The sequence below is a fragment of the Tinamus guttatus genome, unplaced genomic scaffold, assembly GCF_059628265.1.
Source record: "Tinamus guttatus ecotype Peru unplaced genomic scaffold, ASM5962826v1 Tinamus_guttatus_pri_ptg000210l, whole genome shotgun sequence".
Lineage (NCBI taxonomy): Eukaryota > Metazoa > Chordata > Aves > Tinamiformes > Tinamidae > Tinamus > Tinamus guttatus.
In genome coordinates, this window is record NW_028288744.1 from 1167362 (window position 1) to 1239450 (window position 72089).

Below are 72089 nucleotides of genomic sequence, written 5' to 3' on the forward strand. Positions count from 1 at the left end.
TCACAGGTAAAAAGGACTTTTAGGCATTGAAATCTATTGCCAAGGACTTGCAATTTTGGTATATCAATTTAGTGGATAATATTTTGGATGAGACTAAACTCCATAAAAGCAAGTTTCTGAACTGTAAATTCTATCTACTTTAAACAATTTGGCAATTGACCAAAAGGCTGCATGTTCTATTTTGTTCCCCGTCTTAGAACATTAGGAAAATTTCCATTTGGAAAATATGAAAAATATTTAGAAGATATTAAAATACTTGAACCTGGTGGAATACATTTCAGGTTCCTCCATTTCACTGGTAAGTTGTCTTTGAAATATTTCAAATTGTGCTGTTTACTTGTCTATCTATCCAACCAATATCCACTCTGTATCCTATTATTACTCTATGTTTTATTTACCCTTGCAGTAATTGGAAATTCTGTTGAAATGCTTGTGATATATATGCAGTGTTTGCATGCATAATTTCCCTTGTTTCATTAATGTGTTTGTCACTACACTGATTGCATAAACAAACAAAAAATCCTCACTATTTTATCATCAGAGTTTGTGGATACTTATCTTTTGGGTTTAGATCCCTTAATCCCTTGATCCCCTAGGTTCAGTTATTCACTGTAAACTGAAAGCTAAGTTATTCCTACTCTACGTTCTCTGTCAATGGAATTTTAATGATCAGAATGTTCCAGCCAGAATGAGTATAATAACTGCATATAGAAATAGAATAGTAAAAACAAAGTGTGGAAAAGTTTTGGAATATTCAGACTTGAAAAAGATATAGATACATCTTTCATTATTATTTTAAAAATAAATTAGAAGTATCATTCAATTAGGCAATGGAAAAAGTGCTGATAGTATTGGAGATTTTGAATTATTTAGTGCTACTGAGATATCTTAACAGGAAAGTTTCCTTTCAGCTATAATTTCAAGGCGAACAGGGAAGACAGCACAACATTCCTAATTAATTTGCCATTATTAGCCCAACACCCATGAATCTGACCAGAAAGATTACAAGAATCTAACGTGTGTACCAGTAGGAGTGATTCTGTTGATAAACAGTGAGCTAACTTTTTTTTTTCTCTCTCTCACATCTTTTATGCTCCAAAGTTTTAAAATGTGTGACTGGGTCTTCCCATTTCCTCTGTGCTATTCCACTGGGAGAGATTTTGAGATGTTTCAGATTGCAGTGTAATCACTCTACAAAAGACTTAGTTCTATTTCTTTATCCTCAACTTTGGATGGTGATGTGTGGTCTCTTCTTTTTCAGCTCCTAAGGCCTTTATTCATGGACAGTATATATTGAAATATAAAAAATCTTATATAAAAATATAATATTGAAATCATGCAGAAAGGAACTGCGCAGTCGGGCAATGTACATAACAAATCAGAGATAGGTTATTCACTGTATACACTGGTGTCATCATGTATACACAGTGGTCATCCGTATAGGGTCTCTCTGATATCACAGACAACCATAGCTTATGGTACATTTTTATGTCTAGAGCAGCAGTTAATTTGTAGCTGAAGCATGGATCTCATAGCCCCCTTGAAAGAACCTTTCAGAAGTAAACTGTATGAACTGCAAACTGCTGCTGTTGGCAGGAATAGCTGGAATTTTTATAGCAGTCACTTATTCATCATAAGAGCTAGATTTGTAAACAAACAAAAATCTGCAGTGCCTATTTGTATATGACATGCCACGTCAGCTTTTTGAAGTAATTTAAATGCTACCTTTTTGAGGTGGCATGCTATTCAGAATCATGTATCAGGACAAGAAACCTATAACACCCAAGCTTTCAGTGTATCTTGTAGTAAATATCATGCTTTTCAGAAGATCTTAAAATATTTGATGAGCATCAAATGATATACAAATTATTAGCCAAATTTATATATAACCCTACTGTGGCTTTGTTAGCATTGAAATGAAAATAAACTCATGACCAAAGTGAACATTTGGTCTTGAACAGGGAGATCAGCTCCCAATAATCTCTTTGCAACAACCATAAAAGCAGTTCATAGTAATCTTGGCCGAAATATAAAATCAAATCTATGAGTAAAGAGCAGTTCATTCAAATAATATTGGTATTCACAAGCTTTTCATATGAAGAAGCTTATAATTAGTATGTAATTCAGCCTGCGTATCACTAAAACTTGTCAAGACACAGGTGAGTTCAGACGTGACTTGTTGCAAGAAGAACAGCTATGTTTTTTTTAATCAAATGGATTTTTTCTGTGGTCTGACTGGCTGATTTAGTTCCATATAGAATGATTTAAATCAGCTCTGGAGAATATTTTTACATGTCTAATAAATAAGTTGATGAACTGTAAGAAATTAAATTTTATTTCCTGCAGTAAAACCTGAGTTTATTTTTATCCTAATCTTTGCCTAATAATTTGTTTGACAGCTATAATCTAGTATGTTATTTCTACCTTTCTAGATAATCAGGTCTTATTTTATATTTTAGCTCTAGAATAATAGTATTTTGAATTTAGCGGACATGTTAAATCACTAGATTAAAATCAATGAGACCTTGTTCCCCTTTTGACTTTGTCAAACCAATGAGCTTTAAATCTGTATGTGAGCCCTTCAAACTGGAATCTTCCATATCTGCAAAGAAATTCAACTTTGTGAAAAACAGAATTGCTTCATTGCAAACTCCTTGAACTTAGCTGTTATCACACACATTTCAAAATGAATTTGGAAGGATTCTGAGGAAATCGAATCAATTTACCTTTACTGAAATGCAACAGTTGTTCAACAATTCCAATCCGTCCTGCCTTAGGTCAGTAAATAAACGCCATCTTCAACTGAAACTGCAAGAGGGATTTAAGGGGTCAAAAGGTAACTCTCCCAATAGGAATTTGGCCAGGAGGTTGGACTTAATAATCCATTTCTTAGAAAAGTATTTTAAATGGGGTTTTATTTTACATCTAAAAAAATATCACCGCTAGCAAGAATACCTCATGATATCAAAAATATCTGTAGAAAAATTGAAGAAAATTGCCTGACTAATGAAACAGAAGAAAAATAAAGACAGAACTCTGAAAATATGAAAGGCAACTAGAGATGATTACATAGCACTTCACTCTCCATTTGCAAGCGTCAGAAAAAAGGAATTGCAAGGTAACAGTATTTCTGATATAGCAGCTTCTAACACATTCTTTAACAGTTTTTAAGCTAATGCAGGAAAAGAAACTAACTGAAAATTTAACACACAATCTACCATCCTGTCTTTTTCCACAGGATGGCAAATTGACTGCTTTTTCACTTTTGCACAGATGACATTGTATCTTTCTGCCTATACTTAAAGATCATTTATTTCAGATGGTTTAGTTGATTAACAAAATCTGTATAAACCCACAAAGATAATTCCCAGTTTGTATTGGATTTTGAAGATTGCTGTTTCTATTTCAGTCGTGAATAAGAACTTATGAGCCTGAAGTCTTGTCTTTCTTTCCCCCATTGCATCAGTTATTTTAATAAGGACATTACTTTTCCCAATTTGCTATGCATATAAGACAAACATCTTGACCTGAACATAGAAAGAAATAAAATAAGGTGGAATAACAAATCCACTAAAAACCTCTTTTAAGTGAAAACAAAGCAAAAACAACAACAACAACAACAACAAAAAAAAAACAGCTGTTCAGTATTTAGAGATGGAGGTAATTGAGGTAAACACTAAAAAAAAAAAAAAAAAAAAAAAAAACCAAAGCAAAAAAAGTGAAAGTGACTCAGTGACATGTTTTGGAGTGTTAAAATGACTCAGAGATAATCTTTGATAACACATTTTTTTAATTTACCAAATTAAAAAAAATAGAAAAAAAACCCACAGATGAAACAGATGGTGTTCTGATACCTTAGCAGTGTTTTAAAAGACAGGAGAAGAACTCAGAGGTTTTATAGAACTATGCCAAAGAAAAGAGAGACCAGCATTCAGGTTTGGGATGAAATATAAGAAATGGATGAATTACCTACTGTATGATAGTCAGCCACATTCTTAAATTTTTCAGTGGAATAAATAATCAAGGTCACTGCAAAAGTCCTAAATGTAGTGGAACATACTATGAAAATAGATATTTTACATAAACCTAAACATTGCTAGAAACAAAGCTGTAGCTGCTAACAAAAGAAAAAAAATCAGTGAAGAAGACTAATCAGATAACCCTTCTATAGTTTATTCTATTATAGTTTATACTAAATCTCTTATCTGGATAAATAAAACTTATTTTAAAGTGGCATTCAGATAATAAAGAGGTGGAATTTTACATTTCTAAGGTGCCCCCCCCCCAAAAAAAAAAAAAAAAAAAAAAAGGGGCAGGAAAAGCTGAAAAAAGAAACAAAAAACTTACTAATTTGGGTTGTAGGAGCTGCCATAAGACCCAGTACTTAGATGGGATAGAAATTAACTCAGTCATGATCATAGAATCATAGAAACATTACATTATGGTTGGAAAAGACCTTCAAGATCATCAATCCAACTGTAAACCCATCACCACCATGTCCTTAAGTGCCTCTTCTACATGTTTCTTGAACACTTCCAGGGATGGTGACTCTTACCACTTCCCAGGACAGCCTGTTCCAATGCTTGACTACTCCTTCTGTGTAGAATTTTTTCCAGCAAATTAAGGCTAATAAAAATACCTGGCAATACACAGCCAAGGCAATTTTATAATAAAACCATTAAAATAGGATTATATCGTAATGAAACTAAATAGGGAACTAAGAGATGGTGCTGCAACTGGGTATGTCTGTTGTAGAGCTTCACCTTCCTATTCCTGAGATGCATCATACTTCATTCCCCATGCTTTGTTAAGGGCAAAAAAAAAAAAAAAAAAAAAAAAATCCTAGGTATTAGAATACTTGAATATTGGAAACTAGTACTAGTACTGGTATTAGAAATAGTTCCTCAAAATATAACTCTTCTTGCTAATAACCAGAGGTTATGGACTGCAGAAATTCAGAACTGTTGATGATTGTAACAAATAGATGTTTAATATTTTTAACTTGTTTAATATTTTAACTATATAAACACTCTAAAAATTTAAGATAATTTCTTTGTGTTTGCACTGTGATTTAAAAAATGGCATCTGCATTGTCATCATCATGTTCAAACAAGATATTAAAGACATTTCTCATTTTAAGTCTCCAAAATTATATTTGAGCGCTTCCTTAGGGGGACTGGAGAAAATAAGGAGTGAAGAGGAAAACCTTTCTCTCTGGCATGTCTATGCACTACATACCCTAAATAACCATTTTCTACTGTGTTATCCACTAAGTCTGAAGTAAAAGCTATGCGGGTGTAGTATGGTGTTTTTGACCAAATGCTACAAGGCAAGGGTGAGGGAATGAAGGAAGAAAAGGGTGTTTTAAACATTAATGGCCATCACTTTCCACAAGAAGCCAAAAGTAACAGACCTAGCAATCATTCAGAGTCTGTCAGCACAAGGTCAGGAGAACAGGAGCACTCGGGATACCTGGTAAAGGCACGGCTGCGGCAGCATCAGGATGTCGAGGTGAAAGGTTGAAGGCTACAAGTGAACAGCAGGCTACACAATTGGAAAAGAAAAGCCCTCTGTATTACAAAGGTTAAAGGATCTGAAAAACCATGCAACATGGTAGAAATTTTGTCTGGGCAGAAAATTCTTTAAGTTCGAGAATATTGCTCGTGCTTTCAATTCTGTAGATGCCTCACTGGATCACTTGCTCCAATTATCAGTAAACCCTGGGAAATTATAGGCTCACAGCAGCTTTTTCAGACTCCAACATAGGCATAACATGCTTTAATGCATCTGTGAAATACTGGACCAATTGTACATTAATGCTGTTAGCCTATTCTGCACGCACAGCACTTTTATTGCATGAGCAGTAAGTGGATTTATTCTGAGCATGTTAGAATTGCTGGGCATGTGACAGAAGAAAATGTGGACAGAAATACGGTATTCAGAGCTTTTATTAAAATGTATACTTTAATAATAGTTTTTTTTAAAAAAGTTCCTTAGATACTAAAAAGTTAATTGTGATTGTTTTCCTATTAAAATCAAGCATATTTGTAGAATCTAAAGGCATAGGAGATAAATATTTCCTGGTAAACTGTTTAGTGTCTAAATACAAGTTAAATGTGAATGTAACAGTAAGTGTAATGACTGCAGTTGAGAAACTGTCTTAGCTGTGGTATCTTCAGGGTAATAGAAACTGATTTCCCAGATTTATATACGATTTTATTGTCATTGCAACATACAACAGTATTGTATGCAACATACATGCAGTTTATTGCAACTGTTTATTGTATGCAACATACATTGTATGTATGTTTGCAAGTGGTTGTGTCACATAAGATAGTATAAGGCATATTATAGAACTATAGAATTACTTGAAAAATAATTGAAATAACTGTGCCTACACAAACGAACACAGAATTTAGTTTATGGTAGTGGTTTGGAAGGTTTTAGAAATATTTTTCTTTAACTATTGTGTGAGTGTTTTTAAGGGTTTCTCTGAATTCTTTCTCCAAATTGATCCTTATTTTTTGAAAATAATACTTAGCATTGCTGCTTTTTAAGATAATGAAGCAAAGTAGCCCTTTAGTATATGTTAAAAGGTACATCAGAAAAACTTGCATGTTACTTACTAATTTTTACAATTCTTTCTCCACCCCACCCTCCAAAAATCCCAAATTATATGTCTTTTCACATTTATTAATCTTTTTTGGTTTTCTCTTGTGTACCAGTTACTTTCAATACACACAAGTATCCAGGAATCCAGTGATTTCTTTCCCTTTCAGTGCAGATGCATTTTTCCTGTCTTTTCATATAAGCTTTGTTCTTACTGCTATCACAGCTCATTTCTGTGTAGAGTAGACAATATAGAGTTGTTGACTTCCTTGAATGGAGAATTGCTCCTCTTTTTTATCATAAAATGCGTCTAATCAAAACAATCAAGAATGAACAGATGATAAACAGAAACTAGAAGCTAGTGAAATAAATATCATTATGGCATTTTCAGAAAAATCTCATTCCCATGGCTGATTTCTAATGAAACCAAGTAAACACAGGGTAAACAAACTTACTGTCACTTACAGTCAGTCACTGTCTCATCCCGCAATGGCTCAATAATGGACATGCAGCACATGCTGAAAGTGATAATTTGGCAAAAATGAACTGCTAATTTAAAACAACTGCACTTTTCAGAGCAGGGAAATTAGTAAAAAAGTCAAGAATACAAGATGCTACTATCTTGCATAGTAATAAATTCATAATGGGTCAATAGTCATTTTCCCTTAACAAATAATTAATTTATTTTCATTTGGTTTGAAACCCTTACTGCACATGAGATTTGGACTGAAGACTTATTCTCTCAGCTGTCTAACATATCTGATGGGCTTCTGCTGACCTGGGACTCCCAGAGATATCAGGCTGGCAGATCCTAGCGTCTCTTGCTTCCCGCTCTGAGTGCGCCAAGATATTCCTAGGCGTGCAGAATGGACTATTCATGAAGTAAAGTAGAAAACAGTTCTCTTCAGATGATTTCTGCACAGTCCTTTTCTACGTCCTTCATCTCCATACATTAAATAAATAAATAAATAAATAAAATGAAAAGATTATTTCTTCCTCTTGCTTCTAACTTCACCATCTTTACGGTGTCTCTCAAAATTTTTTTTTTATGGGAGACAAAGCTTATTTTCCACCAGGTCTAAAATAAATGCACTGTTTACTTTTTTTCCAGGCACAAAACATTGATCTCTGCTGTTCGCTTTTCCTCTTGTGTTGCTAAAAGTCTAAGAAAATCCCTCCTTTTTATTGTCTAGAATTTGTTAGCTATATCGTTTGTGTTCAATTCATACCCCACATAATAAATCTGAAACTTTGATACAGTCTCACTAGTTAAAAGACAGAAAAGCATTTTCCTAGTCCAAGGCATTCCAGGGTTTGATATAAGTAGACATTCCTTTTCCTCCTCTTCTTCACCACTATTGATCTCAAAATCTTGTTGTTAGTAGTCGAAATTTCATATTTGCTGATGCAGGCCTTACTGCTCAGGAACACTAGCTTGAAAATATTTAACCTTTCTGAGCAGGTTCAGTATGTGCGATATAGTGCAATTTATATTTACTAGACATTTTAAAATGAGATCATTTCATATGCTCAAACCCAGTTTGAGTTGTTTTGATTACCCGATTACTATTTGCTGTTCAGGAGTGAAAGAGAACATGACACAAACAGATAAAAATAAAAAAGAACATCATATTCTTATAGTATAAAAATAATAGAAAATCAATAGTAATTTATAAGTGATGTTGTATTAATGATATGATACGATATTCATAAAACATTTTCAAGTTCTGTGGAATTCCAGACACAAAAACCTGATGATTCATTATGGATTGTTTGAAATATATTTCTGTGGTGATATCATTAATTTAACATGTTTATTCTTTCATGAATTATGAAGCTTGATGGATGTTTTAAGAGTGACATAGTTTGCTTAATAATTTTCATCATTAGTCATTTTTTATTAAGAACCATAGAATGATTATTACTTAAGTACCATGGATAATCTGGTCTATGGAATAGAAGTACTGTGGATACTCTGGTCTATAGTTCTATAGAAGAACTATAGAATGATTATTACTTAAGTACCGTGGATACTCTGGTCTAATTAACAATGCTAAAAAGGAGAAGTTACTATAACTTATATTTATTTCCATAAAAAAACATTTTTCACCAGAAGAGCCACTTTTGCCAAGGCTATGTTTCTATGAAACTTCCTGTATTTCAGGATCATATAATAGTGATAAAGAATACCATTTGGATTTTGAGATAGAACTGTAGTCCAACTTATTTAATAGTCAATTCTTGTTAGAGATCCCATTTGCTCTCATTTTATGATAAGTCTATGAAGTTAGATACCTCCATCGAAGAATGTAGATTTTATTCTTTGACCGTAAGTCATTAACATTGCCGGACTTGCAAAATGGGATCTACATTCCTTCATTAAGTTATGTAAAGGGAGAGTGTTATGGCTTTTAAAGGGAACAATTTTAACAACTTATGCGCTGAGTTACTTGAGCTAAACACCAGCATCCCTTAAAATATAATAGTATCCTGACAGTTTACCGGACTTCAGTGTGTCTGTACATGATTGATGCCTCCTGTCTTTCCCTCTTGACCAGTAGATCTATCTCTGCTTCAATTGTGGTGCCTGGGTCTATGTTCACTGTAGAGTCTTGGCACCTTTTTGACTTTTCTCTGAATCGTCAGCTATGATTTTTGTCTTATCTTTTTCTTTGCTACCTATCCAATATCTGAACACCTTCTCAGTTCAGAGTCTCTTGACTATGCTTCTCAACATGTTTTTCTTCCTTACTTAGCTATAATTTGCCATTGCAACTTTGTGTTGCAAAATGATACTCATTTTCTGCTCTGTGTCTCCCTGTCATATACGCTATAACTGTTATTCATTCTTTAGCTCACACAGCAGTTTTGGTGATCCTAAAGGTTCTACTCATTCTTTTAACAGATGTGACTTTATCCATTCAATGCAAAATTATGATTTTTTTTCTGTGATCTTCAAATTAATTTCCTTTTTAAATATTGGAAAGCTTGCCAAAACCTCTAATAAGTCAAACAAACAAACAAAAACTAACAAACCAACAAAAACTAACAACATTGCATAGTCTTAGCAAAAGGATATTCACAGGTTACAAAATCAAAATTTAAGAAATACTATGGTTAATATCATCCAGGCACATTATTACGACCCTTTTGTGGGCACATGTTCTGTTTGTGGCCGCATGTTCTGTTGCAGGTTTTAACTGCATTTAACACACTATCGATACCACAGTTTCCCTATCTATTCAGCTTACCTAGTGTACCTCTCTGGAAATAAATCATGGAGATTGCTATCTGCAGTACTCCTGCTTCATTTGTTACAAAGGTGGAAGGCATTAGGTAAAAAACTTCTGCAAGAAGGAAAAGGATGGAGTGAGTCATGGAGAAGGCAAGTGAGTAATATCTGGGGAAATGATGTGGATCTAGGTCTCTTCTTCACTGTTGCTGTGCAATGCTGGGTAAGTCACTTAAGCTACATCTTCAGTGGTGGTCAGTGATTGTGTATTCCTCATTTTCTGGGTGACTGATTTTATTCCCTATGGTCTGATTTGCAGAACAACTGAGCACTCCTAACCATGCCATAAGCTAGTTAAGAGTTGTGCTTTGAATATATAAAGTATAGTATATTATATTCTTCAAAAATCAGGTCCAGGTTATGTGAAACAGCACACAACATTAGTGGCTCCTTTTCAATGTATTATCTTTGCGTCTTGGTTCTTAACCTGTGATTTAGTAATAATATTAAGACATAGCTAGTAATGATACCCTTTGTTATATCATGGTGCTACAGGAATCAGTCCATGTTTGGGAAACTTCCTGTTCTATTACTATTGATAGTACCATTTTAGGACTTCTTTGTCACTGATATCAAAACCAAAATATATTATCATACAAAGAAATATTAATAGGAGTATGCTAAGAGCAGTCTTCTCATTATCTCTATTACCCTTCATTTGCTAATCCAAATAACTTATCCTACCTTGCATTAGAGGCACTTCAGAAGCTCCCAGGAAACTGGATTCCTTCCTCTGTGTTTCTCCCAGTTGTGTGGCTATGTGGCCTTTCACAAATGTCTCAGTACTCCTAAACTAAGGCACTTTGCTGAGTGGAGACACATGATTTTCTTTTAACTGCACTTATAACCCACTGACAGAGATGAATGGCTATGAGTAGTGGCAAGAAAGCAAGAGGAAAATGGGAAGTTATGAAGAAAGCACAGGAAAAAAAATACCAATGGACTGATGGTTTATACACTGTAAGAAAGAGCATTAGACTAGCAATAGTGCCTAATCAGTATATTACAATTTGATTTCATTACATCATCCTGTTGGCACCTCATGCATTTCTATCGTGTCAGAAAAGGTGACAACAATAACTAGAATATAATGAAGAAACACATTGATAGAGGAAACAAAATATAGACTAGGCTGCTTGGGTAATCACCATTTATTCCACACTCTAGAAGAATATTTAATTTTAATGTAAGAAAGCTATGTTGTAGTGCATGTGCATAACACAACAAGTCTAGTCCTGATAGATTCTTTCTTTAGTTTTCTTTTGCTTTACAAACTTAACAGCAACCTTCAGTAAAAGTTTTTTCTGTGTTTAATAAATAAAGGTGTGCAAGATTCTCATTAGGATTTCTGATTGAATACAGTTTAATCTGCTGTTGAAAGGATGCCAACTTTTAGTAAGAGAGACAAATGCTAAGAAAATTGTCTCTGCTGGGTTAACACTGACTTAATTGTGGGAATAAAGTGAATGAATATGCATCTGAATTTTATGTGTTTGAAACATGGTAACAATGAAAACTAATGAGTCATATGCAATAACAGGAAAAAAAAGGATACAAGGAAATATGCTAAGTTTGAAATTGAAATTGTGCCATTGTAGCCATTTTATTTAAGTAGATACTCTTTTGTATACTTTCAGTGTAGAAAATGATTTTATTTCTTTCTTGGAGCTATTTTACTAAGTAGCGTAGTTGAGATTAAAATCACAGTGATAACTGTATAGAAAGCTGGAAGCAATCTGCCAAATTTTAAACTTAAATAAATCCTTACTCTGCCTTCTCACACCTAAACAAGAGTATTTACATTTTCTTTCATCCATATCTTGTTTCTCAGGAACTAAAAAATCTCTTTAAAACATAAACTCAGCTATGATCCATAAGGAATACCAGCAAGATTATTTGTCTATGTAAAAGGGAAAAAAATATATCAAAATAAATGAAACAGACATATAACATACAGTTAATGTCAGTTTAAAGGTTTATTGTTGTGGTATTGTTGCCATAAAATGTACTACAATACTGAATGATCCTTTAATATTGTGGGAACAAGTGAGAAGATCCAAAGGGTTATCTCTTGGTATAGTATCTGAACAAAAGATGCTTTTACATAATGGCTTATATAAGGCTTTAGAATTCTTACTCTATTTGATTGCAGAGATGAGATAAAAAAGCATAGAGATGAGTCTATAGAAGTACTGCAGTGGCAAAAGAAAAGGATGTGCGTTTCCCCCACATGTCTGTCTTACTGTCTGTTTTTCATGGTGTAGGGCAAGATCCAAGGAGTACTTACGACGATTTTAATTTAATTTTGCTATCCATTTGTATGTACTTAGGAGATACCTTTGAGACACTTACATCAACTAACATTTGCTAGCCAGTAAATACTGAAGCCTTCTTAGAAAACTGCTTTTCTTGAACTTAGTGCATTGGGATGAATTCACAAACAATGTTTCCTTAAGCAGGCCAGCATCCTATTCTTTTCAATTTTATTCCATGCAAGTGAGTCTTTCATAACAAAGCCCCATGTTCAATTTGCCAATGCATCACTATTTTCTCCCTCAATTTTCACTCTATCCCTTCCAGCTATATTAGCCCTATCCCAGTTTTATTTTGGAAATTACTTGCCCATTTTATCCTTTATTTATGTAAACTGCTTGTGTAAGTCCTACATATTTCAGCAAACCTTTGTTCCACTATTCACTTAAATTGTGAAGATTTGGCATTTTTATTTTTTTCTAGTTTACAAAGTTGTTGTATTCCTTAAAGCATATCTTTGGAGAGGTCTTTAACATTCCCTGCATCTTGGGAGCCATCTGCGGAGCCAGGGAACTGGAAGCCTTGATTGAAGAGTACTTACTATCTCAAAAGGGAGATAGAAAGATTATGGAGCACACAAAGTTTGTGTTTCATTCACAAAGCTCTAAGTAAATACATAATTTGTTACTACTAAAGTTCCCATGAAAGAACAGACATTGTTCCCCAAATCTTTCCCCTTTGGCTGACTAAAAAATGGAGATGGTGCAAATAAAAGGTCCCACAATCAAGACAACAATCATCTGCCAGGTGGACACTACTGTTTAATGTTCTGTTAACCTTCCCTCCTTTGGTCTAAATCCATCTTGCGTTAATGAATATTTTGATGCTAATTTGAATCATGTTATAGTACTTGCCTTGCTCTGAATTCAGTCCTTTATGTGTGCTGCAATAAAACTTGCACCATCAAAAATCGATAGAAAAGCTACTTAATCTCTCAAAGAAGTCTTTAGTCTAAGTATACTAACTGTAGTGAAGCAGTGGAATGGCCAAGTGAAGTGCCTCACTAACACTCAGCCTCAAGGAACATAGTTAATTACCAGCTTTTTTTTTTTTTTTTCTTCTCTTTTTTTTTTTCCTGACCCACTCTGTGTGTCAACTCAACTTTAACTTAAAGTATCAGACTGTGCTTATGCAGAGAAAAGCATAGAACGATCAACAGGAATCGTATCAGTAAAATGACAAATCTAACACCTTTGTCCTAATACATTTCTCTAGGAAGTCATCACATTAAAAGAGAGCTTTGGTTGCCATGTTGTTAGCATTATCTGCCGAAGTGGAAAAAAAAGGGGGACAAAAGTGCCAAATGATAAACAGTGGCAAAGAAAGTAGTCCTGGATGCACATTTAGAATAATCTACGAACATTTAGGAGGATGAAATTTCAGAATATTTTCCTTCTGTCCTAAACAAATACTTAAATATATAACATTCGAAATTTCATTTTTTTTTAATTAAAGGTTAATGCAAATGAGAAAAATGGCACCATTTCCTGTAGCCATAGTTCTATGAATTTAAATGAATCATTACTGCAAGTAATTCGTGTTTAAATCGATGAACTACAGTGAGATGTATAGGAATGTAGAGATGGTATTTGAGTTGGATCCCAAATATGCAAGACTCTTCACATTTCTATCCTTCTCTTTGTGCGCATATGACTCTGATGTACAACAGCTGTAGTTTAATTGGTGTAGTTACATTCTCTGAAAATTAACTTGTTGCCCGTATCCCAATGTATGCTTCATTTCTGTGTCATAATGACATTCTCTGAGTACAGTTAAGTATGTAATATCTCATTTCCTGTTTTTCATTTCCTTTTGAAAAACAAGCATACAATTTTCTCTGCCTGAAATGGAAAAAGTGGGAATGGAGTAACTGGAAGAATGCAAAATGGGCTTACCAGCACTTCCCTTCTTCCCAATCTGGACATGGTCCTGGGAAACTTTCTCTAGATCATAGAATCATAGAATCCTTGAGGTTGGAAGGAACCTGTAGAGATCATCTAGTCCAAACCCCCTGCACACGCAGGGTCACCTAGAGCACGTGGCACAGGACTGCATACAAGCGGGTTTGAAGATTTGAAGGCGACTCCACAACCTCCCATGGAAACCTGTTCCAGTGCTCTGTCACCCTCACTGTTAAGAAATTTTTCCTTAAGTTCGTGTGGAACTTTTGGTGCTTCAGTTTCTGGCCATTTCCTCTAGTTCTATCAGTGCCAACCAATGAAAAGAGGCCTCACTCCATCCCTTGGGGTATTTGTATACACTGATTAGATCCCCTCTCAGCCTTCTCTTCTCCAGGTTGAACAGGCCCAACTCCCTCAGCCTCTCCTCATAGGGCAGATGTTCCAGGCCCCTGATCATCCTTGTAGCCCTGCGCTGGACTCTCTCCAGCAACTTCACATCCCTCATACTGTGGAGCCCAGAACTGGACACAGTACTCCAGATGCGGCCTCACCATGGCTGAGTAGAGGGGCAGGATCCCCTCCCTCGACCTGCTGGAGACGCTCTTCTTAACGCACCCCAAGATCCCATTGGCCACACTGCTGCCTCATGGTCAACCAGTCGTCCACCATGACACCCAAGTCCTTCTCTGACCTCCAGAAGGTCAGTCCCCAGCCTGTACGGGTGTCTGTGGTTATTTCTCCCCAGGTGCAGGACCTTGCACTTGCCTTTGCTGAATTTCATAAGGTTTTTCACTGCCCAGTTGTCCAGTCTGTCCAGATCCCTCTGGATGGCAGCGCAGCCCTCTGGGGTATCAGCTACTCCTTCCAGTTTCGTATCATCAGCAAACTTGCTGAGGGAGCACTCTGTGCCTTCATCCAGGTCATTGATGAATAAATTGAACAGGACTGGGCCAAGGACTGACCCCTGGGGGACACCACTAGGTACAAGCCTCCAACTAGACTCTGCACTGCTGACCACCATCCTCTGGGCTCTGTCATCCAGCCAGTTCTTATGTCATACAAATAACATATGATAAGATTTATTTCAGTTAACATTTATTAAGATTTATTTCAGCTAAAACTTAACAACAAGCATATTTTGAACCTTTAGTCAAGTATTTCAAATTGATTGCTGTTGGTTATATAATCAAAAGTTCCACAGGAAATTCCTGTGTAACTTAAGGAAAAATTTCTTAACAGTGAGGGTGACAGAGCACTGGAACAGGCTGCCCAGAGAGGTTGTGGAGTCTCCTTCTCAGGAGATCTTCCAAACCCGCTTGGACGCAGTCCTGTGCCACATGCTCTAGGTGACCTAGAGCATGTCTAGGCAGGGGCATGTGCAGGGGGGTTGGACTAGATGATCTCTACAGGTCCCTTCCAACCTTAAGCATTCTATGATTCTATGATTCTATGATTGCTGTTAAAGAAAAAGAAAATATATATACTAATGATTCACAGAATCATCGTTTCATAGATTTATAGAATCAATTCATAGTTTTAATGTGTTGGATTGAAAATGATTTTTTAGGGTGACCTCTGATTTTTCACACACAATTAGCCAGAAAACATAAAAATATAATGAAAAAGCTTTAAGAAATTCTAATTTGCAAGCCCATTATTTTTCTTTCTTCAATCACAAGCTTTGAAAAACAATGGTTATCAGAAAACAGGTTGCTACTTCTTGATCCTAAACATTATTAAATGCATTATTTGCTTTATTTCTCTCTTCAGCTTCTTTAGTCCAAAACAGTTATTTGTATCGCTCCAAGATAAAGGAATATTTTTTCCTTAGCAAATCTCTAACTAATAAGCAGAGAAGCCCAGATGTAACTAAGTAATTATACTGAATAATGCAAGGAAATTTTATTCTAATGGTAACTCATTTGTAAGGAAGGCTCACCTCAGGCAATTATACACTTCAGAATAATAGAAAGAAGTTTTCGTCAGATACTTGCTTATATGTTTAAACATCATCTTTTTGTCTTAAACTTCTTCCTTAATTGTGTAGCCATTCTGGAATCTAAGAAATATAGCTTTAACTTATTAGTCCATTAACTTTTATAGAGCTATAGACATTAACATGGAGAATTTTCTCCTATATGCTTCTATCTCACAAAGTGCACTTAAAGCTACAATAAACAGGCAACTGAGATACGTGCCATCTTGGGAGCATTAGTGATTACCAGTGCAAACATATCAACAAGATGCAGTGTTCTATGCTATTTTTAGATCTGCTTACCTTGGTTTTCTATTAAATGGACCCACAACAGAAGCTCAGAGGAAAGTTTCATTCTATACATGTGTATCATCTGGAGTCACTAACTTTAAATCTCTTAATTTGTACGAGTGCATAATCCTGTTGCATTAACACTGCAGAAGTGTTTTTGTCTGAAAGAGCATTTTCTTTTCATGTCAATGTGCTGTCTGTTACTTAATAAATGAAAAGACAGTGAGTATCCAATGGTTCTGACTGATGGCTGCATGGAAGCCTGAAAGGTTATGCCTTTGTTTCGTACAGGATATATTTCAACTTAACATCAGTCTAACAGTGTGTGGGAAGCAAACACATTTAGCTTTTTTGCCATATTTAATTTGACTTAGAAGTTATATGCAAAACCATAATAAGACAGGAAGATCAAAAGGTCCTGAGGAACAACTAGTTAAAGCTATAAACACGAGTTATACAATAATAAATAACAATAAATAATAGGAAGAATTTTAAAAATATCATGAAAGGAGTACCTGGAGATGGAGAGAAAGATAATTGCAGGTTAGTTTCATGTCAAAGGAGTACTCAGAGAAGACAAGATGATAGCAGAGAATTTAATTTATTTTTTTGCGCTGACATTGTGAAAGATCTTAGGAAGATTCCCATATCACAACCTTTATAGGAAGTAAGTCTGAAGAACTTATAGGAGAAAGGCTTTGAAAGAGCTTGATATAATACATAATAATTATCTTCTAGGATTCAGATATGAAACTTCTAAACTAGTTGTTGCGTGTAACTGGTTGTCTGAATCAGCCTTAGTACCAGAAATGAGAAAACTGGCAAACATGATAAGAAAAGAAAAAGAAGAATATACCTAAGGAAATCACCAATCAGTATGTTGTGCCTCACAGATCTCTTAGCATTCTTCGGAGGAGTCAATGAGCCAGTGATCCAGATGATACAGATAGCCATAAAGTGAAATTCTTCTTTGAAGAATTTCAGTTAATTTCTTTAAAAAGCTAAGAGAAAAGAGAGAAAAGAAAGATACCCTTACAGACTGGCAACTTAATGGAGTATAGTAAGTGAAGGGTAGCAAAAAGAATTGGTTTTCAAAAGGGTTGATGGTCAGCAGCAGTACCTCTCTAAGCCCCTGTCATTGAATTGGTGTTGCCCTAGATATTCAGAAGCTGTCTATAATAAGTGTGGATAGTGAACTTTGATAACAGTATAAAGTACTTGGGACTATACAAAGGCAAAACAAGCAGAAAAGACTTACATTAAGTTCTCACATCTGAGCAATATCTTAGTTAAAAAGTAGATAAAAATTCAATATTGTAAGTAAACAGTAAAGCTAAAAAAAAAAATCCTACAAACAAAAAACTTGCTATATATACAGGAGCTAGCCTGGAATTAGATATTTCCTCTCAGGAAAAAAGATCATGAAATCATTGCAGATCATTGAAAACATTACCTCAATGTCCAGGTGCAATGAAAGTTAAAAAGAGTGTATAAGGAGAAATTATTAGGGAAGTAGTAGTGAAGGAATCAGAACACATTATATGAATCCAGGATGAACTCTAGAAATGGATTAGAGCATATCCTGCTGGGTTTGGAGTGCTCATATTTTGTATGAAACAAAAATATAAGGACTGTTAAGACTCTTCAGGTCATAAAGGCAGAAATATAGAAGGATGTGACAAAGGCTTTGTCAATTCATGAATGACAGAATAAATTATGTTATTTTATAACATAAAAAGAGGATTCAGTGACTCAAAATGAAGAGCAGAAGATTAAAAACATAACAAAGCTTCTTTTAATGTTGTTTGCTCACTTTTTAATTACTTTGTTTACTTTGTGCTAATTCACTACTAAGATTTCAGGAAAATACCCTACAGAATAGGGTTTCCAGTACCTTGAAGAATTTTTATTATTATTTATTTATTTTTAAGAAGTGCCTAACCTACATCAGAAAGCAAAAGTCTGCTTTAGTTTATTCCTATTTATTTGTTATTTCAGGAAGAAGAACTCTTCTATTTTAGATACCCAAAGCTCATCAATCAAGTCAATAACAAATCATAGAAACTAAAGTCGGAAGAGTCTTGTCTATGATTCATGAACAATTGTACTCAATCTGTTTTCATATTCATCTGCTTTCCTAATTTCAACATAAAACACCCTTATGCATTGTTAAGGTTCACACTAAGATCGTTCTTTAACTTTTAATATAAAAAGTCCTATTAAGTTAATAAGAACACACATTTTTCCTTCATTCTCCTCCAGTTTATCTGTTTTCAGTGCTATCATGCTATCTTTTTACGGTCTATTTATTTTCCTGGATCATTTGTTGTTGTTATTGTTTTGGTGGGGTTGGACAAAGGGCAGAGAAAGAAGAGAATTCTTTCACTGTATTATTTTAAATCTTTTCATAGATAGGAAATCTCGCATATAACATTTTAAAAAAATTCTTGCAGGGAATTAAGGAGAGATAGTAAGTTCCCAAGTGCTCTCAACTTAAGTCATGCTGTTTTGATGTGTTACCTAAGGCAAAAAAGTGCATTTTGGGTTTTTTTACAAGTCATCGGTATTTTCATATATGTAATGGAATTGTATCACTTATAGTAGATAACAGTTGACAGCTGTAGTTCTTGTGCTGTCTTGTACCACATAGTACATATGCTGCAGGATATTGCTGTAACAAGCATCTCTTCAGTTGTGCACTCAGTTTTGAGATTTAACATAAAGGATCTTGTATATTTGTTTCCTTTTGAGAAGAGACAAAGAGAAAGAACATGCAAGACCTAAATATATTTTGTTTTCAGTAAGTTCTTACCATATGCACTATCCTTAGTCTTTTCCAGGATTGGAGTACATCATCAGTAGTCCAGTTATTGTCTGGCTTATAAATCCTCAACTATGCATGAAATATCATACTGTATTCCATGTCCAATCTGAAAGGCAGTTTTCAAAACTGCAAAACAGAATTTGTTTCATTTCTAAATTACTAAAAAGAATTCCCCAAATGTGTGAATCCATCCAATTTACATTGATATATTTTTACCTTCTTTGAGAATGGTAAACAATTTCTGCAGCTGACAATCTACATGCAGTAGTCTTAGCTACTGTCTTGGTTTATGGATGTTTTAAAAGAAAGCATTGTCTTAGGGATCTGTCCTAAATCACATCAGTCCTGAGATTCTATCATAGAGTTGGTCACACTACTTCACTGTTATTACATCTGAAGTACATGCAAAGCTCACGGATTAGCTAAGAGGGGAAGGGTGGGTTTTAGATAAACAGCTAAATAGGCCAACTGTATATAATGGGATATCTGTTATCTCCCTAAGAAGTCTAAAGAATCTAAGAATCTACCAAAGACAGAAACGCAGTGTTGAAACACTGTTTCATCTACCGTGCAAAATCTAAAGAAACAACTCAAAAACTTCAGTATGGGATATTTATAACATTAGATTAATTATAGCATGCATTGTTTCCTTCCTTTTTATATTTAAGGGAGAAATTGTTGAATTTTTTCTAGAAAAGTTGATACAAGAATAACTGGTAAGGAAATTAAAATTATGATTAATCTCGTATACAACCTAATCTTAAAAAAAATAGATTATTTTGGAGCACAATTCAGAGGAAACTATGATAACCATAAATGTTTGGATTTCCATCCAGACTGTTCACTTTACAGTGTCTTTCAATGATAGTCTGAAAAAGCCTATTGAATCACTGAAGCAGGAGACATATATCTCCTTCCTGTCTATAAATCAAAGACCGATCTTTACTGAATATCAAAATGAGCTGTGAGTGTATCAAATGGTTCTTCTAGTCACCTTTTGAAGGTAATGAGGTCCTTAAATTAGTTCTGAAGCCTGCATGGAGCTGGGATTATATATATACGGATTCCAAAGTGATTGCAAGAATGTACTGTTTTGGTCAGAAAACGTGGTTTAGTGTATTAGTGCCTCCAAGCCAAGTGTTCATGCTGTCAGCAAGAAACACACCATATGCGATATTCAATTGCTCAAGCTATTATCTCATTGAGCCTAAATGGTTATTGAAGTATGTAGCAAGAAAATACCCTGAATCAGCTAAAAAGAAACATCCTAAAGAACTAAAAAATGTAAAGAATACCATAAAACTTTTCTACTTATCAGCTATTTTAAATCTAGTCTCTTCATTCTTCAGATAATGAACTTCTCTACAGCTTAATTTTATCAAAAGAGAAGATTGTTAAAAGATTGCTCATCTGTGACCCCACAGCTTTGACTATATATGATACATATCAATGTGACCATCTCCTGAGCCATAAAGTCAGCAGCAATAGTGTCCTATCTACCATTGTCACAGAATAAAAAATCTCATGGTCATATGAAGAATCATACACTTGCAATTTTGTTTCTTGGCTTAGTGTCCTTGAAATCATTTTAAAGCAAACAGAAAAGATACAATCATTTTATCACAAGAAAGAGATGAAATGGTTAATGTTTAATTATTTTCATAGCTCAAGAAAGAAAATTTATTTAGGTTTACTTGCCCCAAAAAGCTGTGAGTTATTTGTTTTCTATTCCCATAATTTTTGTGTGACTGGAAAGTTAGAGAAGAAGGGAGGAAATGATATCTTCTCAGGTTTTAATGTTAGGTGAAGATTAAAGAACAGCAGATTTGTTGTTAACTGGATATAAGTTAAGCAGTTAGCTCTCAGGTGTGTGTTGTTGAAAATGTTGTTTTCTACCCTTTAGTTGGCCTTAATGTCATTAAGCTGAGAATTCATTTGCTCTGGCATATTCTGATGGGGTAGCGGAGGAGAATTGCAAATAAACCAGCCTTTTAAAAAAGATACTTTTGATATATTTTTACAGACAAATTAAAGCAATTTTGGAGACGTGTTCCCAAAGCTTCCAAGTGGAGGGTAAACCCTCCATGAAAGTCATGGGAAATCTTCCCATACCCTTGTTTTGACACTCCTTACCAAGGATGTTTCTAAATGTCATCAAGCAAGAAATTCTTCAGATGAAAAAAGGACAAAGGACAAAAAAGGACACGTTTGCCATTGTAACAGAGAAAACAGCACTGAAGTATGGAAAGGAGATAACCAAAGCCAGGAACTGCAGTCTGATCTGCAGCCTGTCAGTAGGTTAATAAAATTACTTAATTTCTTAATAAAAGTCTCAAGCATGGGAAAAGACTGTGTGAGCTGATAATACATTAGGAAACAGTGGGTAGCAGAATAAGATGCTTCATTTCCATTTTAATTGTTTTAATCTTTTCATGCATCCTCATATAAAAACTGCTAACTGAGCTGGGATTTCTGGAATTTAAACCATACATATTTTTTATCAAGCTTTTTAACAGCTTATGTGTTCCATGAGCTTGGTAAAAACTAGGCAACCCCAGCAAACTTTCTTGTCATATCGTCAAGCCTGAGGCAATCACATACAACCACCTTAAAAAAAGCAAACAAGCAAGCAAGCAAACAAATAAATAAATAAATAACAGAAATACTTTGAAACCTATTCCATTTTCTTCCACATTCATTTTTGACCTAATACAGTTCAGAAGAAAATGTCTTTCTGGAGGGCATATAGCAAAGTACTTTGGCAATGAAAAAGACCTCTCATGCTCCTTTACTTTTACTTTCCCTTACTGGCTCATAGTTAATATATTGTTTTGCTAGTTTTCTGTTTATTTCTTGTCTCTAAGGTAACATACTGAGTATGCATTCCCTTTATTCTGCTTTCCTGCTTTTTTTTTTTCCTCTGTTTGTAAAATACCAAATATTGTAAGTAGCTATTACAGATGTTACTCAATTTGTATTTAACATTGAAAATGAATGAAAAGCTGTTGAGTGACACCGTTTTTGGCATTTATGGTAGACCACACAGAACAGAAGGTGTTTCTAATCAACTGATCTAAGTATCTATATTTATAGAATGATTTTCCTCTAGTCATTTGTTTTATTTTCATTATGTGACAAAAAATTATGATTTTACTCAGGTTTATTCTACACTGTAATTCTTGAACTTTGTTTAACTCCCACCCTGATCTAGAAAACATTCTTTTTTGGTAGTTTTCATATGCCATTTCTCTGTGATATTTTAAATCAGTGTGCTGGACATAAATGTGCTCCTGAGAAGTTTATTAAGTTGGGGATAGTGGACCGAATGCTACAGATTATCTGTTTTATAGATATACTTTTAATTTGCTTAACATTATTCAAAAAGTTCTCGAGTTTTAATGTATTCCTAAATCCCTTAAGACCTCCCAGTATATTAATAATCAGATGAAATTGTCCACTAACTGGTGCTGTATTCAAAACTGTCAAGAATGCAGCTGTCTTATGAAGTCATATCTGCAGAAAGATTTTTTAGAAATATTTCTCATCTTTTCAGTTCCTCAAAAGTTAAGAATGGGGCTGACAGTTTTCTTTGAAAACTGTTATGGATTTTATTTTATCTTTTTTTGTCTGGATAATATCTTTTATTTGAGACAGTTTTTCAAAATTTGACAATTGGAATATGAATTTCTAATTTCTAGTGATGATTTCTAATATGAATTTCTAATTCATATTCAAATTGTCTAGCTTCTATTCTGAAGATCTTCTCTTTTACAACTGTTAAGACTAAAATTTCATAATCCTAAAAAAAAGGCAAGTATGAAATAGGCCTAAATTAATAGAGGACTTACTGTGCAAAAAGTTTACTATTAAAAAGTGAATTTCTTAGACATGCTTAGCTGAATGAAAGGGACAAGCCTTTAATCCACTGTGTCCAAGGAAGAGGAAGATGTTACCACTTTCCAGATGTTAACATAGTTAGTCACACATCTATATTCATGTCCAGAAACCCAGCAAAGTTTTCATTCAGTATAATCCTTTTCAGAGTTTAGAGTAGTAGAATCTTTTTAATGCTGTCTAAACTAATTCCTCTGACTCAGCAAGAATCTCTTTCATTGCTTAAGATCAATAGAGGTTTTCTCTCCACCTGTATGCTCATACATTCAATGCTGCATTAGCAATATTCTACTTCTCTGAATCAACCTTATTTAACAACAATTTATATCTTCTAGTCTCAATTCCTAATTCCATATTTCAGCTACTCAATATTAAGCAATACTCTAGCAAAATGCAGAATTCATATTTTTGAAGGAAGTCTAATAGGAAATATAATTTTTTATTGTTAGCATCTCACAGATACAGGAAGGCAACTCTGAGTTGAGCTGTGCATTGCTTACAGGCTGTTGTGAGGTCTTACATTTTGGCTAACATCATGGCATAAACAGCAACAACAAAAAAGCATTGCTTAAAGCTGTGTTCTCTCTAGCAGGGTCATTCCCACTAAAAAAAAACAAACCAACAAACTGTCTGTTTGTAAACACTGCAGCATTCTGTCTCTTGCTGTCTAAAGTCTTTGTCAGCTCACTTGTTGTATTTTCAGGCTCCGTACCTACATTTCATTCTTTCATGTTTGCCTAGCAGGCATATGCCCATACCCCCGCCTTTCTCCCAAGGAGCTAGCTTGTGGCTGCTGTGGTGAGCAGTTGTGGTGAGCTTTGGGGATAACTGCTGGAAATAGCTGTGAAAACGTGACTTCTTGTGGATTTTATGCGGTATTATATATCCCATGTATTATCATCTCTGTTCGCAATAAGGCTTTAACCCTTTACATTTTATTAAATGTCCTCTTGATTTTTCAGTATTTGTGGGATCTGATAAATCACCGATGATATATACAAAGTATTCTCATTTTAATTGGGAGGTGGACTACAATTGTTTTTATTATTTCTTAACTGAAAAAATATGTACAGTAATACAGGAATTTCAGAAGTATTTTTCTATATAGAAAATGAAAAAAATGCATATTTCTACATACCTGGAGATCCATATAAGTGCCCTGTGAAAATCAGTTTAGTAAAGTCAGCAATTACATCATTATATGACATATTATGTTAGATTTGCTCATCTCTTATTATATTCTCAGTGTTTCTTAGCCACATTTTGGCCATTTAGTAATATTGTGGTTTATTTAAATAACTTTGCCATATTAACAAAAATGATATCTGAAGCTAATGGTGAATCAGAAAAAAACAAAAACAAAAACAAAAACTCATAATAATTTACTTTTGTGTTTAATATCCTCTAAAAATGTAATGATCTTATTTACTTATATTTTACTTTGTTTTCCTGCTTATCTCATAACCAGTACCATTCTATGAATCTGATGCTTGTGAGTCTTCCTACTGTTTGCAAAAAAACTCGAAAACTACAGTAGATAGTTTTTCTTATCAAATTGTCCATCTGTCCATTGTCCATCTTTAGCAGTTCCAGGCCCTGCTAAATACTAGAGCCAGAAGTATCAGGATTAGTATAAACAGTGCATCAGAACTGTAGAAATGGTGAAAAATAAAACAAGGTATGTCATTCTAATTCAATTCCCACTAATAACTTACATACAGGTGTTTACATCAATTGCTATTTTATCAGGAAAATAAAGATTGGTCTGGAATGGATTTATGGTTATTTAGACAGTGTTTTCCATGGTATAGGGAATTTCATACAGGCATTTCAAAACAAGCTCCTTGGTAAATAAATAACAGTGAGAACCAAGGACTGGAGGAAAATAGTGGTCTGGATAGGCACAGACTTTAGAGCTTCTTACAAGATGTACTTTTTTACAGAAATATATAGAGAATGTTTGATGAGAATGGACTGAATATACTAACTGAAATCATGTTTATTTCTTTGGGGGAGTTTTGTGCTCAATAAAAGAAAAATAAAAAGATTAAACAAAAGTTTTCATTCATTTTACTGTTAATACTAGGAAATATGTTACAGACTTGGTAGAGGGGTTATTGTTTTTTCTTCTTTCGTCTTGATTTTATGCACTTCTGCTTTTCGGATTTCAGAAAGGATCTGCCCTCTGGGGTAGCTGTAGTTTTTGTCTTAGTAGAGAACCCTGTTCAAATCTTCCTCCTCCCGTTTATTTTTTTGTTCTAAGAAAACACTTCAAAGTATGGCAGGGAACTAGATTTTGTCCTCCGGTCAGATGGTATCTTCATAATTTCTTCAACGCAGATTTCCTATGCTTGGGAACTCTTTGTTCCTAGTTTCCTGTTTAATAGAAGTTCCCCATCCAAACAAGTTTCCTGTGAATGTCAAAAGAGTTTTTGCACAGAAAAAGAATTACAAATGCATATTATTAGTGGAAATAAATTTCTAATGTTTCTACTTTTCGTTTTTTGGGGAACATTAAGGGTGCTCAATCAATGATCATTAAAACACATGACTGGAAAGAAATCACCTGATTTTACTTAAATTTACAGCAAACCAGCAAATGTGAATATAACCATTGGCCTGCTAGCCTGCCCGAATTCACTCTTTTGTGCTAACTTGAAATGGGAATGACAGTTGAAAATTATAAGGAAAAGGCAAAATAAAACACAGTGTAAAATGCTAGGTATTAGTTCTCTGCAGATTTTCAGAATCAAAAAAAATCAGAAAAGCTAATTTCAGAAAGGAAAAAGGATTTTAATTCTGATTACTTTTGTATTTTATTTAAACATAACATTTAAGAGTGTTTCTATAAAAACGTTTGTGACTATATGTTTACAGTGTGCACTGACACTAATCCTGACAAGAATCAAGAAAAAAAAAAAAAAAAAAAAAAAAGAGAGAGAGAGAGTGGGAAAAAGATATTTTGCAAGCAGAAAGTGAATAATTAATCTCGATTATGTTCTTGCTCCTTAGGGTGTAATTTCGATGCAGTTTACTTGATTCAAAATGTTCAAAAGTTCTGGATTGTTATAGTAAAAAAAGATTTTGGATCACAAGATAGAGGATATAAGACTCCAATTAAAATTGGAGTGGATTTTCAGAAAACTCGGGCATTCAAAGGCAGTAGTGAATGGATATTGACAGGAGAAGATATCGGTGATGCTAAAATTCACAGGAAAAAGCAGTTTGCAATGTTACAGTAAAGTTTCATAAATTCATAAACTTTTAAGGATTTTTTTTAATATGCTCAAGAAATTATGTTTTTCCCAGTTGTTTTTCAATTACATCTGATTTGCTACAACACCATAAACAAATAAATGAATAAATAAATAAATTTGAATATTTGAATATCCCCATGTAGTTTTGCACAGTGATTTACAGACATTCACAACATGTGTCCACAATACTGCTCTCCAAAGAGAAATCTGAAAATTGTTGTAGTAATGATGTGTTTGGTCATTCCAGGTAAATATTGCCTCTGAGAGAACAGTGTCTTCCTCTTATTTTAAAAGAACACCTGATAGTAAGTTCTATGAAATGACGTATTCTTCTCACAGCACTGGAAAATCTTGACTTAGGTGAATATAATTCATAGTTAAATGAAGATGACTAAAGCAACCGATTTCTTGTGACATCTTACTGAATATTTATGGAATAACTTAAAAGAAACATGTATTAGTTTGTAGAAGTTTACATACCTGAAATTACTACTAAGCTTTCTAAGGCTGTCTATAACAGCCAGATTTGTATCTTTATTGCATAACAACTAAATACGAATACTACAATGTTATGCACTTTATTAATTTAATTGAGGCTTAAATTGATACCTCATGAATCTTTGTAGCATATAGATGCTAGCATCTATATTTCTGAATTTGATGGCATCAAAAATGAGTAAAACCATTTAATGCTATATAGTCATCCTACTCCAAAACAAAAAGTGCTTTTTAGTGACTTCACAGTCATCTAAGAGAGAAGCACATGACTGAGTTAATCTGGTACCTGGTCACATTTTGACTCATTCAGTCATTGTCTACTTGGGAAACAATGTCTTTTTGTTGAGAATACCTCTTTAAAATGATCTTTTAAATAATAATAATAAGTCTACAGATCCTTTTCTCAGTTGCAGCTGAGTGAACTGAGGTTGCATATAGGGAACTGAAGGAGGAATTTGATCCTTCAGCTTAATTTTCCCAAGTCAGCAGCTTCAGTTTATCTATATTTTTATAACTGAAAAGACAAATAAAGTTAACACTAACTCACTTCTTTGCCAGTCTTCCCATCTTGTTCATCACTTGTGAACAATCCATTCATTTATGGTTAGCAAATATGCTGACTGTCAGTGTTCACTGCTGCTATGTGGTATCTGTTAAAGATGCTGAACTCCTGCTGAGTGGATGCAATGTGCGACCCAATTTTAACACTCATTAGCACATAATTACTATGCAGAACTCTTGCTCTATCATGATATATTTGCTAGATGCCTGATTTGAAAATAAAAATCATTAAAGTTTGAATATACATATTGTTTACTTGCAAATAAAATGGACTTTTTTCTTTTGTTCTAATAACATCAGACACACATTGATAAAAGAAAAAGAGGCAACCTAGTGAGTTCAAACAAGGACTCTTCTCACACTCAAACTTATAGGAAGCGTTTTGTTAAAATTATACAGAAAACTTTGTATCTCTAATTCCTAGATATGAACACTTAATACAGTAATGGTACGACCGTAGAAGCGGTATCATTATGCAAAATATTTCAGGTTGAATTTATCTGAAACTTTTTTAAGAACAAGAGTTATTGACCTGATTCTCTAATACTCCACAGACTCTTTCCTAAAGCTTAGTTCCTATTTTACCTTTTGAAGATGCTATAGTGTAGGTGAGCAGTTCTAACTATGAAGAGCCTAATTAGGAAGAATAAAGTATCTGGGGACAACAAAACCATCTTCATACTCAGTCATCCCATCCGAATATGTACAAGGTGGAGTGATGAATCTTAAAAATGCCAATTTAGTGAATCTCTAATCAGAGATACTTCATCAGATGACAAAAGAAAAACCTCAGTAGGTGTAGCACTTCAAAATCTGGGACAATTTACATGTAATTTCAGGAATCAGCAGGGATACACAGCTGGATAAAAATAAAAAGCTTTCTGTAATTGAAAATTGCCTTGCAGCTTGTTTGTGACTAAAACGAAGTTCAGTTTCTTGAAATCTTGTTTAGCAATTAAATCTGTTTTACTTAGGCAATGAAATATTGTGTATTGTCCTTGAATGATAAAACCGGTACAGGCATGCTCTAGCATTTCATGCTAATTGAACATGTGCACACACTAAAATATGGCAAAATTCACATTGAGACACTAGAAAGTTTTCATTCTTGTTTAGTGAGGAAATGTTCTCACTTGCTAGAAGAGGTGGTGGTCATTTTCCTGGCTTGTAAAGAAGCCTGGGGAGAGCCTGATGTGTTTTGCACAGGGAAATGTTTGCTCCTCTTTGCTTCTAAAGAAAAGCCAAAGCCAATGTGATAACGTTATAGAAAAACTGATAGAATATAAAGCTAGACCGAAATTTATAATTAACCTGTAATAGAGTTTCCCGTTTGGTTTTTAACTTTTGTAACTCTTTGTTTCATGTGTAGAATAGATTAAGAAGTGTGAGAGCTGAATTTTGTACAGCAGAACAATCATTAGATACTTTAAGTATTGATTGAACGGACCCAGAGATTTTAGTATTGTGTTTAACGAAAGAACTTTTCTTGAAATAGTTTGTTAGTATTTGAATGAGAAGTAATACCAAGGAACATTTGCAAATAAAGACTGAAACTTAAAATTCTTAAAGCTTTTTCATCGTAATGTTTCTTTTTTTTTTTTTTTTTCTGATGTTCAAATGTTTTAAGTTTTCAGTCCTCATTAGGTTTACCCAGGAGAGACAAAACTAACGAAGTAGGAATAAAGTAAAAAAATAAAGCAAAAAAAATCCTGAGTATGGAAGGCAAGTTTTTGTTGCATTAAAAAGAAAAAATTTACATAACTTTTACTCCTCAGCAGGATTAAAATCACATTTTCTAGGCATACTGTATTATCAGACATACACATATTCATATTCATACCCATTTGAGTCTTTCCCTCCTCTGCATTTCTTCAGTAGCTGCTTCAATAATTATGACTTACAGAATAATTGTGTATTCTCAATAAAATGTCTACTCAGAAGACAGAAATAAGATGGAAACAAGTTAAAATGATTTTTTTTGATTTGTAACTGAATTAGCAACTATAGAGATTTCCTTATAAATCTTTTGTCTGACTGTGTTTCTCAAATATATTCATCCTGCAATCCCATGTAATTAATAATGCTATTCTATTAATTCCAGACAGCTGGTGAATCAAGAAACCAGGCCGTAGAGTACAGTTCATTGGCAAAGAGTTGGTAACTTGCAATACTAAGGCTGATGTTGCTGTACCAACTGACCTAGTGAAAATGTCCTGATATAAGACAGCAGAGAGTTTGTAGCTTAAAAACAGCTTATTTTAAATCCAAAAGCCCCTGAAATTAGAAAAAGGTAATATCAAATTCTGTGTGGAAGACATATTCAAAGCAGCATGATTGTAATTTAATCCAAAAGGCAATGAAAGGCACAGGTCTCAAGAGAAAAACAAGGAAGAAAGACTAAATGAGAAAATAGAAAAATACTGAGCCCAGAAAAAAAAAAAAAAAAAAAAAAAACAGACAAAAAGGAGAGGAGTGGATTTAGAAAATAATGGACGGAAAATGAAGATAGGAAAAAGATGAATAGCTAATAGACAGAATCATGATCTCCAAATTCAGAACGTGATTGTCTTCTCAACTTTAAATTACTATTTTGTTTAGTTCTTTGCTGGAAAAATATTTGCTGAAACGTTCATTAATATACCAGCGTGTTAATTGTACATTTCTCTGAGTATGCTAAGTTCCAAGGTGCCCTATAGTATGATTAAGTATTGTACTTTGTCACAAACAATTGCCACAATATATTTCTAGATAGATTTTTGAGTACAAGCAAACAAACAATGGGAGAGAACAGGGTTATGATAATAATTATGCAAGTTAATTAATTACTGTAAGGAATTAATGAACCTGCCAATGAGTCTCATATTGATAGTCTCGTATTTGATAGTTAGCAAAACTAATCTTAATGATAAATGATCCTAGGAAATGCATTCTCAGTTGTTTTCAGTAGGTACTGAGCAAAGATGAGAATGGCGACTGTTGTATTCAAATGATTGCTTTGGCCTCATTAAAGACATTAGGAGTTTTATTTCCATTTCCGGTGAGTTTTAGGGCTTTCTCAGACATTCAGGGCTGGTTTTGAGCTAAACATAATGCTATGGGCCATTGAAAAGCTGTCTGAAACTAGAAAAGCTAGTTGAAAAAGTGTAAGTTTTTGATTTTAAATCTTAGTTCAGTTTTCAGTTCTTTGCAAATGAAATAAATGTTTCTGTTTAAAATTTAGAAACGTTTGATGTTTATTTCTCCTTCAGTTCCTGATTCTTAAAGAATTTTTAAAGAATTCTTAAAGATATATTGAGGTCCAATAGGGCTTTTGTGACTCCGCTAACCTCAGTAGATTTTTGTGAAGTTAATATTTTCAGAGTAGCTTATGTTAATTTTTCCCAGTTGAAAATTAAAGGTTCCAGCACAGTGAGATTATCCACAGGGCATTGACATCAGTGTGTAGACACTTTAAAAATATTATGGATCATGTTAGGCCAGATTCTTTTAAAAGTTTTCTGGGAAATAGCCACTATCCAGATAGTAAAAAAGAGATAAACATATGTCCCTTTGCAACAGCATCACAGCCCATATGACAAGTGAAGCCATGTCATCTGTCTTAATGCCTCAGGCTTCATGTGCATGCACCTATTGAATTTCCCCAAGAGGGCAAGAGGGCATGTTTAGCGCTCACTCAGCTCTAGGGAACTTGGTGACAAAAAAAAAAAATTCACCGTCACCTCCCTTCATCTTGTAAATACATCTTGTAAGTACTTTCTTTTTATTTTGTTGGTAAATCATGGAACCAACTCCATATTAACTTTCTGTTAAGAATGTTTTCAGTGATACTGCATTACCAACACACAAAGAATTATTTGGGCAACTGAAAAATTTGCCAACAGGTGTTATGATCCTTGAAAAGTTATGATTTTGGCTCTTCTACTCAAAGAGATTTACTGGAAAGGGACGATAAAGAAGCAGCTGCGAAGATAAGAGAACTTGACTGAGGCAGAATCCTATTCCACTTAGTGTAAAGTACAGACCAATTTGGATCAAATAACTCATTATGCAGACAGACTGAGATGAGCATTACTGGTACTCCATGATCCAGTGCATGAAGAGCATGATGTTTTAAGAGGCTGTTGTCTTTGAAATCTTCCTGCTGAAACAAGAATCAGAAATGAGGATGGGCATTTATTCTTAAGTTAAAATATTGATGCTAAGATAATCAAGAGAGATCCTTTTTTTTTTTTTTTTTTATGTAGGTATTTTGAATATCAATGTATAAATACTGAAAGCAGCAGATGACTTAGTATGAATTCCTTTTCTGTGGAATGTTATTCCAAAACAAATTTAGTAGCTATAGTAATATTGACTGAGAATGAAAAAGAGGGAGAGGCAGAATAAAAAAGCTTTAACTATAATTCTTAAAACTAGTATTCAAAATATATTAATCTTCTGAAATTCCCTTACAAAAGAGAAGTGGTTTTGCTGTGAAAAATTAAGATTTATGAAAACAGAAGTCTTTTTAAAATGATGCAGGTGCAAAATGCATTTCCTGATACAGCATGCTTTACTCTAGAGAGGGCTGATTTGATGTTCTAGTATGTAAGTTTGGTGAACTATTGAGCTTTTCAGAAGAAATACTTCCAATTATGTCTCACAGCATGAAATTTCTAAGGAACTTCTGAAAAAAAAAAGGCAATTCTCTGAAAAGAACATAGTAAACAACCTTTTTTTTCTTTTTGGTGAAAAGCTATGTGTATACCACTAGCAGAATTTAAATTAGATGCTTGAGCCTACCCAAAATTGTATCCTAAGCTTGCAAATGTAACAAAAAAAGTAGTAGAAAATCATTGAAAACTTCAGTTTCTATACATAAGCATCTTCACAAGCATTTTATTTTCCAGTAAACCTTGGCTTCTCCATGAAATCTGTAAGAAGTAAAACCTTGGCTAGCATAATTTTTTTTTTCTGTTAAGCTTATGGATAATACTGTTCTCTACTTTATTCTAACTGTAATTTACATAAGCAACAGTATAGCTCTGCCTTATACGTTAAAACCTATTCTTTTTTTAATGCACTTTATTAGGGAAAAGATATACTGATGTTATCCAGATGTAACTAAAGTCAGTTAACATTTTCTAAACTTTGATCTCTCAACATCATTTTTAATCCTCAAGGAACATTTTTTTTTTTATCAATTCTAGCAATGTGTGTTCTAGAAGTGTGTAATTTTTAGAGAAAATAGGCTGCAGGATCTCTTTTGAGATACTTCATGGGCCTGAGCCTGAAGTCAGTCCATAGTAGTAGTGGTCTGTTGTAGTAGTTCCAGTGTATGGAAGTAAGGAGAGTGTAGAAAATAGTAGCACATTATGTCTCTCTTACACTTTTGATATTCATTAGGTAGATATATTTTCAGCTCAGCAATATACTGTTTTTGTAACTTTTGACTATAATACAAAGATTTACTCTGTGATTAGAACACTACATGGGAATGAACAGAGTTAGAGTTCCCTGAAAACCTTAGCAATAGTTCAATCAACTGTAAATTATCCTATTAAACCTTGAATTTCTTTAATATCAATAACATCGAAGTGTCAAAGATATACAGCAAGGCTGAATGATAATTTGCATTAGTTACAAATTTGATATACTTACAATCATATAATTATAAGTATCTTGCTGGGATCTTCCTTTGCTATGAATAGTATCTCAAACTGACACTTCAGAAAAAACAGAGACTCAGACAATTATCAAAATTAAAGGAAATTACTAGTGGATGGTTCATGTACTGCAAGGAATCAGTGAGTGAAAAGGTATAACTGCTTGTCACATCTATGCTGATTTCAATTGTTGAACTGAAATTATCAAAAGCAAAGGTAATTACTTAACACATTTATAAATACTGGTGGAGCTTTCAAATTAATGTATGATTTTACAAGGAATTCAGCTATATTTTTTGCACCCATACAGTATAACTACATATATTTTGCAGCTTTGTATAGTCATTTATCAACATATTGAACAAAAATTCCAAAAGATTCTTATAATTTACTGCTAAGTTATGTGTTGTATGACATCTTAACTACCCTTTAGTTTTCTCTCACTTACTTGACATTCACAAAGAAAATACTATTTCTATCTCATTATCTTTGAGAGACGAACAGTCTGTTATCATGAGTTTTAAATAAAGTTTGGATAGAGGTGAATTGGTGGATATTTATAACACTTCAGGTGAAGTATACTCAAAAATATTTAATTACCAAATAAAACAGATATTGTTATTCAGTTGTAACGACTACCAGTAAATGCATTACAAAATATAGTGTTATATAATTAATTGAAATAGTGTTGTCCTTAAAAAAATAAACTACATGTTTCTGCTAAGCTTTAGTCTCGGTGCAAAAGTGATAGATTTTTGTCAAAACAGATGCTAATACGTTTAGCTATCAGCTCTTCTGTAAGATCTATACAGTTCATTCAAACTGATAAACCATGTAAATGATTACACTGATGAATGGAGACTAATGAAGACTAATCCTATTAGAAGTTTATCAAATATTCATAATTTTCCTTAATCATTACTAATAGACACATGAATTAAAGAAAGGAATTTCCTTTATGAGATGGGAAACCAAATTATACTCATGCTATCACAATTAAATACAGGGTGTGAAATATAGATGCAACTGTAAGTACTACTGATATAAATTTATATTAGTGCGGAGCTGCTGTTTTCAATAAGCATATTGAATAAACAGAGCAATGAGATGCTGTATAAATGTGGGCATGTGTGTGTATGAGTATACCTATATATAATATATGTACATGCATGTATATATGTATATACACACACGCATGCATATATGAATACATATGTATGAACATAATGTATATAAGCTCACAGGCTATAACTGCAGATACTTTCTAGAGTTTTAATTATTGTTTAATTATTGTTTATGGTGAGAATTGTAGTTATTTCTCTTTATATCAAACCAAAAGAATGTAGAAACATAGAAAGAAATATCTAATATGGCATGGCTTTAGTTTAACAAAATTGTTGAAAAATTCAGTCCATATTTTAGTTGCTTTTTACGTATGTCATATAGAGCCACTCTGGAAGTTTAGAGCACAAAGACTCAAAATAAATAGAGCCCTTGTTTACTTTTTTTGGTGAACAGAACTGTATATTCTGTAGAAGGAATTTTTCCCATTATAAAAGTATGATTTTTTTACAAGGGAGATATGAAGGTCTATAAATCCCATTGAAATCAATAGTAGCTGTAGACATGTTGCACAACAAGGATGGGATAATTTTAGTTTTTTTCTTTAATTTATTTCCTTTCCACTAGTATTTCTTTTAATTCAACACAGAAGCAAAAAACGTCTGGTTTTAGATTATGTTTATGTTATAGGATCCAAAAGTATAGTGAAGAAACTTGACTCTGGACCAGCTGAAGGCTGATGCCCGATGAACGTATCCATAAGAGGAAAACATACCCAAAGTCTCTGTATTTAATGTGTGTGGGGAAAGTCTCCGTGCAGGAGTTCCCCCCTAAACACAAGGCTCTAAGTTTTAAACTATATGACATCAGGAGACCAAAGTTACATATAGATTAGCATTAAAGGAAGTACTTGGCAGTTAATTAAAACACTAAATAGAACTCTTCTGCACATATAGAAAATACAAGTTATAAAGCATCACTTAAACTGGAAATAAGAAATACTGTTTTTATCATATCAATAAAATATTATTATAATAATCTATAACAAGTAACAACATTTAAATATTTGAGCACTGCTTTTATTATTCACTGCTATATTTCTTTATCATAGAAAATGGAGAGAAACTTCATTAGAATGTTTTTATACTGTAAAGGTCCGCATAAAACCTCTTTCTTTTTTTCTTTTTTTTTTCTAATTCCAAGTTCTCTTTGAATTCAGAACCCAGAATAATATAAATACAGGTGCACATACAGAACTATTTGGGTTTTTCTGTTATATTACATTGTAATGTATAATATTAAACATTATTATAATAATGCTTCAGTTAAAAGATATTTCTTAAAATTGTAGTTAGATTTCGTTATTACACTTATTACACTCTGCAAATACATCAAAGATTAGATAAATTGATATGTGCTAACAAGATATTATATTGCTTTACAAGGTTTAGAAAACACCACCAAACAGATACTCTTGTTTTACAAACTGCTACAAATGCTGTGGTAATAACAATGACAAATCATTTGTCATTTTCAATGGTTCTTTTATGCCATATGGAGACCTCTGCAATTCTTCAAATTGATTAAAAGCTGTCATTTGCAACACTGATAAAATTCATATGTATGAAAATCATTCCTATTCAGTTCATTCACTCTTTGTCTTCTAGGATTATATTTTCCTAAAGGCAATATTAAATCAAGTTGTATTTTATGCTGTATGTTTTCTTAGAGCAACCGATATCTTTTCCTATTTAGATAAAGCTTAAGATACATCCTTTTACAGGATTTTTTTAGCTTTAGATTGCTGTACTTGTAATTTCTTTTCTCATTAATACTTTCTCACATTATTGTGGAAAAGGATGTAGAGTCTGTACAAGCACACAGCTCCCTTCTCCCCCCAGAAAACCATTAAAAATAAGAATGCTAAAAGGTGGTGTCTTATACTCAAATGAGGTGACTGGAGAAATGAAGTATCTTTTAGCTTGAAGTATTATATATTAAAAAAAAAAACTATAAAAGTAGTCAAGGATTGATTACAACTTTATTATCCTATTTTAATTTAAATATTTCTATCGATATTTGGATTTTAAATCCCCCTGTTCTTCTGGTGACCTAACCTGGTTTTAAGGCATAAGGTAGATAAAAAGCTTTCTGTAAAGCTGATATCACTGCTGCTGATGACTTCGATGGGTTTACAGGCCTGAAATCTGCTACCTTTCCTCAGCAAAGCCACCTTTCAGTCCATAAGATATCAAACTTCCTGAGGAAAAGGAAAAAAAAAATAGTCCAGTTCTATGTGTCTGTGCAATGATGCTCACCAAAGTAATATGAATGTTTAAACATTATTTTATGTGTATATGTATATTATATATGTGTGTACATGTGCATCTATATGTGCATATATGTATATTATGTATGTATATATGTACTTATATAAACATTTAACAAGGAAAATGCCTCAGGAGGTTGAGGACTAATGCATACACAAATATATTAGGTTGGTGTCTATGAACAGTGTAGAAATACATTATCATACACATTATCATCCATCTCCATGTGAAGAAGAACTTCTTTTCTGGGTGGGAGAGCCCTGGAACAGGCTGCCCAGAGAGGTTGTGGAGTCTCCTTCTCTGGAGATCTTCAAAACGCTCCTGGATGCCACCCTGTGCCACGTGCTCTGGGTGTCCCTACTGGAACAGAGGGGTTGGACTAGATGATCTCTACAGGTCCCTTCTAACCTCAACTATTCTGTGATTCTGTGATTAGAGGCTCTTGGTGGGCGTAAATTCAGGTTTTAAATAAATTAGAGACACCAATATGCTATGTTAGCACATAGAGTAGGATAAATTTGCATTTTTGAAAAGAAGTATCCAAAGTTTTTAATATCTTTAGGTATTAGACAGATTTAGATAGATCTTAGTCAGAGGAAATCATTGTGGGTTTAGTTTAATATTATCCTGCTGTCCTGCTCCTGGCTGCTTTACCAAGCTGTGCTGCCCCATTTAAGGGGTGCTTATTAGGGACTCTGGTCCTGGCCCCAGCATCAGGTGCCAGGTTTGGTGGGGCCGGACAGGCCTGGTCCGGGCCATTGTGGGAGTGGGGCCAGCACTGCTGCGACAAGCAGCCAGGCCAGAGGCCGAGGGCTGCAGTGGTGCTCGGCTGGCATCCAGGGCCTGGGCCAGGACCTGGGCAGAGACATCAGCGCCTGGCGGTGCCCTCAGGGCCCCAAAACAATTATTGGAAAATTTAATACCTTTTAAAGCATTTCTAGGCAAGTCAAATGAATGAGATGAAATATGAGGTTTTTGATAATGTCATGCAAAGCTATACAGCATCCAATGTAAAACAGGGCAGCCTGTTGTCTTTTCACATGTCTTCACTGACCTAAGAGTCATAGGTATTATTCCTAGGCTGTAGGTGACATATCCCAGGGTATAAATCCAGTAGCTTTAATTTGTCAGCGTAGAATTTAGTATATGGTTTATATTTCAAAAGAATCCAATGTTTGAAAATGGTAGGGATTTAATAATCTGGAACTATTAAAGTTGGAGGTATGTTAGTTAGGTTTACAAACAGAAAATAATATACCAAACACAATTAGAGGAGGGAAAGTCTTCACTGCCAAATTACTTGAAGGTCTGTTTGAGGAAAGATTAAATTTTGCAGCATATTGCCTGAAAACCTGATATTTTGCTCTGGTGTTGGTTATTTGCTATGCAATGGGGGTTTTACTTTAGATGTCCTTGGAAGTCATTCACACATGGAACCATCTTCTTCAATAGCTGTCATGGACAGAAGAGCAGAGACTTACTTCTGCTCTTTTTTGACTTTTCTATCAGAAGACTGTCCAAACAGGACACCCGGTTACTAGGAGAATAGTAAAACCACACATCACTGTGGTTTTCTATGTTTCTAATCCTATTCTTTTATTTCCTATCCATATGTGGTATTATATTCAAAACTCCCTTTTTTTTTTTCTATTCACATTTACAGGTACCTGTGCCTACCCAAAATTAAACTTCAGAATGTTACATATGAAATCCATAATGAAAGGAAAACTCTGAAACAGAAGTTCACCACTGACCAATATCATTTATTTTAGTCATTAGAATATATAGTAGTTTAGAGAGAAAGAAGCCTTTGATAATTCCTCTGCAAGTGATTCTCTGATAATTTCTGATTCTCTTTGATAATTCCCCTGCAAGATGTTTTGCTAATTGTCTTTAAAAAGGCTTTAAGCAACTTAAGTAAAACAAAATTAAATTTTGGTACAGGCTTGAGGTCTTTTTCTGAAAAGTATGCTGAAATTTTAAGGGATGTAAGTACCATCTTATTAAAACTATAGAGATGTGTCATTTCATTTTATCTTACTACATCTCTGCTTTGTGCAAAAATCCTACCATGCTTCCTTTCCTCTGCAATAATGTGAAACTGGTGCCACACTTTGGATTTTCCATCATATTTCTAAATCTATATTTTCTTTACACTTCCTGATACACTTCCAAGATTTTCTATTTTTTCATCATTTCTCTGATTCTTTCCTTGCCTGTATAAGATATTTTGTATCTTTTGTCCTGGCCTTTGTTGTCAAGACCTCCAATTTTCCACAGAAGTTGGGTAAGTTATGTGGTTTCTGAAACTTAAAGGTATTTCTATTTTTATTTTGAAGTTATAGTACAGGAAACAGATTGCGGCTTTAGAGCTTATACTGTTTTATTTCTCAGAAATAGGGTCCTAATAATTGTACAAGTCCTCCAAAACTTCTTATCCTTTGCAATAATAAACTTTCTGGAACATTAAATGCTTTTAAACCATTTTTATTATGAAGAACTTCAACGTTATTATTGTTATAAGTAAAAATCTGCTGTTTCTAAACAGACTGCAATTACTGTGACAGCATTAATTAGGGTGCTTTTTACATATTTTAAATATCAAATTAAGCTACTTTCTCCTGCACTTGCTTTATGTCATTATCTGAATCCATTTCAAATGCTTATCCTTCTTTAGACTCTGCTTACCCGAAATATGATTAATTGTCCAAGTTATTACTCTGTTTGCACACAGAACAGCAGGGAATTGAAAATTTGTGTTTAATCCTGTTGTCTATCATACTTTCTGTGTTTAACTGTTTTGCAGTTACCACAGCAATGGTTCTGTGGCTTTTATCCTTTCAGGTTCTTATTGCATAATCTGTAGTTTCTGTCTTTCTTGGAGAAGAATACAACACAACATAAGACAAACATTTCCTAACATCAATTTAATAGTTCTTGTGGCCTCCTGTTCTCAAAAGAATCATAAAGTGATGCCCATACCATCTGTTGTATTTGATATTTAGTCATTTTCTAACCCATCAATTTAATTATACTATTGAATTTCAGGTAATAATGGATGAGAAGTTATTTCCTTCCTCAAAAAAAGATAAAACTAGGGGACTAGTGTCCCATTTGGGACATTCTAGAAAAGTCACCGTTTCTTTGTTTGTTTTCTTCTAGCCAGATAGGTGTACGAACATTTGCTTTCAATGGAGATTGTGGTATCTAGTCATGTTTCTCAAGAATAAATTTAATTCTTGGCTAAGAACTAGATGAAACATCCGCAAGTGCCATGAGATTTCTTTGCATTGGTTCCCCTGGATACAGAATTTCCCTGCAAGACAATTTATATTGCAAGTGTTCTTTTTGTTGGAAGGGTGTGTGTGGATGTACGCACATGCGTGCACATGTGTCTTTTTCCCTTTTGCCCAGTGGCGAACATAATAACCTAGCAACTAAACTATTTCTTTTTTGTGTATTCATTGTCATGCAAGGCATTCATGGGGCTAGGGGCTTAATTTATAAATAATCACCATTGTACCTGTTTCCACCCAGAACTATTAGTGTATCCATTTCCCTTTTTTTTTTTTTTTTTTTTTTTTTTTTCCATTTAATTACAGATGCATGGAGTTAGTTTATATGAAAGAGCAGAGAAATCAGCAACAACCCCACACACCAGTACAGGCTGGGGACTGACCTTCCGGAGAGCAGCTCTGCAGAGAAGGACCTGGGTGTCATGGTGGACGACAAGTCGACCATGAGGCAGCAGTGTGCCCTCATGGTCAAGAAGGCCAATGGCATCCTGGGGTACGTTAAGAAGAGCATCTCCAGCAGGTTGAGGGAGGTGATCCTGCGCCTCTACTCAGCCCTGGTGAGGCCGCATCTGGAGTATTGTGTCCAGTTCTGGGCCCCACACTAGAAGAGGGATGTGGAGCTGCTCGAGACAGTCCAGCGCAGGGCTACAAGGATGATCAGGGGCCTGGAACATCTGCCCTATGAGGAGAGGCTGAGGGAGCTGGGCCTGTTCAGCCTGGAGAAGAGAAGGCTGCGAGGGGATCTGATCAGTGTCTATAAGTACCTCAAGGGAGGGAGTGAGGAGGATGGTGCTGGCCTCTTTTCAGTGGTGGCCACCGACAGAACTAAAGGAAACGGCCGGAAACTAAAGCATCAAAAGTTCCACAGGAACTTAAGGAAAAATTTCTTAACAGTGAGGGTGACAGAGCACTGGAACAGGCTGCCCAGAGAGGTTGTGGAGTCTCCTTCTCTGGAGATCTTCAAACCATTTCTCTTGCACAAGGATATTACACAGGGATATTATGATTGTCACAGGGGATTGTCTGTTCTTAGCCAAATGCTATTTACAATTCCAAAACATTCTGTATTTCCCGTGTCTTTCAAACTGTATTTCAAAGGACCTGTACTTAGCTGAGCATGAATTCCAACTGTTTGAGCCTGGAGGGCAATCATGAACAGTGACAGTTGGCTGATACAAGTGGTTCTGAATAGCTGTATCATGACATCATTTACAGCGTGCATCTACAATCCTGCCTACGTACTCCTAGGGTAAAATGTGCCTGGAAATGTGTTGGAAGTCCAGGCAGCATGTGTACATATAGCAGAACCAAACTCTCCTGTTTTCAACAGAACCAATTTCTCAAATCCTAAGGACAGAGAGAACAAATATATTGCTACATGGCCCAAATATTCCTGGTGCCATAGGCCAGTTTTATAGGACTCAGATATGCATAGAAGATGTCCTTGAATTCTCTCTGTTATTGTATGTTTCTGATTTTAGATGTAACAGTTATTCAATATAAAACTGACAAGTCGACGAGCAGAGACATATTAAGATAGAGAGTCTATGTACAGATTATAGCTCCCATTTATGTGTTGTCCTTCAGCTTCCATTATTCATGCTAAACTTAAAGCATATGCATTCAGATTACAATGTGAGAAGTGATGATGTATATTGAGCCCAGTCGGTAGCCTGAAGAAATCAAATATTTTCCAAGGACACAGTAGATCTAGATTTTCCTACACGGATTTGACACCATCCCAAATGTCCCACTCCCTGCATAAATATGGAGGAAATATTGTGCAAAGTAATAAAAATGGTTCAAATCTGGGCACTTTTTCTCCTTCTGAGAGATCGCTCTTTGCAAAGCACGGGCCTTGATCCCCTAACATGCCTTCTTTCAGGAGGAGGGCATCTTCTACCTTACACTGATACGGATAGGATCTAAAACATGGTTACTTTAACCTTTCTCAAAAGAGAATGTTGCATTGCCATTTTCTTGAGTCTCTTATTATATTGTAGATTATGCGTTTGATATATCTTTCAAGCTCCCTATTTTGCTTTATTGCTATATCCATTAAGATTTTGTTTTCTTATTTCTGCTGGTAATGTTTACTTCTAGGTATTTGAAGCAGTTAATCTATTTCTGTTTCAAATTTACTTTTCCTTCTAGTTGAATCATTCCTTTTTTAGGCTGTTTATTCTTGTCATTTCCTAACCTGAAATCTGAAGGATTTGATGGTCTAACTCTAAAAGCTTAAGTTAATGAGTTAATACAGTCTAGAAAGCATAGCGTAGCTCTGGCAATTCTGCTTAAGCTTTCTTCTCAGATATACTCTGTAGACTAGATGAGGCGAAAGGAGAAGATGTCAAGATGAGGTGTCTGAGGAGAGAAAAAAGTGGCAAATGATTCCTATGCTCTTGTTTAAGCCGGGAATAATTGCTGTTAGCTTTTTGGGATACTGTAATGCCCCAGTGCTCCAAGAGGCAGAATAATCCTTTTGACATATACTATCAAGTGCCTTTTTAAAATCAATAAAAACATGTATTTCCTTGTCTTTATGCTTAAAGAATTTCTCTGTTAATTTTCATAGAATACACATCTGCTTGGTTGTTCCTCCTTGGCACGAAACCCCACTCGTTATTCTGCCAGTTAACTCCTGATGTGTGGTGTGAGTCCATGTCCTAGGGACTCTTAGGGATAATTTTGTTGGCATAGCTCAACAGATGCACAGTATTAAATGCATTTTTCTGTTAATGTCTATTTTGTACAGAAAAAACAATACCGTGTTTCAATATTTGGCAGATGTGTCACAAAATACTCTGTTTGTTGGCTTATTTTATTTTGACAGAGCACTGTCTTTTGGGATGCTTGTGTTATCCAAATATAATTTTTAAGAGGAATTACATTGTACTCCAGTTCTAAAAATATCTTGATGGCTTCCTTCTGGGGTTTACACTATTGCACTTGACAGAAAATCTCTTATTTTATTTCAGAGTATTTCATGACATCTTTCTGCTCTTCAAACTTTCACAGAACTTGCTTTATTGCAACAAACTTTGCATCAGTAAATTACTTCCAACATTCCTCTATTTAGTCATAATGTTAAAGCAACAGTGCTTAAATATTATTAAACTGAAGAATTATATTCAAGTGTTTCCATTGAAGACACCACAAAGACTATTTTTTGAAGCAATGTTTTCACCAGGAAGTATCTGCTGAGTTATAAGGAAACACTGTATCTTCAAAAGATATCTTTTAAAATAGGTTGAGGAAATCTTCATTATATTTCAGGTCACTGCACAAAATGTATATGAGTAAACTTCAGTCTATTGAAAGCAATAGACCAACAATAACATGCACCCAGAAATGTACTAATGCACAAGATCTTTTTCTCTCATTTAAAATACTCTCATGCTGAGATCCACAATTATATTAGAGACGATGAACACTGAATGGAAACTACATAAAGTGCATGAAAATCCATTTTCTTGTTAGGACCTCTTTTACTTCATATTCATGGTATCTCATGAAAATAGACACAACTGACTTCAAGGGGAAATACATTTAAACTCGAATATCAAACTGCCTCCTTTTTAGAGGAGCAGAACTTTCAGGATCATTTTACTGGCTGTGGTGATCTCCAGAATTATGAAATTCACATTTTATTAGTAATACCAATTACAATATCTCTAAAATAATGATTTTTAGCCTATGAACTGCTGGTTTAGTAAACTTGTTCTTTTTCCACTTGGAAATTGAAGTATCTTGGAATATGGATGCAATTTGTCCTCCTCAGCTTAAAAAGTTTAGAAATTTCGCTGAGACCACTAAATGCCATCTTCTCAGACAGGAAAGATGATACTGGGTAATACAATGCATATAAAAGAAATAATTCTGAGTTTCCTGGTGGATGTCGTCTATCTCGACTTCACCAAGGCTTTCGATACCATCCCTCACAATATCCTCCTGGGCAAGCTCCGGAAGTGGAGGATAGATGAGTGCACAGTGAGGTGGATTAGGAATTGGCTGGATGGCAGAACCCAGAGGGTGCTGATCAGCAATGCCGAGTCTAGTTGGAGACCTGTACCTAGTGGTGTCCCCCAGGGGTCAGTCCTTGGTCCAGTCCTGTTCAATTTATTCATCAATGACCTGGATGAAGGCACAGAGTGCTCCTTCAGTAAGTTTGCTGATGATACGAAACTGGAAGGAGTAGCTGATACCCCAGAGGGCTGCACTGCCATCCAGAGGGGTCTGGACAGACTGGACAACTGGGCGCTAAAAAACCTCTTGCAATTCAACAAGGCCAAGTGCAAGGTTCTGCACCTGGGGAGAAATAACCCCAGATACCAGTACAGGCTGGGGACCGACCTTCTGGAGAGCAGCTCTGCGGAGAGGGACCTGGGTGTCATGGTGGACACCAAGTCGACCATGTGTGCCCTCGTGGCCAAGAAGACCAATGGCATCCTGGGGTGCTTTAAGAAGAGCATCTCCAGCAGGTCGAGGGAGGTGATTCTGCCCCTCTACTCAGGCCTGGTCAGGCCACATCTGGAGTATTGTGTCCAGTTCTGGGCCCCACAGTACAAGAGCGATGTGGAGCTGCTCGAGACAGTCCAGCGCAGGGCTACAAGGATGATCAGGGGCCTGGAACATCTGCCCTATGAGCAGAGGCTGAGGGAGCTGGGCCTGTTCAGCCTGGAGAAGAGAAGGCTGAGAGGGGATCTAATCAGTGTCTATGAGTACCTCAAGGGAGGGAGTGAGGAGGATGGTGCTGGCCTCTTTTCAGTGGTGGCCACTGACAGAACTAGAGGTAATGGCCACAAACTGAAGCACCAAAAGTTCCGCATGAACTTAAGGAAAAATTTTTTAACAGTGAGGGTGACAGAGCACTGGAACAGGCTGCCCAGAGAGGTTGTGGAGTCTCCTTCTCTGGAGATCTTCAAAACCCGCTTGGACACAGTCCTGTGCCACTTGCTCTAGGTGACCCTGCGTGTGCAGGGGAATTGGACTAGATGACCTCCAGAGGCCCCTTCCAACCCTAAGCATTCTATGATTCTATGATTCTATGATTATATGATTTACTTCACTTACAAGAGCTGTATATTTATTTTAACAAGAGTATATATTTGTTACTTTAAAAAAGGTCTGAAACTACAATTTTGGAATTCAGGACACTATGATATAGATGACCTGGTCCTGGATTAAGTTATTTTGTGAAACCATGTGTATTTGCTAAGTAGCTAAATATTTGAATGTAAAATGCTATATCCCTGAGTGAATCAAATAGCAGTTTGGAGTCATTAAAAGTGATACAATGGAAACTAATTATTACAAAGCTTGAAAAGTGTGCACAGGCATAATTATAAATTGGAAGATGTTAAATTAAACTCGAGGGGTGAGGTCCCCACATTATTATTAATAACTGCTTTTTACTGAAGAGAATTTTTCCTCCTATGCATGTTTGCACTTAGAATTTAGTTTGTTATGGTAGTATTTTAAAGCACAGTGTAGGTGGACAGCTGTAAGCAGAATCTTTTCACTGAATGTAGTTGGTAGGTTAATGAATGTCTCCTAATTTTGTCCAGATGTTTGATTCCTCATTATGTAATAAAGGGAATAAAAGCACCCACAATAACAGAGTATATTGTATATCTTTTGCCCTGAAAATCCTTGACAGAGAGACTGCATTTCAGAAGCACAATGTCTTTTTGCTCATTCAGAATGACTCACCCCAGAGACAATCTTAAAATACCCATAGACATTCTGTATACCATATTGGATACTAAACTGGATGACAAAATCCTGTGAAAGGGGCTATAGACATTTAGACATTAGACATAAAGACCCGATGGAGACATTTTTATGATTTGAGAAGAATTATTCTATCTCCCATTTGCTTTGGTAGAAATGTTGATATTTTGTAGGCCAGACTAAACAATATCATGCACTTTTGTAGTGAAAACAATACTTACAGATAAGTAAAAACAATACTTACAGATGAATAGATAATGGGCTGTTACGTATGTTATATACAACCGTGAAGGGTAAGTGTAGGGAGGACAGATTATTTTTAGTGATGCCCAGGGACAGGAGGCAACCTGCACAACCTGTAACATGGGAAGTGCCGTCTGAATATGACAAAAAAAAAAAAAAAAAAAAAAAAACCTCTTTACAGTGACAGAGCACTGAAGTAGGTTACCCAAAGAGGTTGTGGAATCTCCTTCCTTGGAGGTATGCAAAAGCTGTCTGGACATAGTTGCTGGAATTATGCTCAGAATGAGCACACTAGGTCATTAGATCAAGGAGGCTGAACTAGCTGATCTCCAGAGGTCCTTTCCAACTTCAGCTCTTCTCTGATTCTGTGAATGAGGCAGATTAATTTCTTAGTTTAGTCTGCTTTCAGAGTCTTTAGAACAGCCTTGCTTGAGGTGTGGTCTCATGTTTCCAGATGCAGCCCTTTCTTATTAGCCGGTTTTATATAGTTTTAGTGTAAAAGTGCCAATAAACACATATCTGAGCCTGAATGTCTTTGTCTGCCTAAATATTTCCATTTTTCATCATTATTATGAATGAGCCCTTAAAGCATAAGACTTCTCTGACCAGTCGTTTTGGCAATATATGGAAAAAGTGTTTGAAGATTCAGTCTTTTTCTTGTAGAATAAGGCTTCAGGCAGGATACAGTCTTTCTGTAACAATAGTGTAGAACACGTGGAATTAGTTGTAGTCTAACAGATATATACTCCTGAGATGATGTAGATCTCAAATTAACCACATCTCATAGATGCAGGACATGTTTGCTACTAGAAGAGCATGTCAGTGCACTACCAGAACAGCAGTCAGTGCATGCTGCTGTTAAAAGATGCATGGATGAATCTCAAATATTAAACAGTTAAATATAGCATTATTTGAATATTGTTTATTAGATAAATCCACATATTCAAAGTGACAGCATTTATTTCATACATTTGAGACCTAGCAAGATGGTACATGAAAAGTTTTTTCCAATACAAGTAAAACAGTTATTAATCTGTATCTGCTGTGATTAGAAAGATGTCTTGCAAAACACTTTCATGCAGTATCTTCATGATTATGATGGCGAAACCTTTTTTTTTTTTTTTTTTTTTTTTTTTTTTTTAATCTAAATACAGGCAAAATTTTACCTTTATAAAGAATAATCCCATATAACTTCAAGGACAAAGAGTAGTTCTGTGAACTTAATGACATGTATTGATACTGTAATTCCTTAGTCATGGACCTAATAAATTTTGGAGCTAATGATGATGGCTGATAAAGTGACATTCTATACTTATTTTATATTATTATACTTTCATGAAGGTAAAGAATGGTTCCTGATGTATGACACAGGAAACCCATTGGATCAAAATGCAAAATCAGAAACAAATAATATACTATATTTTTTAACCAGTGTGTACTATAGCTGAGTAATAGTGATATATTCTATTACAAAAATATTAAATCCTGATAATGAAGCATAAATTAGAATTATTTAATGATACATGCAGATTGCGCCCTATGCTACATCCATTAGTTAACATAGAGCATTTTGAGCATATTGTTTATTGGTTATAGATGAATAGAATTAGAGAATAAAAACACTGCTGTTGAAAATGCAAAGTTTTAAAGTTCACACTCAATATTTTAGACAGGTATTCTTAAAACAGAAGTGGAAAAAAAAAATGTTGTCAGAAGCTTCCTGAATTTTCAGTAGTTTGGCCATTCATGCCTTCAGAAGCTATGCACTCAGTTTATGCCTTTAGATAATAAAAAATATTTGAAATAAGTAGATAAGATATGTCCCTCAAGTTCTATTCTTAGTCCATTCTTGCGATGATACTACACTAGTTAGCTCAGGGATATTTATTCTTAGCATATTACCAGTAATGACTTCTTGAGGTTTAGATAGCGAACAGTAACCAAGATGAGTCCAGAATGCAACGATGAGTGAACCATCTAGTTTTGGTATATATCACTCCCCATTCACCTTTACTGAAATGTTAAATTATTTTCAAGCACTGTACATTTCAAAGGTTGCAGAACATCCTGAACATCATACAGACACATCCTCAAGCAATATCATTGTGTAAAATTGTGTGTTAGTAAAACTTTTATGTAGCCTACTGACCCTAGGGTAATGGTAGTTGATTGTCTTGTCCTTTGGTGAACTTGTCAAGTGCATTGATCTAGCTACGTTAGTAGACTTTTAAATGTTTTCAATCATATCATCAGAAAAAAAAAAAAAAAAGAAGAAGAATTTAAATTAAAATTGTTGACTGACATAAATCTTCCCTACAAGTAAGTGATAAAAAAGGTAAATTTTCTGAATAATGAGCCATTATAGCAAAATAATCAAATATCACACCTGTGCTAAAGGAATTTATAAAATATTATTTCAAACAGAGTCTTTATTTGTTTTTCTTTATGTGTAATCTTCTTGGTCTACCCTATCGCTTATAAGTGTAGTGAAGTGATCTTGAATAATATATTCAAAGAAATGTATTAAAACATGTTCTGATTCTACATATCTTGTCACTTTTTCAGGAAGTGTATTATACTTGTTACTATTGATATCTTCCATCTTCCAGGAAAGTTTAATAGCTGAAGTGGAAAGCTGGAATTTCTTTGTGATCAGAAGCATTTTATAACAGCAGCCTCTTCCAGCTCTGTGATGCTGGTGTGAGTTTAAGGGGCAAACTTCCAGATGATATTTTTGGACTCATATGTTATTTAAAATATTGATGAAATAAATAGATTGATGCAGATGAAAATATAGAAGGCAAAATTAATGAACTGCACAGAGGCAAGCAGTAATAAGACCCTCTTACCTCTCCACCTCCTCTGCATTGCTTTCATAGAATATCTGAATACTGTTTTTGAGAGAGATTTTTCTGCTTATGTGAGTGCAAGGAAATATTTGGCTTCCTATCATGTTACGAAAAAGCATTTCAAAGTAAAGTGAGCGTTAAAGATTGTAAAGTCCAAAAAAAAAAAGAAAAAATGTATTTCACTTAGAAATAAATCTCCAAGGAAAATACGAATAAGTTTCTAATGCGGTCAGATTACTTCCTCCCAATTCTTTTCTCACTCTAAAAGAAAACATAGGCAACAAATTGGATCATTACAGAGCTTCATGCTAAATGAATCTCTAGGTCATGAGCAGAACACAACTAACCACTAATGCCTGATTTTCTCTCTGATTCCAACTTCAGAGACTTCTAAAGTGATACACACAATAATGTCGTCTGGAAATTTGTAACAATTCTAACTGCTCCTTCATTGCAGGTAATGAAGTTTCTCTGCAACAGGTCTGTGTTTTTGTTTGTTTGTTTTTCTTATTTTTCTTTCTATTCCACTTTTCTCTGATTGTAGACTTACATAAGATCAGGAGAAAATAAAAATTATGAGATGTGAAATGTAGAACTATAAATACAGAAGTCTATAATTCTGTTTTGATTAGGAAGTGAATGCAGTATTTTTATCCAGAACTCATTTTTTTTAGTGTTTTATTTTCTCTCTCCCCCTCCCCTTCCTGAAAACATTTTTTAATTGGCTTATCTTATGTTCTCTAATTCAAATAGAATAGAAGCTTAACAGTCTGATATTTAAAATCTTGATTATTGTACACTGCTAGTTACTGTGGTTCTAAACTGTGGAGCAAAAGTGTAAATATCTTTTTCTTTAATGCAATGATTTATAGTCTTCTTATTCTGGAAGAATTGCTATACCCATCTTATTGACACAGGGCATATTCTTCCAAGCCTGTGGAAAAGCTTGATGCACTGGCCTTTCCTGAACTCTTGGAGCTTTATGTGAATAATTTACTTCACCTTTTGCTCTTTAAGGTCATTTCATTCTTGAACAATAAGAACAACAATTGTTCTTGTCAACAATAAAAAATTTCTTTACAATGAGCAATGATTAATGACTTCATTCCATGAGTAAAGGATGCTTGTGCATGTACTACACATATTATACATGCTTTCATAAAAATATATGTATGTTTTACAAATATGTATGAAGTGCATATGTATACAATATATGTATGTATACAAATATATATAAAAATATGTATGTATACATAAAAATATGTATATATATGTATATAAATATATATACACACAGACATATACGTATACTTCTTTTTAGATACAAGTAGTATTTTTATAAAAGCTATGCAAACAAACAAGGTAGACCAATACATTTTTTTCTTTTATAATTCATATTAAAGATATGAATAATCTTATATGAATGTCAAGATTTGCATTTTTAAACTCAGAATAACAGTGGTGAAATGTGATTGGAATATTCAAGAGTTTAGTATGGATTTAATTCTGTTCTCACTGAAATCAATGGTAAAACTCCCACTGACTTCGTAGCTGGCTCAGCTAAGTCAATATACTTTTAAAAATCTCCATGATGGTAAAATATAAAAATGAAGACTGTCTTATCACTAGAGTATAAATGTCAACCAATTGCTATGGAGAATACATCAAAACTACTTTCATGGAATCAAAGTTTTTGAGATGCCATTTTCTCCAGGTTAATGGTAAAAACTGGCAGTCTTCTCTAGAGCATCTGGTGCTCTTTCTCCAGAATGATTAAAGACTCCTTTCCATAGATATCTTTTTGTTCTGACAGCTTGCTTTTGTGATGGTTAATCTTGTCACATTCTCTTTGAAAAGGACATCTATAAGAAAGATCATCTGCTACTGTATAGCTTAAGTAATGTCATTGCTGTGTGTTGCCTGTTTGTCCTCCTGCTCTCAGTTAGTTTTTAATTATGGTGTTTTTTCTCCCCTCAGTTTTGGGTGTAACTTTATACAAATAGTGTATTTTTTATTATTTTTTTTTTGCCTGACAGAAATTTTGGCTGTGAAATTCATATTTAAAGCTGAAAAATTATTTTACATTATATTCAGATTTTAATGATCTGAATTTATACCCTTTTTCATTTTCAGGATATTCTACCTGTAAATGGATTTAAGAATAAGGATTTTCTGATTTAATTATGTGAGTTCAGACATTCACTTTTTTGCTAAGCATGTTTCAGGTTTTGCAAGCTCAAGAGCTCCAAGCTGTGTTCATGAGTTATGTTTATGAGTTATGAATTTTCATTGGTTCCTCTGAAAATACAGAATTAAGATATAGGATAGCTGCAGTTCATGATGTCCTTTCTCCCTAAAAATATTCATATTTTTTACTGAATTTAGCAGTCATTAAATCCAGTTGCCAATAAGTGTGCTTCTGCTCTGTTGTTATTGTATTTTCCAGTCACTTAAGCTTATTATAAAAATGACCAGCTTTGTAATGTTTTCATGCAGGATTTTGTGATACTGGTCATTGATACTATTCTATAGTCATTGATAGTATTCTGTCTTATTTAGAAAGAAGAACATTCTATCATATGTACCAAATCTTCTCATTGAGCAGGATTTCTCTTGACAGTGCTTAGGGAATGTTGTGACTCAAATATACAAATATATATATGATGATAATTTTTTTTTTGAAATCTATTATTCAAAACAAACCTAAATGCACACTTTTCAGTCCTACACTTTCCATTCTGAGCATAAAGAAAAAATCATACTGCTTTAATATTCACAAAGGTAAATTACTTTTTAGCTTGTCTCTGTGAAAAAAAATGTTATGTTTGTTGCAGTTTTTCATTATAAAAATAGTAAGTTAAACTGTGAGAATTGAAAGTCCCCGAGAATCCAAAAATGAAGATAATAGGCTTCTTAAAGACTATTCAATAAATGTTCCACATATTTATATTATACTGGCTACATTTTCAAAGAATTTTTGAACACTGGGGAATTTAAAGCAACCAAGTATTAGAGATAAAAACTTCAAAAACACTCTGAATTCTACTTCAATAGCCTTCCTATTTCCATGTTTGTTTTCCCTTTGACTTAACATTCATACCAATTATTTTTTTTAAAAAACTCTCTGCACATATGAAATCTGAATAACAAAATTCAAGTGTTTATGCACTTAACCGTGTGTTTGTAATGTGATAGTATCTGTCAGGTTTGAAAATCCAGGCAGAAGAGATCACAGAAGACCTGTTTGTAATATTATTTAGGATTTAATTTCCACATAAATTAAAAAATACAGTGAAGCATATCCTGCATCAGGATGTATGTTGTTGCTTAGAAGAAATCTGATTCTAAATCTAAATCCAATCTGAAAAGATTTAGAATATTGCAGAATGAGGTCTATGCCACAGGACACCATACTGTTTAAAGGACATATTGGAAACCTTATTCAATTATTTAAAAAGGACTCGAATGACAGACTGGCCTCAAATAATACTGACAGATGAATTCAATATGGTGAACAAACTAGAAATATCTTTTCAACTGGGAGAAAGGGCAGTCATATCCTTTATTGATAAAAAGTGCTTTGGGGATCAATCACAGAAGAATATGGAAAAAATGTTAATGTGGGCGACAACATGCATTTTGGACTAAGGTTCTGAAGTTTTGGGAACTGCTGAATATCATGGGAAATGGATGTTCTACAGAACAGGCATAGGTTCTGCTCAATTTATATTCTGAAATAACTTTGCCCACAACACAGGAAGAAATTTCCTGCTTAAATATGAGTGTATGATGTTTTATGACATTTAGGACTGTATAATGACATCACTGGAAAGATCCTGAACCTGTTATATTAAGCCCACAGAAGATCTTTTTACCTTCTCTTTCAGGAAAAAGTAAATTCCAGAACTCAATGTTAGAAAATATTGCAAGGAAAATATATATAGTCACAGTCTATTATTTTCTTATAGGCAGTGCATATTAGAATGCCATTTTTTTGGAAAGAAGTTGTGAAAATAGCAAATGAGTGCAACGTTCAATCATATACCCAGCAACATCAGTCTGGATTTTCTTAGTCTCCAAATGCTGCCGCAATCTGCCCCAGGGTGTCCTTGGGTTGCGTAAGGAAGAGGAAGCGCTGCTGACAGGTGGAGGGAGGTCATCCCCGACTCTGCTCAGTCCTAGTGAAGCCTAGTGGAGTGCTGGGTTCAGTTTTGGGCTCCCCAGTAGAAATGGAGTTACTAGAGGGAGTCTAGCATACGACTACTACATTGATTAATGGACTTGATCATCCTTCATTTGAAGAAGAGCTGAGGCTGATCAGCCTGAGAAAACAGAAGACTGGGAGGAGATCTTATCTTCTAAGTGTTTAAATGTCTGAAGGGAGGGTGCAGAGAGAGTGGCCAATCTTTTTCTGTGGTGACCAGTGAAATGATGAGAAACAACTGTGCTGGTGACTGAGAACTGAAAGTCTTTACCCAGAGAGGTTGTGGAGTCTCCTTCTCTGGAGATCTTCACAACCTGCCTGGATGCCACCCTGGATGCACGTGCCACATGCTCTAGGTGTCCCTGCTTGAGCAGGGTGGGGTTAGACTAGATGATCTCTAGAGGTCCCTTCCAACTTCAACCATTCTGTGATTCTGTAATTCCGTGACTTCTATCTGGCAATTTAGGAAGGTCTTAGAGGCTGTAGAAAGGGAGAAGAAAAGGATCTCTAAACATGAGCATGAGAATACTGGTTTCCCACAGAAGGAAAGGAGGAAAGACATTATATTTACAAAATATTGGGTGAAACAATATGGTTATTTGGTTCTTTACTCTTTTGTAACCAAATGACATTTAGACATTATCAGGGACAGGATACTAGTTGTATAGCATCTTCAGTCTAGTTCACTATAGTTACTTTTATAGTCTTTTTATGACATTTCCAATGCAAATATTTTTTACACTGACAGTGCTGAAGGTTTTATTCCTGCAGTGCGAGTCATATGAACTCAAAATCCCATCACTGTATTATCCCTTAAATCCCCAATGATTTTGGAGAGGAAAAATAATACATATACATTTGATAATCTAGTATCTCTTTCTCTCTTAAATCTTATAATAGAAACTTTCATTAAAATACTAATGTGTCAAAGTTAAAAAGATTTAAAAAGGGAGTGGGGAAAGAAGAATACAAAATAAAGAATCATTTTGCCTGGAGCACATTATGGTCCTGAGCTTTGTTTTATTATTATTTTTATTTTTTCATTTTAGTCAATGGTAATATTCTACAGACTTTAACAGAAGCAGGATCAAACCTCTCATGAGCAGTGGCACTTTGATGTATTATACCAATACATCACCCTATGCAGTTCCTTGATGATGTATTGCACTAGTGCTTTATCAAAGTGTCATAGCGCTGATGAAGGCATAGCAGCTCCTGGCAATGGCCTGTAATAAAAACTGTTGCACAGCACAGGAGGTTATGTTATGTCATGTTATGTTATATGTTAGGTTATATGTTATGTCATATTGTATGGTATGGTATGGTGTTCTGCTAAGACAAAAATATTAGAAAAAGGGATTTGTCTCCAGGAATGAGTGGCAAAGATGAACGTTTTAGTGATCAAACTAAATTAACACAGGTAGGAGGAACAAAATTCAAACAGGACTTTGGCTGCTAAAATAATGTTATTTGAATCTTGCTATTTGATGGCATATTGTACCTAACAGAAAAAGAGAAAAAAGATCAGATAAAGTCAACAGAAAACATGCCTAATCATTAAGCATAGCTTTAAAAGTAAAAAGCATGGTTGATTAACCACAATGAAAATAGTGCAACACATGTTGGGAGACCTACATAACAGAATATAGGAGGATACATAATAATAAGCAATATTTTCAAAGTTTCAGTCTTTCTGGAAGTTCATCTAAGGCATGATTCTGTCATCCTTATGTACCCTCCCGTTCCACTTTATGCTCTTTTCAACTCAGAGGAAAGGATTGAACAGCACAAATTTATTTCTCCTCTGTCTTTACTTGCAAACAATGTCATAATTGGGAAAGGATGGAATCAAAATTAAAGTTAAAACTAGATAATAATTTGCCTCTATTTGGATTATACATCTGTATGCTGCTTATGTGAGCATCATGACAGTCAGCTTTTGCAATGAAGAAGGATTTTTCTTGCTTGTTTTCAAGAAACCTTAGCTATGCTCCCCTTAGTTCCATAAAAGGATTGTGGCTGATATGCTACTTTTCAGCCACCTTCTGTCAAGTGCAGTATTTTATAAAGGAAAGAAGATTTCGACTGGATAGACTGATACTTTACTAATGTGCCAGCCTGCTGAAATTATCACAAGACAAAATATCACAAGATCTTGTCCATTTCTCAGAATTATTTAGGGAAATGGAAGTGCAAAAATGCGTGATTTCTAATTTGTATATTTCTTTTTCCTTTAAAGATTTTTCTTTAAATTGTCCTCAAAACTTTCTCAAGAATATGCTTGTATTTCTTCTCCCAGACATACCACTATGAAGGCTGCAACTATTTCCTCACTGTTGTTTTAATCACATTTTTATATAATCTCTTCAAAATCAGTGGCATTTGTTTGTTATGTTTCTAAATGTTCATTTTTTCTACATGTATTTTATGTGTATATATATATATATATGATTGTACTTTACAGGTATTTTTCTTCTGCATGTTATGATTCAGGTATTGGTTATAGCGTATGTCAGATACTATCCTGGATTGCATATACTGATGGACAATGGATTTAGCCTAATTTACCTCAGAGTTTATAGAGCTATGTAATTACATTTCTTTTCCCTTTTCTGCTTTCTATTTATTTATTTCTATTCTTCCAGTAATTAGTAAAGAAACCCTTGCTACTAGCAAGCGAGGTGAAAAGTCAAGAGTGAGACTTATAACACTATTTAGTCTCAACTCTTGATGAAATAGTAGAACTTTAACAAATTAGTAGTTGCATATATATTCCTGGAGTACAACGCTTATTTTTCATGCTTTTTTTTTTTCTGGTGATATTTGCAAATGCATTACAAAGTTTTTACAAGGTGACTTATTAAAGTAAAAGGTTAGTTAAGTTATGCTGTCTCTTTATTACTTGCAGTTTTGCTTATGATAATACTCTAAATATGTAGCATCAAATTTAACCATCAGCTAGGTACACTTTAGAGTACAAGGGAAAATTATGTGCAAGTGTCTGAATGTAAAAAGCAGTTTAGATCACTAACATATTAAAATGATTAATTATTCTATGTTAAACACATAAATATGTTATCATTCTAACCTTCTGAGTTGTTGAAAGTTAATTTTAAATGATTTAATGACTTTCTTTTCTAAACACATTTTATGGCCTTGCCATAATTATTAAATAATGAAAATCATCCAATATAACTTTTTATCAACTTTAAAATTAGAACATTTGACTTTAGTATCATTTTATTATGAGTGTACAGAGGTAAACTGAAAAAGAAAAAGGAAATTCTATCTAAGTATATTTGACTATGTAAAATGATAACCAAATAATATCTGCTAAATAGCAAATTTGGCAACTCTGGGTGAACACACCGCACATTGCCACATTTAAATAAACAGAAAAATAAACATCATTTACTAGAGGCTTGATCTAGTTCAAATGTGTGCTACCACAGTAGGCTGTAATTTCTTTTTTTATGGAAAATCAATTCCCCATTCTACTAAAAAGTATCAATTAAATAGAATTATGGTCCAGCAACTGTAGCATTTTTTAATTTTTACTTGACATTACTAGTAAGCAATGAGGCAAAACACTGAAATATTTCATATGTGCAGTTAAAATTTTCAAACTTGACCATGTCTCTTATATTAGCTTTCGTTAGTCATTATGTGTTTAGTAAGGATCCAATAAAAACAGCCGGCCCTTTATTAGTGAACTACTCTGCAGCAACTTTACTCAATATTGTAAAATAATACTGTGTTAGGATTTAGTGTCTACACACTGCATCGTGTGTGATAATAAAAACTGATTCTCTTTTTTTAATTGCTTTATTTTAGTACTGGGTAAAATGAAAAGTGAGTCAGATGGGTTTCTTGTGCTCTCCCCAGACGCCTCTTCTTCCCTTTCTGACTCTGCCTTATATAAAGCTTCCCAGTTCTGAATAATGTGATATATTCTGTTCTGTCATAGATCTTTCATTGCCACTAGACAGAAATTAAGATAATGTCTTGCCCGTTTTACACTTCTCTTTCTGCTCATTTCCTGTACCATTTTACTTTTGATTATAAACCTGAAGAGATAATGAAGCATAATATCTTTTCCTTACCATTTTCTTTTAACTTACTATATATTCTGCTGTTCGAATATTTTTATAGTAAATATTTTGTCCTGTGAATATATGTAAGTCTTCAACCATCTTTAAGTGACTAAGTTTATTTTTAAATGGGCAAATTGGCAACAAGTAAATAAGATACAGATTAATTTTATATTTTTCCTTGTTCCATAACTTTATTTTTGGTTATGAATTGGCTACACTTTTTTCTTTGGTTTACATAAATATTTCTTATTTTAGGCCAGACAGCTATTATAACGAATAAAAGTTAGATGATACCTACAGAGCAAACTGCAATAATTAAAAGAATGAGAACAATGAAAATTGCTTCAAGTTCAGAGGGACAAAACCTTTTCAAAATGTGTTTCAACTGCTGCTAAGCTGGGTGCACCTTCTGAAGCATTTACAGAAGCACACAATTAACAAGAAAAGTTGTCATGTTTTTTTCTTGACAACTAAAATTGCTGAATCTCTGCAAAATTTATATTATTCTTTTATAATGAAACACAAGAACAAATCTGTATAATTTATGTAGTGCTAAATGTTTGAGACTGTGACTTTAACTATTGTCTGGAAACATTTTTTTTTTCTCTCAACTGATTTAAAATACTCTTATTTTTCCCTAGGACCGTTATTTCAGCACTCACAAATGTTTAATTTTGCACATATGAAACCTAATGTACTGATAGCTTTCTCATCTCCTGTGAGCTACATTTTTTTGTCTTTTTTTTTGTAGTACTCAGTGCATCTATTGAATATTCTCATGAGCAGTTTTACCAACTGAAGTATCTGTGAAAATGTGGGTCTATTTTTTTGTTTTATGTTTAAACATATATGAAATATGAAGCTGAAGTTTCAATGTCATTAGCTTTTAAGTGACCTATAATTCTGTCTTTCCAATTTTAGTATGAGACATTTTTTTTGCCTTTGCCTACTCCCCTTAAAATTTCATGTAATGCGATTATTGTTTGATCAAAAAGAACTTCTTCACATTAAGCCTGGTGATTGCTTAGTGACTCACTTGCAACCATTTCTCAGTGTGCAGACTTGTACTATGCGACGCTGGTCCCTAGGCATGCAGCACAGGTTGATCACAGGAGGCTTCGTTGCATTCCTGTATAATTGGATAGTTGTTGCAGAGCCATCTTATAGGAGGCATAAAAATGTCTAAGGGACAAGTTTGGGCTCTCCTCTTTATAACCAGAGCTAAATGTATTAGAAACCCTCTTTAGTAAAAATTGTGCCTGTCCCACCACCATGGGGCTGGAGGGACTGTGGCCTGACTGGAGTAGCAGTGGGCCAGGCAGGGGCAGGTGGAGGTCTCGTGTGTGTGTGAGGAGCAGCCAAATCTGCAGCCTGGTGGAGGCCAGGCTGATAGCACTCTGTGCTCCTTCAGGTTCCACCATCTCCGAGCCACTCATGTACCTGGCCGAGACTTATGGCCTGTTTGATATCTGGCTCCCAAGATTTGTCACTCAGTGGACATTTCAGCTGGATGGTTGCTAATCAAACTCGCACACATGCCCTCACTTGCCCAAGCTTCTGGTATCCCAGACACATGGGACCCTGTGAGCTATGGAGCTGCTGTCACTTAGGCCTCCCTAGCCATGTGCACGAACCACAGAGGAACTGTGGGAACTGGGGAAATAGTTGGAAATAGTTAGAAATAGTTAGAAATGGACCTTACTTAATGAGAAGACAGGACAACTTTGGTGATCAGGCATAAAGCATGGCCAAACATGGCCGAACTCCACAAAACGTCTCATTTTCCCCCTTTCCCTACCTTTGGTCTTTCCCCTAAACAACCCATATACTAAATTCTGTGCTGCCACAAATTACTCTTTGCTGCATCCCATGATAAGACCCACCCCCTGGGCAGCTGCCTGCTCTCCTAGGAGAGGTGATGATGAGAGCCCAACCACTGCCACCGATGCTGTAAATATGAGCAGTAGAAACAAAAATATTAATTTCTTGTGTTTGGCCTTTAGATAACTGACATCATGAGTAGATTATCTATTAGATATATATAATTTGGGTTATTGTCTGAAAAAGACACCTTAAGATTAAAGCTCTTTGGGCACAACATTATGTCAAATGACAATGAATTACTTGTGAAGATCTAACAATTCCTTATTCTCTCAGGAGCAGGAACTACAAACTTGTGATTTTTATCCATAAGAGATTCATGTTGCATTACAGTTCTTTTCTTTAAATTTCTGTTCCCAGTAAATGACTGATGGGAACCTCCATGGCTGTGACATAGTTCCGGGGAAAGCAAACGCCCATTCATATTTGATATTGCATTGTTCGCAAGGAGATACAACAGGTACCACTTACCCAGATCCTCTTTTTTTTTCATTTTGAATCTCTCTATTTCATTTTGTGAAGCCTGCTGCTAACTTCCAGTCATCTGTAAAGAGACATCCAGTTGCTTTGCATTATTCAGGGGTGAGAACTGATTTTTACCAGCATCTTCAATAAAGAGAAAATAACTTCTTGCAAGTATTTTTGCTGAAAATGTAAGTTATAATGGATTGACAATGACCTCACCTTCCCCACTGAGCTGATAGGTATTTGCATGTTTTCATTCATTCTGCTTTTCACTTGAAAAAAAAAAAAGTTTACAGAGGATTGAGAGGATGAAATGTGCCAGTTGCTCAATATCCCAGTAGAAAAAGAGCAAATAAGTATTTCTGACACATAAAATCACCTGATCACATGTATTTTGTGTATCCAAGCTGTCGGACAACAATAGCTGTAGATATCTGTGTATGTGCATGGGCATGAATATACTTTATAATTAGGATCCTGTAAGGTTAATATCAGAATAGCAATCATCACTGGCAGTTACACTAAAATGTCTGTTTATTTATTGAAGATTCAGAGACTATAAAACTGTAAGCATCCACACTGATAGTCTAGTTTTGAATAATGCAGATAACAGTACTTCCGCAAGATAATTTCTCCATGAGTTAGACTATCTTTTGGAAAAAATCCACAGTCTTTATTCTCTTTCCACCCTATCAAAACACATCTATTTGAATATTTCAGGGTGACTTTCCAACTCATTAGAAATTGCTAGCAGCAAACATGTCTACTCATATCAAAATATGTATTTGCAGATCTAACATCCTTATTTTGTAAGATGTTTCTTGTAATATTTGAAATCCTGTTTCCTTTTCATTGCCTTTATATTGCACTTAGTCCTGCTACTTATTAGGTTAGACTAAAAAAACTTCAGAAACAAATATCTTAACATACCAACAGAAGGTATGGTAAGTATCCTCTGACTGTTTTGAAACCCTGATGTCTTATTTTAACAAGTTTAGCTAAACTGTTGTCCAAATTAACTTGCAAGTTCAGTGTCTGAATTATGGGGACTAAAATCCACAAGAGTTCCTTAAAGCAAACTGAGTAACAGCTTAGACACCAAAAAGAATTAGTAAAAAGAAGCCTGCAAAATATATGAATAAATATATATAAAAAAAAATATAAGGGATACCTGTCATATGAAGGAAGGAGCACAAGCATTCCCAGAGCAACCAGTTGTGGTAGAAAGGGTTATGACTTAAGGGGGAAATAAGCAGTATAGGAAGACCAACTCCTGAAAAACAGAAATCGTGCTTTCACACAAATACATTTGAGACACTATTAAAAATAGGAAAGAATAGTCAGAACTGTCAGAATAGTATTATTCTGACATATTAAGTTTTCCAAGGTTTCATTTGTGTTTGAATCAGAAATTTGTATTTTGCAGAGCAGCTTGATTGAGAAAGATGTTCCTTTGGGTTGCAGCAGTGAGCACTTCTATTCCAGTAGATTCTACTACTTAAATAAATAGGAGGTCCCTGGGCTTGTCATTTCGAAACTGATAGATTCCTATGTTCTTACAGTGTTTACACACTACCGTTCCTATTTCTGTCTTCACGTTACTTTTGAAAAGGAATTGATCATGTATCTGGTGCTTTGGTACTGTGGCTTACCAAATGTTTTTATTCTCTTTTCTAAATTGTTCTAATTTACATAGAATATAAGGCATATAAGAACAGAATAGGGAATATTTGTGATATGAAACATATCAGTGAATTTTCATGAATTTTATACTCTTTTGGTACATTCAGGTACATAAAAAATACAACTTGCAAGAGAGCATTAATGATGTAAGAAGTTAAATCCTTCTTAAAAGCAGTGAGATCAATGAGGTCAATAAGGATAACCATTTACTTGGGCCTTCTCTTTATTCCCTTTATTATTCCCATTCAGTCAAATCAGAGATGAGCTACAGCTATATACCATTTTCTAATTGACTCGAAAATTCACATGAAAGTATTTTTAAGAAATAATATCTTACTTGAAACGAGAAATAAACATAATAGTAATTTTGTATCATGCATTAATTTCATATCAGACTGTCTGGGATGTAACTCAACACTCAACCTCTTATATTTAAAATAGAGGTAGGTAGCATTTAGAGTTTTTGCAAATTGATTTATTTTTAGAGCACAGGAATTGTAGTAATCTCTTCAGTAAACTGTAAAGGTAATTTAATGCAATTTTAATTCTATTAGCTGTGCAGCAACATCTTGATTAAAGTTGTTATTGACCAAAGTGAAATCACATCTTGATTTTTTTTTCCTTTTTATTTCTTTAGAGTTAAGGATCAGTTGCATTTTTTTCATCAGCTTACACTTTAGATAGATACACTTCACCAGTAAGTGTGCTACTTCCTTAGATTTTATTTACATGTTTTTTATTCAGAGGGGAAAAACATAAAAAAAAACTCTCTGCTAATTCTATGAAACATCAGTACATTACAATATAGTAAATGAAAGGCTATTATTCTTCGGATTGGTCTGTACACTCAACCTCCCAAAAGAAACAGGCTGCTGAATTGATTATAATTTGTGTGGAACTGACTGTACATGCATGTTAAGCAATTTTCTACAAAATTGAACAAAATTGGAGCATTACCACAGCAATATTCTATTGTACACAATTGCGACTAAATATCATAGCCTTAAATAGAAACTTGTTTGATATGTATCACGTTCTATAAAACGCAGTCTTAGTAAAATGATTTTATAAACAGTGCAAATGTTTATGCTAAACACATTTTGTAGAGTTGCAAGGAATGCAAAGATATTCTAAGGAAGCTGAAGTGAATGTTTATTGACAACACTAAAAGAGAATGTATTTGAGGGCAGCAGTAGAGAAGACAAGATGGCTTTTATTGTCACTCTGTTTCAGAAAGGTGATACCTTTTCTCCACATCTCTGAAGAGGCTAGTAGTGCTGCATGCAGATGCAAGGATCTGGTCTTTCATAGCCAGCTGTAGGATCTTAGCCACACATTTCAAGTAAGATTTATGAAAATGTTCATTCAACTCCCATGATATTACATACTGAGGACTTTTTAAATTCAGTATTTTGCATCTTTTCATTAAAATCTCTTAAATAGGAAATCTTCCATCACCCTAAAATAGAAATTCAACAATACTTCAGCTCACTCCAAACCATCTGTTTACACTCATTTCTATCACATACTTAGTGATTCGCATTTTACCCAGGCTGTCAGTTCTGCCTTTGCCAATGTTAAATAACTTCCCACAGTTGTGGTAGTTCTTCTCAGTCATAGTGCTAGAATAAATTTTCAATCACACAATGAAAGTCTCAAGATAGCTACATGTACATGTTTAAGTAATTTAAAAATATTTTTTAAAAAATCAAACAACCCAACCTAAACATGTTCTTCAGTGCCTTATTTTTAAAACTCGATCTACTAAAAACATACAAAGTTATACAATGCAAAATATAGATTTTTAACACAGTTTTGCCATGTAAAATATGCTAGCTTGGCCTCCACACAACATGAATTTAAAACTTTTCCTGACTTGTTTGCAAAAGAACTTCATTACAGTTAGGATGATAGGGATATGAGAAAGTCCATGTAATAATACCAGTCTAATACTGTCTGCCAAAAAACATCACTGGGTTCTCAGGTCCTCAGGCCTCTCATCTCCTTCCTCTTGCTACAGCAATACTGAAGTCTGCTGCATTAATGTACCCTTATATAGAGTGAGGGGAGAAAACAGGACATTAAGGAAGAAGCAGAAAGTTTATGAATCAGCTTGTACTCAGGAAAAGTTTGTCATTTAACAGGAATAGGTCTCTCACTGATCATTTAAAAAGAGCTGTCCTCTTAACAGATTTTATGCTGTAAAAGTAAGAAACTGAAGATTGTAAGTGTTAATTTGAAGGCTTGAAGCTGATAAATATAGAAAGTTTTCCTTAGAAATATTTGACTCTACAACTAACTTTAAAAATTGTCAAACTTGAATGGATTTTTAATGTAATCAAATATGTTCTCTCACTCATGTTCCATCTACCATCTGTTGTCTACTATAGTTTAAGGATTACAGAATTAGGTTGGCATATTTCTGTGTATTCATTTAAACATCAAAATCAAAAAAAAAAAAAAGAAAAGAGTATTCTTCATTATTTTCTTTTTTCAAAGACTGTTCAAAAAAGAATCTTAATATACAGCTATGGCAAGTAGAGTTACCTTTTATGGAGATGACAGATTGTCAGGAAAAGCAACAATTCATAGATTCTTGGCACTGCCTTGCCGATACGCAAGTACCTCTTGGTGAAACGCCTTGCTCCTTTTCTACTTATGATGAATTTTCCCCTTTTTACCATTACTCATAAAATAGGTGGTTCTCACTGTGGTGGCATTTTCAGGAATCTGATAACAGATATATCAGGCTGTAAAAAACTGATTTCAAAGCTAGAATTTAATACTTCCACAACAGAACAAAGATATGCTTAAAGACATTATTTATGGAAAAAGCTGTAGAGAGAGTGAACAGCAAAGATGTAAAATGATTTTAAAAGACTAGCAAAAAGATTAAAAATTTTGAAAAATCTGTATAAAAGAAAATAAAAATGTTGAGAGAAGGAAAATAAAAACAAACTTTGCTTTTGACTCAGTGAGAAATCAGTGGAAAAATCCCCTACACTTTTAGTCATCATTTGTAAACTATGGTTAGAAATAGGCTATCTAGGAGATGCCAACATTCATGGCTGTTCTTGTCCTATGAAACCTGAACAAGCTATTTGGATGTCCTTGGATCTAGATAATTAAAAATATACATCATTATTTATTTAGACATCAAGGAATGTCAACATTTTTTTCAGTTTTATTTCAGATTTCGAAGTATTAAAATACTGCAGAACCAACAAACCAGGCAAACAATCTATTTGAAAATCATAATTTGCATAATTTGAGCAGCAGAAAGAAGATACTTGGAAGATCTTAGACATTTTTTTTTCCAAATAAGTAAGTGATAGTTAAAATAAACACTAGAACAACTCCAGTGAGAATCTGGTTGTGATTTATATCAATTTAAACTTAATTAGTACTTGTTTTTAAAAAAAAAAAAAAAAAAAAACTGATTTTTGCAGGTAGGATTCTAAATTATAGATGTACAAACCTATTAGTTTCTACCAGTATTGTTCTATAGTCTCTGAGATGTTTGTTTAATGAATGTAACAAGGCTTAATATTTGTTTAATGAAAGTAACAGGCCCAGGCCTTTTAAAAAGAAAAAAAAAAAAAAAAAAAACTGCTGTCAAATATTTCTGTATTTAAGTTTTAAAAACTATAATCTGCTCTTGGGTTTCAAAGTATGCAGTAACAGCTAATTTCAGTGCTTCAGTCAAAAGGGAGAAATATGGAAGTGCATGGTTAGTGCCAGCTTGCTGTATTCATCTTGTTTTAACAATATGGGCATGATGATAAGTTTCTAGGTGGAGGTAGTATCTTTTATTAAACATGAGGTCATAACTGGAAAAATCTGACAAACTTTCAGGTTCACATGCACTTCTTCAGATCTAAATGAAAATATTTCTGAAAGAAAGCTGCAGCTTTCAAATTTACAGAGAAGTTTAAAATAGTCAATTGCAGTGTAGTCAGATATGTGCCAATTAAATCAGTTCCAAATGGTCTTTGGCCCTTAAAAAGATCTTTGTCCAGTGGTCTTTGATAAGAAGACAATTTTTTTTCTGAATTAATTCTTATATTTAAATTAAAACAGATTTCAATCTACCTTTGAAAATAAGTTTTTGAAACAAATAGTATTTTGATACATACTCTAAATTTTATATATTTAAATAAACTCTGAGCAATTGATCTTAATTTGTATTGGTTTTACAGCTACTTAAATCTCTCACATAAGATGAAGAGCTTGTGTACCTGATAGCGTTTTTTCCAACTATACCAGCTCATATAGTAAAATACATTACTTCTATCTAGAAAAACTTTCTTTGAGAAGTAAGAAACTTCACAGAAATATACAGAAAATCCCTCAGCTGCCATCTAAGTTTAGAGTGGGAATTGTTAAGCCCTAATAATGGTTATAACCTCTCCAAGTGTTATTGATTCTATCACCTGAGAAAAGGTAGTGAGGTAGAGCTATAAGAGGTGGTGGTAGCCTCATCCATGCTGGAAGGCTGGGAAGATCCATGCAACTCTAGGGAAATGCAGCAACTTTGTGCCTTTTACTAGTTTTCTACAAATAGAGCGGTTGTCTCTGCTGTTAATTATCAGAGTTTCTTTAAATGAACAAAAAATTACAAATGAAATAAGAAATGAACTGTAGAAGTGAATATTACTAAGAAGAAAATTAGAATGAAATTAAGCTGAAGAAATGGACAATAAATATCAATAGTATGAAAAGCTAATACTTCAGATGATCAACATTTTAAGGAAAACTGAATTATTTATCTTCTAGAAAGCTAAATTCATTAAGTGCAGGGTAAATTAGGATACTAATTTCTCCTCATAACATATAAGTTTAATTTAAGTCTGGTTAGTAAAAAATGAAAGAAAAAGCAATTGAAAATAAAAAAGATTTTTTCTTTCTTTTTTTATTAAATATTTTTTGTCTAGCTGTCATTTGCATAGACCTATTCTTCTGGAACCTAGATGTGAAACAAAACCATTCAAGACAAGGATTTTGATTATGGCCATTAAGCTCAAATACCAGTTAGATTTTCCAGCTATGGCAAGACATATTTTGAATGTTTTTCATTTTGCTTTTTTCTGTACCATGCATAGAGCAGGGTGTTTTTTAGCGTTTCAATAAAAAGTGAAATATCATTTTCCCTAATGTCAAAACTTATCTATGAAAAGAGATGCAACTCAAAATTTCCAGATTCACCTGAAGATTTTTTAGAGAGTTTGTAATGCAGCAAAATATATTAGATGTCATCAAGTTATAGTTTTCATCGTTGGCCAATGTAAACACTTCCTCATTTTGTATTATTGTCACAATAGTTTGTGCTGCCTTTGAGAAATTTTTTATTTCAGTCAGTTTGTTTAGCCATTTTTATTTGAGTCTTACGTGCACTGAAAAATTTTGGAAGCAGCCTCAGGAACTGCAAAACTGTTTTTGGTGTCGAAAGAAACAAAAAAATGCCTCAAAGTAGGATACTTAACAGGAACTCTGTAAGCCTACTGTGTGTGTCAGAATTTTTGTACAATCATTTTGAATTAAGAAAGCTTGGCCTTTTACCTTCATAATTTTGTTGTTAAATTAAAACATTCCACTAGCATTGCTCTGAGGATTAATCCTTATTTTTCTACATTCAGTTAAGATTATTCATTTAACTTTTATAGTGCAGGCAGAAAGCAATTGAAATTTTTACCTGGTGTTGCAAAGAATATACTTTGGTTTGCAAGACTTAAAAGCATGACAAATTTCAAACTGTCAAGACCAGTTACAATAAAACCTTTATTCTGATTATAAAATTGCAGTACTTTAAAGATGTTAAAGATGTCCTTTAAAGATGCCTCTGAAGGCAGTAATGCACTATGGATCTTTTTCTGAATGGTGACCACAGTGTATACAATATATGTTTTATATTTAGGGTAGTGTTTTAAATGACTCAAACAAAATTCAAATTTAAGGACTAAATAAAAGTGGCCTTATTTTTATGGGGTATGAAAATTCCTCTGAAGGTACCTGATCATAGTCACTATCAGAAACAGGATTTGAAAACAATATATGGCATTTCTTAAGGTCTTACGTAAGTCACAATCAATATTAAAATGTGCTAAAATAACTAATATACCAAACATTGTCATTTTGGAACAAATTAGTAATATCTATGGACATCTTTATTTAGATATAAGTCTTCACTTTCTACAACTAGTCTGTTCTACCCAAGTACCTAAATTTAAATACTTAAACATAAATATAATTCCTTTTTTCTCCTCAAATTTTTGTATTTAATTTTATGTTTATAAAGCTTCATCTAGCTCTATGACAGAGTGTCGTTTTCTTATACATGTTTTTCCAACTGCTATCTTGATTCTAGCAACTCAATAAAACAATAAAACAAAGTTGTCATAATGATAATAGTCTATCCTCATTACTAAAGACATCTCAGATCTCTTATTTATTATATTGTTCTTACAATTGAGGAGCACCTACTGGAAGATTGCTTCTTATCTTCAGCCTTCTTTTCGTAGTAAGCACACTTCATGTTGTGGAGGGGCATCTCCTGTACTCTTTGTTTATCTGCTTTTGTAGTTATATCTTGTTAATAGTGCTTTTAGACAGAGGATGGAATTAATAATATTCCTATTAAATTTCAACTATTGAGCACTGATCCCTTGTGAAATATTGTGTCCAAAAATGAAATAAAACTTAAAAAAATGAATTTGGGCTATGATAGAAGACAATAGGGTCTTGGACCCTTTTTAGTCTTATTTATAACTTCAGGATACCTCTTTTTATGTTAATAGCTTGACACAGTCATAAATAGAAAACATTTGGCAGTAAAGAAAAAGAGGCATTCATCTCAAACTCTCTTAACTATCTTTGCCTGAATTCTGGATTTTAGCAAACATAGAAAGTTTAAAAAAGGAGAAGGATTATGAAGAAATAAAGTATATTTGTGAAGAATAAAAATACGGAGAAAAACTTTGGTTAAATGGATTAGGCAAAGAGGACCTTGAGGGAAGTCCCTAAAAGGTTCTGAGAATAGCCATAAAAGGGCAGAAATGCACCTGGCTTCAGCTGGAGCCACTATATGAATGTCCAGTGTATATTAGAGCATGATTCACGATAATGTGGTCATGTATAGTGTGTGTGTGACTATGGAGAAGGTTAAGGCCATGCATTGGGTTTTTCATATGAAAATAATTTCACATACAGGTGAAATTCCATGAAAATTTTTAGGTATTAATGGTGACACTGCTCAGTTTCTTAATAATTTAATAAAAAGAAGTAATTTGTTATTGTAATTATTATATTAAAGGATGGACTGAATGTGGAAGAATGGCCTGAAAAAGGGGAAACCTAGAGAAAAACTAGGGCCCAACCGAAGTTTGGGCATTACAGAAGCTTGCTTGGGGCCATACACAGCTGCCACTTCCAGGATGGCTGGTGCGCACAGACTCTGCTCCTCCACGTTTCCCTGGGCAACACAATCTGCACAACACAGCTGCAAAGGGGAGTAATGGAGGGTGGAGCAGAGTGCAGACACCGCGGCCAAACTCTGTTGCACTCCCTGTGCTGGGATGCTGATAAGCCGCACAGTGGCTGTCCAAGGGGAGATATACGATAACATGTCCGCTGCTGAGCCAGCAAGGGTGGCAAATCACTCCTTTTGGATGAACTCTGCTTGAACTTTGCTCATTATAAGCTCATTACAATGCCAACACACACCTCTATCCTAAAAGTTACCCACCTCTGAGGTACGACCACCCCTCACTGAGCATGCGCTCTAGATTTTCAATTGACTGTACCTTTAAATGAAAGCGAGAAATTTTTTCACCAATCAATAACAATATTAAGTATGACTCTAGTCACTCAAGCTCCACCTGAATGTAAAGAGAAGTATAAAAGGTGAATTAAGGAGGAAAAGGAGGGGGGAAAATCTATCGTAACTCTTGGGTCAGTTGACGGGCTGATCGCCCTTTCCTCCCCTTGGGTTGGGACTCTGCCTGAGCAGACTTGAGACTGAGAGCCCTCTCCCATCTTCTGGGGTGAGTGATGATTGCACATTTGTACATCAGAGCTAGCCAAAAACCCCATGCTGCAGTAGAGATTTTCCTGTACTGACATCTGAAACCTGCTCTGTAAATGTTGCATTTGAATAAATCATACTGTTTGTGAACTCAACTACTTGTTTGGGGGGAGGCAATCAGACCTGCAGTTGACAGACTGTTCGTGAATCCGATACTGCCAGAATCGAGCTTATAGTTGATCACACTATTTGGGAACTCGATTCGGTCCTAGGAAGGCAATCGGACCTATGGTCCATGGACTGTTTGTGAACCTGATACTAATTGGGTATCTCCTTCCCCGCCACTACCACTATGGCTTTCAAGCTGCAGCATTTTACACTGAACCAGGAAGGAGTAGTGAAACTATCACTTGAGGGATATGATAGCACTTGAAATATATGATAAATGGAAGAGCGCAGCTAGATGTGAACAGAAGTGTTAGAGATAAGGATGGGCATTGTATGTGTTTAATAGAAAGGTGGAGAGAAAAAATGAAGATTAATAATGTAAAAACAGAAAAGGAAAGATGAGTAGGGTAGAAAATCACATATTATTGATTTCTTCCATTAACTGTACTCCCAGTCTACTTTTTGCAAGAAGAAAACCAGTATTTCCTCACTACAGCATTTAAAAGATGCCTTAGTTAGGTGTAGATGTCTGACAACATAGTAGCAGTATTACATGGTCATTTCTGCAAGCTTTTGCAGCACATCTTAAGTTAAAGATTTGTTTTACAGAATCAGTAAAAGTCAGTCCTATTCACAGAGTATTGGAAGCCCCAAAGCTGACTAGGAGTAATAGGTTGACAACCAGAAGCTGGTGGAAAGCTGACACTGTAGCAAAGAATGTGACAGTGGCCTTGAGCCCACCTAACCGATAACAAAAACTTGACTGATGCATTTTTGAAGATCACGGTAAGCAAGGATAGACTATCTGTCACAGATGTGATTAGCACCCTTGAATTAGATAGAAGAAATCACATACAACATTGTACATAGAAACCAGAAACTAATCAAGACTGACTGTTGGGGAAGGGGAACAGAGAAAACAAAGTAAAAGAAGCCAATGACCTAACATCACCAAGGAAAAGCACAAGAACCTGAGAAGTAAAACATACCATACCCATGGTGGCAGGAGAGCTGATGAAATCTCACTTAACTTTAGCTTTGCTCCTTTGCCAGGAGATATTTTCTGGTATGTATTTGGCATATCCTGTAATTGTTGATACTGGAGTTGGAGGAGTCCTTCTACTAGTGCTTTGAAGTGATATGGAAGCCAGAACAGTTGCTTGCTCCCTCTTCAGGGATTGCCTTTGTGAACCAACCAAGGACTCAACCAAAAGTATTCCTTTAGGTGACAGGACAAGCTGATGAGAGAGAGCTGTCCTCACTTCATGTGGAATTGAGTCCCTAGTTAGTTCATTAGTCAAACTGCACCAAAGGGGTTTTAAGCTGGAAGGAGAGAAAAAAACACAAATAACCAAAAAAGAAACCAGAAACATGAAGTAAATGAATCACTGGAAAACATTTTGTATGGAAGATGAGGACTTTATGATGCTGGCTTTAAAGAGTGGATTAGATGTGCCAAAATCTTATTTTGAATTAAGGTAATTTGTAAAAAGACTTCTTGAAATCTCTTCTAGTTGTATGATTTTTTAGTCTAGCTATGCCAAAGAATGTATAGGAAATCATGTTTATATGTTTATATCTTTAAGAAGGTTATATCTGCAATTTCTAATTGCTGCATAATGACATATCAAGGATGAAAATAATCACAATGTTTCCAAGGATGTTATTAATATTTGTTAATACAACATATATTACATTAATAATATTTGTTCTAAATGTATTTCCAATATCACAGATGTTCAGGCTCTGTTCAGGCATTTGGGCATCAAAGTCTAATCCTACATGAACTTAAAAGCAAGTAAATAAATCAGTAATAACTTATAATAATAGAAAACATAATTCAGAGCCCTGAATTGTTTCATGAAGACTCCAAAAGATTTATTGCATTTTGAAAATTGTTGAAGATATTGAGCACTTGGGAAAATGGGTCTGTATTGGTTTTCTTTTGCTGTGGTGAGAAGCAATGCCGATTAACCTTATTCAGTGCAATAAATCTGCAGGTTTTCAGAACTGTTACATCTTTATCTTAGCTTTATATTTTGTATATATAAGCACCTAAGTTTTGAGAAGAAGCCTTGGCAATGTTATTTTGCAGTCAGACTGTTTCGCATCTGCCATCTAATCATCAGAATAGTCTTCAAACAGATTAAAGACAGTTAAATAAGAAAATACTGATTTCTGTTAGAGGCAGATGAATTTCACTGAGTGGAAGAGGAAAAAAAAAGACATAATTATTGCAAGCAATTTAATGAGTTTGTTTCCTTTTCTACCAGCTGTGATGTCAATGAATATATAGTTTTGCTAACCCTCATACATAATAGCCTTCATTGCTTTTCATTAATTACTCCCATAATAAAACTATTTGCAAGAGGAAGACTTTTAGGGATCAAACTATATCTGTAGTTTTATTTCCCTTTAACAATTTACAATGTGTAGCTTCCTGCTGTCTTAAGACTCTTTTGGATTATAAAGATGAGCAGATTGTATTTTGCTTTCATTTAAGATTTCTTAAGTATTAACATTACATTCTTGTTTTCTTCTCTTTTCTTCTCATCCTAAGTCTTAGAATTTCTCAGAAATTTAGAATTTTACTTCAAACTGGAGAAAAAATATGTAAAATACTCTGGAGAAAAGCTAACAGATGAAAGATACTCTTTAGTAATGATATCAAATTGCTAAATTGAATGAAGCAGACTATATTTGCTATAGCAGCAAATATTTTTCAAGGGAACTTCTCTTGTCCTGACTTGTCCTTATAAATATGAAGTCAGTTCATTTATCTTTGTAAAGAAAAAAAAAAAAATTCCATTTGTTTGCAGTACAAAATCTCTGTCTGCGCTTCAGTCTGCCTCCAGTGGTCTCTCTGAAGATTACATCTGACACTCCCTATTTAGTTATGAGATGGAAACCAACTAGAAAATGTATTTATTTATTAAAAAAAAAAGAAAAAGCTCATGTTATCCAAGTTATGTAGATGTTCAAGCCTGGTTATTTCTCGTTT